The sequence below is a fragment of the Homarus americanus genome, unplaced genomic scaffold, assembly GCF_018991925.1.
Source record: "Homarus americanus isolate GMGI-L3 unplaced genomic scaffold, GMGI_Hamer_2.0 scaffold367, whole genome shotgun sequence".
Taxonomy (NCBI): domain Eukaryota; kingdom Metazoa; phylum Arthropoda; class Malacostraca; order Decapoda; family Nephropidae; genus Homarus; species Homarus americanus.
In genome coordinates, this window is record NW_024743709.1 from 820,558 (window position 1) to 892,646 (window position 72,089).

Genomic DNA, 72,089 nt, shown 5'->3' on the forward strand with positions numbered 1-72,089 from the left:
TGGATTTGCTTATGAGATAATAATTTTCTATTATTTTAATTGAAAAAAAACATTTACAGTAATTCATTTTGCATAAGACCATTTTTTTTTGTAACTAAACAGTGTTAAACACTCACTTTTGCATGCTGCAAAATTACCACTCACCCAGCGGGCTAGTAAATATAAAATTTAACTTGCCCTAAGGATTTTCCACTCGCCACAGGTGACATTTTGAATTCCCTTCATTAATGCCACTCACCAAATTTACACTTTGTTTATATATAATATAATTAAGATTTAACTCATCAAACATATATTTGTTATTAAATTAAAAAAAAATCTTAATTTATACCCAGTATGTGATGAAATATTGCAAATACCAGTATACAGGCTGTTGATATATATTATGGCTTTTGCTTTTGGGTTCTAATCAAATTTTACAAAATGTGGCCCACTGAGGTGAGGGAGGATCACTCTTGTGGCTTGACTACCTTGGGTTGTTCGTCACTGTTTAAGGAAATACTGTTCTGTATATAAAGATTCCATAGTTTGATTGCAAAATTTTTATTAAATTTTGACGTCATGTGATGAATGTGCTGCACAGTATATTAAAAGATGTAAAACTAACCCCCAAACAGTTAGTACTGTACCTGTAGATTGCTAATGAACCAGCTAATTTTACCCTTTTAATTGTTCAGATTAGTGAACAAGGTCATTGTTGTATCACAGTGGGTACAGGAATGTAACTGATATCAAGTTTTCTGTGTATCTGGTTTAATTTGTTAAGTTTGCTTAATTTAACCTTGAAACACTTTTTTTGTACAGCTTCTGGACCACTGGAACCCCCAGTGCCTAAAATGAAACGACAGGACATGAACCTTGCGCAGCTAAAGCAGTATGATGGCACTGGAGAGCATGGAAGAGTTTGTGTGGCAGTGAATGGCAAGGTCTTTGATGTTACACGGGGCAAAAAATTCTATGGACCAGGTGTGTTGTTATTCTTTAGTGTGGTAACTGAGTCTCCTTCAGTGATGGGACATTGTTTTTCCTGTGTTTATTCTTTCTTTATGCTAATACTGTAGTTAAGTACTGTATCACTCCTTCAATTCACGGCCAATGATTTGAACCCTTGGGTCAGTGTACCCAGACCTCTTTTATATTTATTTATTTGCCTTTTTAAGAACTGACGGGTCAGAGGTAACCCCAAAATGAATATTTTTAGCCGCTTTTCATTCATGTTTAGACGAGTTAAGATGAAAGCTAGTACACATATACATATACTTTGTTAAGGGCCCACATAATGGTTCTTTGATGTAGGTTATGGTCATTAGGTGGTGCAGACAGCTGTCATTTTTCCCAGATCAGTAGTTTAGCCTGTGTAATCCAGTTAGCTCACCCTATCTTTTGTAACATTGTTTTAAGCTGATTGTAGTGCTAGTTTAGCACTGAGTCCTGTTAGTATTTTTGTGCATATGTATTACAGGGTGAACTTTTTATTTAATGGAAAAGACCTCCCACTTGGTTTATTTACCTAGATGCGCAACAGATTAAAATAAAATGGTGCATGCCAGACCACATTTGGAATTTTAAAGTGAAAAAAATTTCTTGTGGATTTTACCCTTGATGGATTCCTATTAGCAGGCACCAATAGTGATTTGAAACCCATCTGCTAACATAGGGTCTACTAATAGGAGGCTTTCTCATAAAGCTATTAAGAGCTAAATATGATGGCATTGAGTGCATTTGAGATTGAAAAGAGATTAAATAAGAAGTTGAATTGAACAAGTGATAGGCAGTTAATGGTCCTAGACAAATGGCTAAAACAATTGACATTGCAGCTTTAATTTTATTCGTGTTCAAGAAAAATAATGATTGATTGAAGTATGTACACACAGGCTGCTCATTCGTGAATTTTTGTGTATTGCAGGTGGACCTTATGCCGCCTTTGCTGGACACGACGCCACACGAGCGCTGGCAACGTTCAGTGTAAATGATGTTAAAGAGGAATATGATGATCTCAGTGATCTCTCTTCCATGCAGATGGACTCAGTCAGGGAATGGGAAATGCAATTCACTGGTAAGCATTTACTCTGTATGTGTTTTTTTTTGTGTACGTACATACACTCACCGCCATCAACATTTCCTGGCTGTCCTCCTGCACCACCATTACTCCCCTGCTGCCCCTTCATCACCATATGTGACTAAGTAGCCACACACCTTTTATCCAGCATGCCATGCTTGACCTGCCACTTGCACTTGACAGCTGATTTGATCTTACCTCAAACCACCACCTGACCACCTCCAGTCTCTAGCGCAGTCACAGATCTCACTTAGTGGCCAAATAACTCCTTGGGGCATCATCTGACTTCACTTAACTACTAAGGACCATTGGCAACCAGTCTGCCTCCTGTCCCCCTTGTCCTACAACATTTCACATTCTGTCAGATAGCACCAACTCATTCTTGGCTCCTGGTTATCTTGGCTAACCTGCTGAGACATGTGTAAGGTACTATACAGGTAGAAAAATGGACCAGTAGTGTACATGATAGAGTAAATTAGATTGTTTCATATCATCATCAATGTCTTACGGCCGCCCCCCCCCCCCAAACCCATAGATTTTTTTTTCTCCAGATTTTCGTTTTTACCGGACTGGGGTCTGCTTCAGTTAGCCTGGTGTATCAAGGTACTACTGTACCTTGGTTTCTTGTTCTTGTTTGTTGTAAGAAGGGAAGAACTGCATGAGACAAAACACAGGATCCTTTACAGAGAAGTCACAAGGTAGATTATTATGCATACATTCTGTTTTTTTTATGTCTCAAACTAATTTTACTTATGGTATTTGTATTTTCCAGAAAAGTATGACTACATCGGAAAGTTTTTGAAATCCGGAGAACAGCCAACAGAATATTCAGATGAGGAAGATGCAAAGGACACCAAATCCAATAAAGAGGACTAAGTATATTAATTGGATAGCAAACATGTATGTAGGTTAAGGCCTAAAGGTTCTAGCCAGACCCCAAAGTTTAGTAATTTGATCTCTTGGTAGTTTCTTAAAGAAATAATTTAGGAATACCCTATGCAAATATATACAGTATATATATATATATATATATATATATATATATATATATATATATATATATATATATATATATATATATATATATATATATATATATATATATATATATATATATATATATATATATATATATATATATATATATATATATATATATATATATATATATATATATATATTTCAAATTCATGAGATACTAACAGTAATTTTTTTTTAGAATATGATAATTTTATCACTTAATTTCTTGAGAAAATTTTCAAAGTAGGTTCTCAAGGTTAATTGAGAATTTATAATTCCAATATGACTTTGGTTAGTCTGGCAGAACCCTTCCAAAAATCCACTAGATGAAGAGGAATAGAAGGAGGGGAGATGTTGACAAGATCAGTCATTATAAGGCTTATGGAGTTATTTATTAAGGTCATGATATACTTGCCATTAAGTACGTTATGTCTTTGAAGATGTGGTTAAAGTCACTCAGAACATGAGAAGCCTCAGCTATATGTAATATAAACTACTGTATAAGAAAATCCATCTGGTCTTAAAGATCACTCCATGTTTTCGTCAGCTGTAATTTTTATAAACTTAGGTTTAGAAAATTAAGTTTCCAATGACTTTATTTTCTTTGAAACAATTTATTTACTCACCCTGTCATTTTGTAATTGAATGTTCTTAAGTGATAATTGTGTTAATTTAATTAACTATTGATGTACCAGTAGTCAGTACAATATATAAATATTCTGTTTCATTCATTAATTGTCAGATATTTGTTTACTGAGACAATTCAAGTTTTGGTGAGGAAAAGGGCAGCTCTTTACGGCACTTACCGTACTTGCTGACAACAGATGAAGGATACTGTGAGTGATCTACGAAGGCAGAAATTCTTCAGGATGACTGTCTGGAGACTACATAGAAGAAACATGATAGCTAAGTATGAGTGAAAAATGGCAGGCTTAATTTTGATAATTATCAGACACACATGCTAGGTGATAAAGATTTGGCCAATCATAAAACTACAGAGCTCCAGGGATGGTACAAGCTAAGAATGGGGTAGTGTGCTCTGACTTTGTTTTGAAAACAGCCTGAAATCAAACTTAGCCTTATGAACTACTGCAGAAGACTGATAATTTCTGGTCTTCTCTCAAGTGCTGATTCAGAGTTATTTTCATACCTAATCTTTAGCCATACGTGGCCAGATCCCATCTTTTCTAATCCACAGTGATTTATATTGTACCATAGATACACACATGTGCTTTCCTTATTCTTTCAGTTTCTAAAATACTGTGTGATGGAGATATTCAGTTAATAGATTCTGGATAGGATGTTTCATCTCATAAATTCATAATCTATTTACCGAGTATTTCGATATTGTGCTCATAGTTGCTAATCCATTCAAAGACGTCCTTTAAACTCTGCCTACCTATCACATTTGAGAATGAAGAGTAGGTATAACTAGTCTTAGTGGAGGAAAAGGTTCAGATAGTTGAACGTATTGTCTGAATTCAGAAGCACACACAGGAAGTAATTCATAGAAGGAATTTTGGCTTTGGCACAAATGTATATTGAGATGATAATGGGAGTAGAAAGCATCTTGTTGGTTTTCAGCTTGGTTAAGGTTTATATTCTAGATGAATGAAAATAAGTTTGACAAAGGAATTGTAATATATAGAGCTAAAAGACATGTGCATTCACAATTTATCAGCACATAGAATATGGAGTAAAGTAGCAGATCATATAAAGTCATTTTTAAACTTGAGATATTTGCTTGCAGTTTTTTAGCAAGTGATGACTTTAGTGAATGCTGATAATTAAGCTTAGTGTTGTACGAGTTTGCTTTAATTGCAACAGTAACCAAATCTGAAAATGGGCAATTTTTACCTTGTATTAGTAATGTTAACATAACATATAATCACAACAAAAGTCAAATCTTAAAATGAACATTTCTGTTCACACTTTTGTAAACCAGCAAAGTTGTGTCTGTGTTAGTAAATCACGTGCTTTAATGATGAGTCTTCTGTATTTAGTTGGGACTATTAATATGTTATTTGGTAAATTAATGTGTCAACCTTTTTGCTATGCTCATGATTTAATTTTTTAGTTATTAATGGTCTCCTCAGTAAACTGACCGGCCATGAACAGTTTGGGCTTTCCTAGCAATTATTATTATTTTTTTTTATGCCTTGATTGAATTGATTAAAATGGAGGAAGGATGTCTGACATGATATGATGCAAACTTCCACACCATTACATTTTTTAAGGAAAGGTTAAGCTTTCAAAGTCAGTTTGTTTACCCTGGCAAGAGGACTTCCCACAAGTGATGTAATGCTGTGGGGATAATAGTCCTCGTTCAAGTTTCTTGTATCTTTATAAGATATATCAACTTGTTTATGTTATCTAATTCAACCCTTACATCATGTGTAGGTAAAGGAATCAGCTATCCATGTACAAGAATGAACTTTAAACTTTCCTCAAGAAATTAGTTTGTGTGTGCATATCGGTATCGTCTAGCTGTCCAGCTATCTATTCGTTTGGCATTCCTGAAACTTGTTCTTCAGGCCTTGCATGAAGGAGTTGATTTAACTTTGTGATATTTAGAGAAGCAGAATTTGTATTTATATTTTTTACACAGTGTCAATGTAGTTTGATAAAATCCACATGGAACAAATGTTAAAAAAAAAATCTTGTGTAATAAAAAAGAAAACTATCCTTGTTATATTAGGAAGTTTTCAATTATGTACAGTTGAATGTTAATGTCTGTTCAAAAAGAGTCAATAAACTTTCCCTGTTATAAAAAAGAAAAATTTTCTATAAGGCTATTCTTTTTTGAGTACATACAGAAAGTGAAAACAAGAGAATGTTATATATAAATGCTCCTCCATGTGCTAGGACCTATGAAAAGGCTTGTACAGTAGTCACATTATTTTGTTGCCATTACTTTTTACACAGTTTTATGTAGTAAGTGTATGAATACGTGTAAAAACTATATCATTAAATTTTATAAATTTTTCTCATGGTGAATTTTGAATAGTGGAATAAACAGTAATAAGAACTTGAGATCCTCTTCTAAGTTGTTTTGCAGTGAATGGTATATTTTCATAAGTACAGTAAGAGGGAGACCGTCAAAGCCCCATAGGAGAGATAGTGAATCCACACACATCTTTTCTTACTTTAGTATCAATTTAAAAAAATTCTTTGAGCTTTTTAACCCGAAGCATCTCTCGAGACTTAAGTAACCAGCAATCATAAATAATGTATATAATCTTTGTTCTGGGGTAGCCTTTGGTTTGCTCTTTGATTTAACTTTTGACTTCTAGGTACAGTAAACCTAATTTTCTTTGGTTTATGAACTTATCACCCATGCTGAAGGGGTTATGTGATTAGGACAGGCGGTGTTGTCTGTCCGTCTCAAGTTATGTATGCCTGTAGCATAACTTTATCACTGGAAAGATTTACAGTGTTTATATTTGGTGTATATATCCATCATGACATCTCTCTAAAGCTGCCGTGTTTTTCAGCGCATTTATTTGATTACAGGTCCTGGTGACAATTTTTTAAAAGGTACGACCCAGTGTGGTATATATTCCCTAGGATTGTACGCCCACTTCTCCAGTACTGCCACCTTTTCCCGTCACTTGTATGGTACCGAACATGGCTGATGCTGTTCCTTCCTATCATGATCCTACAACCCCCACCTAAAACTTTCTGTTGAGCATTGATCTTTACAATATATAAGCCGGGTGTTATAAAAGCTTACATAAGTTGTGCTCAGCTTCCTTTGTTCAATTTAATGACTCTAATACCTTTATGTCTTCCCTTTTGTGCCATCCATAAAGTTCTGCCAGTTTGTTAATTTTTGTGTCGTCCAGTGAATCATCGCCATCATTCTTGAAGTAATTGATCTCATTTTCTCCCTCACAATGCCTTTCCCAGTTGACTGAATAACATAATTACTGTAGCGAGGAGGAGTTTAGGTAAGAACTTGAGTCCTTCGTGTGGTGGTTTACACATTGAGGTAATCCAGACAAGAATAGAAGACACCCTACAGTGAGAATATAGTTAGAACTTTGGCTTGGAGATATGTGAGGGACAAGGTGGCATCTCAAACTTAATCAAACAATCTAGGGACAGTTTTTGGTCAGGTGAGGATGAATAGTGGTTGGTTCCTGGCACGTGGAAAGTGAGGATAGGTTAAAGAAAAATCACCTTGGGAAGTATTGAGAATGTGAAAATAAATTTAAAAAAATCATATTTTGGAAACTAAATATAGAAGGAACAAAAGAAAGAAATACAATTTGCACATGTTGCAGTTATGCTGCTGATTATTTATTTTTCCTCGGTGTCTTTGGTTATGAGTGAAGGCTACCCCACTTGTGTAAGTTTCCTGTACTGTAAATTAAAAACAACATATTTCAGGCTATAGTGGTGGTCTTTTTGGGGTCTTTTATTTTTTATTTAATTGTTTTATTTATATACTTTTTTGCATAAAAGTTTTTGTATAGAAGAAATGTATCATTCAGTGTTGAGGGAACATCAAGTGTCTCTAAGTTAAAAGTCAGAAGCATAACTCCTGTATCACTAGAAAAGTGTAGACTAGAGAACCCTATTCAAATCTCCAATTCAGATGTTGGAGTTGCAAGTACAGGTTTCATCACTTAACAAAGTGCTGATTACCTATTTTCAAATTTACCCTACAGAATGCAGAGGCTAGTGTAAGGGGTACCCCTTGCATCTTGTGCAAGAAGAGCAAATGCATTACAGTGCTTTATATAAGAATGGAGTTCTTGCTTGCCTTCTTAGACGTGATATGTGGGCATGAGTGCCTTTGGGGTCATTGCTTGTACAGGTAGTTCTGCTATAACGCGATAATTGTGTTCTTGTAAAATATCGTGTTATAGAAAATCGCGTAATAGAAATAACAGGGCTTATGGAGAAAATAGGGTTAGGTGCAGATTACTCGAAATCGAAAAAATTTAGTAGTTAGCCTAACATAAAGGATAGCACAGTCTAAATAAATGTTACATTCATATCTAATAATGAAATCATACAGTAAATGTAACACTTTACCTTGAAAAAATATGAATGTAACTTGATGGGGGAGAAGGGTGATTTTGAGGTTGATAAAATCGAGCTTCTCTTCAAGTGTTATATACTTTCTTTTACGATCATCACCGGGAATTCTATCACCAGAATGCTTCTTGGAGATATTCTTCTTTACCATATTCACAGTTAATACCACAAAATTGGAGAAATAGTAAGCAAAAATCGCGTTATAGCAAACAAGCGTTCGCGTTATACAAATATCGTTCCTAATTCATAAATCGCGTTAGAGCAAATTCGCGTTATCAAAACAAGCATTATAGCAGAACTCACTGTATTTGCAAATTACATCTAGTGAGGAAAGTTAAGCATATTTACAGTCTAAGAGGAGGGTTATATGGTCAGGTAGGGATGCGATATGGAAGGTTGAGCATGGGGTTGAGGGAGGCACATAAACATTGACAATATTGAGGGACACAGCTTTGAATTTTTTTTTTATGGTGCAAAGGTGTAAGAAGCATGCATTGAGAGTCAAGGAGGCTGGGTGCTGGAGGTGCATATGGCAGCTGGGGTGGTGTCGCTGGTCCATTAGGAGGGACTGCTTGGGGAGGGGCGGGCCTAAGGCAGGAGCAGATGTGTTTGGCAATGAATGGCTCGGAGGAGTAACCAGCATGTGATGAGCCAGGAGAGGGGAGTGAGTGAGTGGCAGCAAAAGTTGCCATAATTTGCTGTAGTTTGTTGGTGATAAGGATGCCTGCATAAAATTGTGCAAACCGACGACTCTCCTCCATGCGTCACTGGAGTTTGTGCCGGAGGGACAGATCACCTGTCACTGGGAAGAATTTAGGACCATAGGTGGATTCATTTAAATCTGTTAGGTGAAGGTTGTGTTTAAAAAGTGTAACACTTGTATCCATGCAAATATTTTAATGAAACCAAGGGAATATGTGCTATCACAAGATATATTCTTTGAAAACTCCCAAGAGGATAGTACCATCACTGGACAATGGGCCGAACACCAAATTTGAAACTTCAAAGTCCTTGGTGAAGGTCACAAACTTTGTATAAAGTATTACTTTAGTATCAAATTAGATACCCCTTGGTGTTATGAGAAGATATGAGATGAACATTTATCATCACCAGACAAAACTCTGAACACTTCTAGTCTCAGTTTCAGATAAATACCATTCTTTATATTCTAAGAAATATACAGGTATAGGCAGATTTAGACAATCTATTTCTGGACCAGACATAGTCTAATTTTCTTCTGCCAATCACAGTACAGTACTTAATTTATTGTTTTTGAGTAATAAATTTTTTAATACAAAACATTTATCTAAACTATTTTCAAGTGTTATCATTATATTTTTAAACTACTCCCTAAATGGAAAACTTCGTATATTGCTTGGCAACAAATGATTTTTGGTGGAAAATGCATAAAGTACTATGTTTTATTTTTGGCATTTTAAAGAAATAAATATATCTACAACCTTTTTTTCAATTGCTTTCAGACCTACTATTGGATATGCTTTATAATGGCAATAACAGTTTACTAGTATTTCAATATATATATATATTTTTTTTCTTCCCAAAATAGTGATTTTTGCTGAAGAAATTTCATAAAGCATTTGTAAATTAAAATGGATTTTCGCATTGTATACCAATATAAATTAGAATATATTGTATGTTTGTACAAAAATTCTCTAGCATGTAATAAAGTGACATAAAATATGTTCTAAAGATCTCTTGAGGGAAACAGTAATTCTGAAAAATGATGAAATCATAATTGAACAGTAATGTACTGTACATGAAATACTAACAAGTTTAAACTTTAATCCAAGTTAAAATTCATTCTAAAGTGAAACTGGTGGTTGATGCTTAGTGTGGTGGGATGGTGATGGCTGTGAGGAATTGGGAAGGTTAAAGTGGGGCAGTAGGACCATATTCATCACTGGGGGAGGATCATCTGAAGCTGCTCTATTGTGGACTTCTTTAGAAGAGAGTTGTCATCTCTTTCCATCAAAAGAAGCTTTGCAGACCTTGATATCATGAATTATGAAGTCGGTTGTTTGCTTGGCACCCACTTCCTTTTCTCTGAACAGTTCCTTGCAGGCTTATTATTGCACCATGGGATTTTTGTTTTCCTTGTCATTCTCTCATAATCGTAATATGCAAGGCTAGTTCTACAATCAGCAAGACTCCTTCTCTTACAAAGACTATCAATTTTCTTTATTGCAAGGAAGTGGCTTGTACTGGGACTTTTTATGTCCGAAAAGTTTATGCTTTAGAATGCCATTTGGGGTTGGCTGCCTATGTTATCGTGTAGACGCCATTGCAAATTTTTTGATTTGCATCATGCTACGAGTTCGTGAATAGGATAGGCGAAGATGAGAAGTAAGGTAACATTGTACTGTATTGCAACAATTCATCACTGTCCATCCCGAGGCTATTTTCTAGAAGCATCATGTCTTTTGTTATGAGTGCACTTTTTTGTAGTTGCCAAAATATACACACGGCTGTTAATATTCAATAACAATGTTTATATTGAGTTATTAACAAATACAAGTTTTATTATCTTATTAGAGGTAAACAAGTCCAACACAACCAAACCTTATCCACATAACTTCGCCTAACGAAATTTTACTGATATACTGTATAGCTTAATAAGACATTTTCTCTCTGGCTTATTGATGTTTACTTCAATAATTGATATACGTACCACACTTGGGTCTAATTTTGTACTATTGTCTCGCGAAATTATTCCTTAGTTCACTATATAAGTTGCTTCAGGCTTTTCTTGTTCTGTATTCTTTTATTTAATTTTCGCCACTTATCAGCTTACAAGCCGTTCAGGAGATCTATCCAGTATTAGTACAGGAGGAAACCGGGTACTGGGAAACTTGTGATGTTTGGCAAGGTCACACTGGATAATAATAATAAACAGTTTATTAATAGAGTTGCAGCCAGTGGCTGAAAATATACAGACTTACATTTGATTTAGACATAATGATATAATATACATTGAATATATTTACAGGGCTGTACAGTACATAAATCAGGAGTTGTTTATTATTTTAACAATAGATGGGATGGTGCTATTCTTATATCTATCGGTGCGGGCTCTTATGGGCTGAATTTTGTTGTAGTGGCGGACTGCGCGAGGTGGGTGGGGGGCAGGAGGTGGCGATGACGAGGGTGGTGCATTAGTTGGCTGCCAAACCTTTCCAGTGCTTGGTGGTGGAGGTCACTGAGGGATGGCATTTCCAGGGTGGAGAGAGCGTTGGTGTAGCCGGAGTATTCTGCGCCGAGCATGATTCTGCAGGCCCTTTTCTGTACCTTCTCTAGCTGATGTTGTTGGGTGGAGTTGAGAGAAGACGACCAGGCTGGTAACGCATACATTAGTTTGGGGAGAATAAAGGCGTTGTAGATGGTCCTCAGCTCTGGCGTGGGTGTTCCAAGTGACCTAAGTTGTCGTAGCATGTAGAGACGGTACGGGGCTGCCTTGACTGTGTTATTTACATGGGCCTTCCAGTCAAGTTTGTTGTCTATAGTAACACTCAGGAGTTTGGCAGACTGCACCTGCTGGGGCTTGCACTGGAGTGGTGGCAGTATTGAAGTGCATGACTACGGTTTTGGTGTGGTTGATGGTGACCTTGTTCTCCGTAGTCCATGCCTGTAGCCTGTCCAGGGTGCCTTGTAGCGATGAGTAGTCAGGTGCGGTGTTGTCCACTGAAACCCCCACAGTGCATCATCCACGTACTTCCACCTGTGAGGATAACACCCTTCTCACATGTGTCCGAGCCGTGGGTCGAACCCTTGACATAATGGTGAGTTACATGCGTTATCACTGTTGATCCACCTGTACTTCGCGTTGCTGTTCCTTATTCTACCTGGACGTGATGTAATTTTGTTTTTCCATTTGGACTTAGGTTGGTTTTTCTTGTTGGAGGCACTGACTGGGAAGTGGGTTGTGTTCCTGAGAGTGCCCATCACCCTAGGGGAACAAGGAAACAAATTTGTCTAGTGACGTAACATGTATGATCGGTAGTGAAGTGTGATGGTCAGTTTAGACTTGACCAATATTGGCACAGGTACATTCTGGAATCAGTACTGTACTTGCCAACATAGACGTAACTGGCTGGTGTCACGCAACAAATTATACGTGCGCAAAACCTTCAGGAAAAACTCGCCACGCATGCGCACCAAGTCCATGAATATAAAAGAGATTTTTTTACGATATTCTGCCTTGGTTGGGTTAGGTTAGGTTAGGAATGAGTATCGCGTGGTAACATGCGACAGAACTTCCTGACAAAACTCGCGCATGTGCGCATTACACACCGAAAGGTTTGTCGCATGACACCTGCCAAAAGGCTAAAGTGACCGATCAGTGGCCAAGAGAATAAATTATGTGATAAAAATGTATGTTTTACTGAACACACATTTGGCTACAACATATAAAGTGTTACGACATAACGTAAGAGACTTACAATATTTAATGTAGTGCTCCCAAGAAAATGGCCAGTTTCTTGTTTATGGACAAACGTGCTGCATGAAATTTGTGTCCCCCTAGAGTGTGAAAGTTTAAGCAAGTTCCCCCTGAAAATAATGACTGTTTTCTTGTATGCGGACAGCGACTATTTTCTTCTAGTGGCTAGAAAACGAGAATTTAAATGATATACTATTATAAATTATAATCAGAAATAATGTCAATAACGCGTACCTCGTCTCCACTCACCATCACTTCAGGCCTCCTCGACTACCTCACTACTTATATAAATTTTATTGCCAAGTATTCTTACTTAAAAAACTTAGTTGTTGAAGTGCAGTAAGACATTATAAAATTAAACAACAGCACCACTACCAATACCACCATAACCACAATGTAATTACTGCCAGTTCCCGTAACATTACACTGCTATTACAACCACAGCTATTTGTAGTCTGACCACCAACTAAACTTGACTCTTACGGTGCCTCCACCGACACGGTGAGATCAAATTAACAATATGCTGAAATATTATTGATGTTTGTAACTATACCATGTTATTACCACCACCTCTAACACCTAAACTCACAAATGACTCAAATGAGAACCTCTGAAATATCACATCGACTATATTATATCACCCAAAATTACAGAGCTTGATAACGAACTCAAGAGAAAATACCTAGAAAATAAGAGAACTGTGCGTCGCCATGTCCTGTTGGGTCGTAGCGCTGCTGGTAACCCGACTGGTGATAGCGAACCTGGTAGCTGGGCTGGTAAGGTCTCGTGGGCTGAGAATTCTTCCTAGGTTTCCTTTTGACGCTAGGGGCTCGAAAGTGTATCCCCGCCCTGGCAGCGTGGGGGGAGGCTTCTGACACCAGGTGACAGAGGAGGAAGAAGACAAACAGGAGCTGCAAGGAGAGAAGACGCTGTTGAGGCTGTTAAAACGGGTAGGAGGTAGATGGAAAGGTAATGGTTCACTTCAGATGATTTTTCTCGAAAGTTTATTAGTTTAGATGGTCGGAACTTAACGGAAATGTTATGAAAACACTACTTGAATCCTAATAGACCTTTACAATGTAATGAAAACTGTCCACAAACAAGGTAACGACGGCGTTTTCTCGTTCTGAGGTTTGAGTATCTAACACCTTGTAAGGGTATCAGATGCCTTACAGGGGTGCTGAAGAGCCGTAACTAATCTCCTTTTACCCAAACATGTCTTAAATGAACTACATAACTTACCATTTGCTGTTTCATTTTGGATGTAGGTGCTTCGTGTCTTCTCAGCCAAGAAAAGTGTAGCGTGGTGTTATCAGTATTCAGGTAGAGAATTCAGACTATGATGACGCGAGAGTTGTGGTGGTGAGGTCCGGGTATTGTAATGACTTCACTGTTGGTGTTATGAAGGCAGTAGCAGTCTGGTGGTGACGTCACCTCAAGAAGCCACCGTGAATTCGGATCCTGTCGGTGAAATATTGTGCTTAAATTATGGTAATGTTTAAGTGAAGATACTATACGTGGAAAATAATAATATAAGCTATTAAAATAATAAACAAGGGGAGAGTAGACAGATAATGAGATGGAGAGGAGTAAGATTTAATACGAAATTCTTACAAAGTAATACTGTCTATACGTGTAGGAAGACGCAAGGATATTTTTTTTTCAAAGCTCAACGTTAAGAAAAAGTGAGAATAATTAACTACAGTTCAGTGTGGCTGTTGTTGGTGGTGCAGTTGTTTAGAAAGATTGATGAGAGGAGGGTGGTAGGCATGCAGATGGCGGCAGAAGAACCCTCCTCCTGCCCCACACACAACGAACGGCGTACTTACCTTATAAAAAAAGCAAGAAAACTCATTCGTAACAGTTCCAGACTCTAAAATCTCACCAAATCAAATTTATTCCCATTGGATAAAAGCCCACCAGCTCATGTTTCCTTGTAAGTCCTGATGTAATGGAAGGGAAACTGGTTAAAAACATGACATTGCGTGATTTTGAATAGTCATTGTGGCTTAAGAAAGTATTTGTTGAAGTACAGAATACATAATATAAACATTAACACACACACATCATTGAGGGTAAGACGTGCGTCATTTTGGTCGCTGGTGTACTACTTGCATGGTTACGAGACTGACCAACTCCTAACTTATTTGATTAATTAGATCTACGTTTACATGTTTTTCAGCATTATTTTTTTTCTGGTGCATTTCACTGTTAAGTGTTGGGGGGGGGGGGGTCCAGGGACTTTGCCCCCCTTGGTAGGAACACGGCGTTAAATTAGGTTAGGTTTTTAAGGTTTGGTAGTGCCCCGATACTCTCTTTTACCCCACAATTTCCCTAAGTTCAAAATGAAGGTCAGATTCGCATAAAACACATTGAAAAACAGCAGACTTATCACTTCAGAGTTATCATTGGCCAACCACAGTACCGGGTAAAACACAAGTGGAACTGCTTATTAAAAGTAACCACGAGTATTGGTTAATATTATATACTTAACAACATCTTCCAGTCGCCAGGCGCAGTCGATGGCGTATTAACCTTGTCTCGCTCAAGGTGGGATGCGGCCGTGCCTCCCCAATAGCCTCGTCACTCAATATTCAGCTCATGTCATCTGTTGTTTATACTACTATCACCTGGCCTTCACGACGAACCTCAGCGCTAAACTATTTTTTTTTAGCCGATAAGCCATAAAATCCACCTCGAGTTAACTTACCGTCTCTGAGATAGGTAGAGTTGTTAAGGTAGGGTATTTTTTCTCCTTTAGGTCACCTGTTAGTGGTATTTTCCGTCATGACTCCTTGACCATTGTGCGACTTTCACTCCTCATTATCATCCGCTGCTATCGTGTGATGCTGATATCTGTGTCAACATGATTCCGTTTTTATCTTGAATATCTTGACAGGTACAGTATTTAGATCGTCATGTAAGTAATATCGGGGAAGATGTCAACCACAAATTTACGCCTTGACAGATGTTAGCACCAACGCAGTATGATCCTTCAGACTTACCCGTCAAACTTATGTGATTTTATTCTTTAGATATTATGTTCTGATACACAGGAATTTCGCAATATTTAAACAGGCAAAGAGTTTATTCAGTCCTGATTCCTAACAAGAGAAAATCGTGTTAACATCTAAGGTCACAGACTAATTTTTAACCTGTAATTACAAGACACGCTGCTGGTAGCTCAAGAGGAAGTCTGCTAGAGGTGAACTGATAAAGTTTCCTCGAACGATTCCTAATTAAACATAAGAAGTGGTTATACTTGGTGAGAGACAGCTTGCAGTACTACTCTTTGACCGCGTTACTTTAATATCGCTACCTATTTGACTGCGTTAATTAATGTTACTTACCTGGTTGACCGCGATACTTGACAATTCTACCTGCTTCGACCGTTTTAGAAATGGCATTACTCGTTTGACTGCTTTACTTAATGGCACTACCCGTTTGACCGCGTTACTTACCATTGTGCTGAAGGAAGGCGTTTGATCTGTGTATCCCGTCTCGTTCACTTGTCACAGAGGAAGCTTATAGCAGTGCGGGAACAGAGGGAACTCGCGAAATGAGTCAGGTGATACTGTATTAAAATAACTAAAGTACACAATTGGTAATATGCAGGTCCCCTTAACCCAGGCTCTGCCGTGCCTCGTCAACATCAAACTCATTGATTCTGACGAGAGTTTTCATTCTGATCACTTCCCTGGTGATTGATTCAGACCCGTCGCAATATCGTCATCTCTCCCTCACTGTAAGAAGGAGCGACATTTTTCTTCTTTTCGATAACCTACAGTCTACAACAACCAGACGGAGGCAATAAAAGTGTGCTTGGCAGTGTGTTCCTCGCTGGGTTTAATAGTTCTGCCATAAACTGACTTAGAGCAGAGACTGGAGGGGGGACAGGAAGGAGATACAAAACGTTTAGATAGAAGTAAAATAAAATCCATTGGGGATGTAGGAATTACTCTGATTCACACACACACACTACAATAATTTTTTAGAGTATAATACGCACTTAACTGGAGAGGTACCAGAGGGAGGTGACACAGCCTACAACTTTGGAGCACTGAAGTGAGACTGAGGCAGTAGCAGGTGAGGTGGTGGTAGGTAGAGGGAGGACGGCGGCGGCAGACAGCGGGCAAGGCCACTCCGTCCACCTTGGTCTCTCACACGCCATAATAAGTTGCCACACATTGTACTCTGATACACTCATTCCATCTCTTCTCTAAAGGTAAATTGCGTCATATTCTCTTACAAAGAACGTGATGAATTACCTGGAAATATTTTATTTGTTTGCTTGGATGTGTGTACAGTGTGGGGGAGCTATTTTTACCTGATTCTTGTTGTGAGAGACAGATGGTAAACTTAGAGGTCGCTTGTTAGTGGTTGACAAAACTTTCATTTTTTTAGAGACATGGTTTACATTCTTTTAAAGGACGCTCGTATCATTTCCTTCAGATGTACATTATTTATATTTTCACAATGCTTTATTAACACTATTCCTTTATTAGAGACAATGTTATCTTCGATGTGTCATGGAAGGATGTGTGTATTATATTTAAAAACGATAAACGCTATTTTTTTTTCTCTAAATTTTACGTTCGGTGAAAACTGTTATCTTGAAGGTGGTCACGGTGTTGAGGTGCTGTCTGACCGTCATGTGATTCGCCTCACCCCATAGACCGTCTACCCCAGCACGCCACTTACCTTTTCTCTCAATAAACAGAAATTCTCTCTTGTCAACAAAACACAACAGGATAGGTGATGTTGATAAAGTTTATTGTTTCAGGTACTATATATTCTTGGGTTATTATCACTAAGTTTTATGTTAGGGTTGATTTTTGGTTGATACGGTGATAGCCAACTTTTTCCCTGTGCAGAATTTGTTTATAAAAGTTTCCCGTGCCGCCGTCCCCAGGTGGCGTAGTGTGACCTGCCTACTGTTGCTGAAATGCCCGGGTTAAAATGTTTGCAGTGCTTTTATGTTCCACACCCCTCCATCACTTTAGTTCCCACGTTACTACATTTTTTAATTGATTATATTTTTTTCCGAAGATCCAAGGCACTATTGAGTGAGATCATTACAGAGCAACATACAAACTGTGGGAATACCTGTAGCAGCGTTGACAGTAAGAGTGTTTGTGATATACAGTACATGGCTGTATGTTTATTGAGTCTAGTATGATGTATTGTTACGCATTGTGTACATTTAACTAATATTGTCTGATAGTTTAATAATTACAATAATAGAGTAACAAACAACTACCGTAGGGATGGACTGTCTTAACTGGATGACGCCACTGCATGGTACATCAAACTTGCGGAATTACAAACTTGTTCTAAATATAGTTACTAGACGAACTTCTGTAAGGGAATTACAAAACAGGGATTATGTAACGGTGACCGCAAATTTGCAGAGACCGCGAGAATTTGGAACATGTTGAGGTGCTGATGACGCCAGTGTGTGTGTGTGTGAGGGAGGCGGAAAGGTGGGGTTGACCTTATTGGGTGTGGTTTAGGTTAGACACTACCAGTTTGACCCTCAGCTCTCGCTCTGACACACACACTCACACACATACTCACACACACACACACACACATCATGGGCAAACAAACTATCTTCACACACCTGTTGGCCATGATCATACCTGTTAACTATAATCACACCTCTTGGCCTTGATCAGTGGGCTGGCATAGCTGCGACCTCTAACCCAATCCCAATATTATGCCATTTTTAGACTCTGATGTCTCGCCACTTCACAAAAGATTCAGCAATAACCTCACTACTGCTCGGTCATTATGTTCAAAGATACAAATATATCTCAGTCGCACAACATCCAATGATCTGGTTCCGGCGGTCACTATCTACCAACAATATGCTGCTGAACATATTACTGATGCTGAGGACTATGCTGCTGAGTATAAACCGTGCTGAGGGAGGTGACAATTAAAACAGAACTATTACCACAAACTGTATTTAACACATCTTGGTTCGTGTCTTCGGGAACTGGTGATTAGCTTTGTGTATAGGAATGTACCTAAGTGAGTGATATAACATAAAATACACAAAAATAACGCCTAAAAAATACAGTTGGTACTCCATCTGAAGTGTCATCCTCACTACTGCCCCTCATTACCAAGGCCCGGTAGTCAAGGTGTTGGAGATGGGGTTTGTTTATATCGACATGGGAAGGAGCAGATAGTACTGTACAGACGATCTCAAACGACGCTTTGGTGGATAAGAACCAGTCAGCAAAATTGTAAGCTTGTTTACGTGTGGCCTGGATTATGCCAAGTCTCGGCCTTCCGTGCGTGTGCAGGTTGAACCACAGGGCAAGCATGTGGTTGAGGGCAGAACACGTCAGGAGCGGGTAAGGTGATGGCTACTGTATGTTTATCTTACCCCCCTCCCCCCCCACACACACACTCGCAGGAGGCTCTGAGTGTCAAGCTAGACTCCTCATTAGCTTCCATAATAACAAAATTAAATGTCATACTTGAAGACATTTTTTTATCTATATTTTCAGAAGTTATAGGTGTACAGATCTATGCACATCACTCAGTTCATATGGACACTGAAGCCTATCAGCTTATAGACGGACTGTGTCGTTTATCATAATTTTCCCCCGTTTAGGTGAGTTTTGGGAACACATTAAGTTGTCTGTTTCTTAAAAGAGGTTCAGGTGTGGGATCGTTTTAGTGGATAATATTCAAAATCAACGTAGCTCAGTGTAGTGTAAGTTGGGATAACGTTATTATTATTATTTGTACTTTCAGGTTAGATGGTTTACCCATGAGGACCTCGGCTACAGGGATATGAATTACTCATCCTGGAAGTGTGTCATGTAAGTATGAGTGGTCACGCCCCATCCTCTTCCTCCTTCCCCTCTCATTCCTCCCGCTCCTCATCATCCTTGTACCGAGTCACGGATCTGAGTCTAATGACGGCGTGTTGGTGCCTTTGGTGGGTCCCGCTCACGTACACGAGCTTAATGGTGTTGGTGAAGGAGAACTGGTGTGTCTTGGTGCAGCACATGAGGCCGAGTCTCCCACAGGAGTCATCACCGTGTGGGGAGGACCTGTGACGGAGGGAGGGAGGGAGGAGTTACGTTGAAGAAAACACGTGAGGGTGAGTCAGAGGGTGAGGGAAGTCACACTAAGGGAGGAGGTAGGGAGAGGGGGTTAGGGAGGGAGAGGAAGGAGTGAATGGGGGGGGAGGAGGAGGAGGAGGCATGAGTTACGAAGTAGAGAGAACACATGAGGATGAGTCAGAGGATGATGGTAGAGAGTCACACTGCAGGATGACGGAGGAGGAGGGGGAGGAGGAGGTTCTGAATGCCCACGAGGGAGGGAGTTTCTGCTGTATCCTATCACATCTGTCTTGGCGGTATCAACAGACGGTACGGCTAGAAGACGGACTCCCAGAAGTAAGGTATGTGGTCCTACTAACACAAGATATTATCCCGATTATTGTGCATCAGTCGAGGTTTTATTGTACAGTCAGTCAGCACGTTATAAGAGCCAACCAAGACTACAAGACTACGGACATCCTATAGTGTTTTTAGGGTATTATGGGTGTATGTTGTTTTAATTTAACCTCATAGCACCTGGTAAGGTTTAATTTTCCCTGTTACATTAAGTTCAGGGAAATATTTGACATTAATTGCAAGAAAGGCGATGTTTTTTGTGTGGTTATTCTGTTTTTATTTCGTACAACAGAAACAAAAGAAAAGTCACTTGTTGCTCTGTGCTCTGTGTTGCTCTCTCGCTTTTCAAATTACCCTTTAAGCTTTTAATATTACTAACTTTTTTTTATTGGGTAAATTTAAGTAATGTAGTTGTCTATTTATGTTATTAATCTGTACTGTAGACGATCTTATTTTGTATAATTTTAGTTTAATTCTTGTATTAACTTTAATCTTTAATATAAACTATATGAAAGTTGTTGTTATAATGACACGTGTTTCTTGTTTAAACGAAAAGCTTTTTATTGTTACTTGCCGACACCGAAAACTATACAGTACAGTCAGTTGCCGACAATTGGAAAATATGTCTTGTTTAATCATGGTGACGTATCCGTTAATTACTAATGACACCAATTTTTTTCCTGTGATGACATTCAAGAACGTTTTTCTGATGCATCCGGATGTTTGTAAAGGAAAGTCTCCATATGCACATACAAAAACAGCTGTGTTGTTGTTTCACGGTTGTCCATCACAACTATAATATTCAATCGTAGAACTATTAAGAAGTAGGACATGTTTGTGATTGTTCTACAACGACGCCCGTACCAATGACGCGCAGCAGTGTATTGGAACATGACGTCACGCTCATTACTTGTTGTGTTGTCAATGGTAAGAGAAACAATTGAGACCCTGCAATTGCGTGTAAATGAAGCGGAAAGTCAGATCAGCAACCTGGGACTTGGTCACAATTTTCGTGATGCCATATAGCAGCAGGGTTTACCATAGACAACACATTATACTTCAATATCTTCCCAGGCGGTAGTACCTCCCTGTTTGGTAGCTGCCTACTACCTACTACCTACTAGTGCATAAATATTCAGGTGTAAAGCAGTGGACATGAGTGTATTTTAGTGCGAATCAATATAATATTATAATCAAGTGAGTGTAAGTGAAAGTAAAATTTAGAAATGCACTAAGAACACCAAAATATTGACTTATTAACTATCAAAGTTACTGATGGGGCGGGCGAGAGTGTGCGGTGTTTGGCTGTACTGCAGGGGGAGACGCTATTCAAAATTAATACTTTTCCAAAGCAGAAAAAATATAAGGATATATGGGTACAATGTTGCCTTAAAGCAGACTTAATTAATGTGAAGAATGCAGTGAGATGTGAACCACGTTTTAGTGGTGAACTGAAATTTCGAAATCTAAAATGTGAATTATTTATTGGCTCGTAATCCTGCCAAAAATTACCGGGATCTGAAACGCTATACCATACATGATATAAATCTGCCAGTTACCAGCGACGCAAGGATTTATGATGCTGAAATACACAATGCTGGAAGGAGTCCTCTCAACAATAAAGGTTGGTGTGATTTAGTACTGCATTAGATAATTTATATTTAAAATAATTTAGGTTCTGCTGTAACCTTGGGGAAATGCTTTCAAGTGCGCCTGACTTTTTTTTAGAATAAAGAATATAATTTTTCTACCGTAATCTAGTCTTTTGCATTCTTTCAAATCTAACCTAACCTAACCTAACCTGTTATTACAGTATTTCCTATTCTTAGCCTCGCGTAACCAAACCTAACCAACCAAACCTTCCCTGAATGTCAAATTATTCCTCTTTCCCTCTGTTAAAACGTGGTAATATAAGATGTTCTCAATTGTTTCTTCAAGTATATTTAAAAGGATGTTACGTAAGCAATATCAGTGGAAAGACAGTAAAGGTCGACAAGCAGTTTACCTAGACAGTGCAGATACTGTTTACACAATGGTAAACAGTAAGCCGAGTCGACCAAGGCTATAGCCAACACATGCTTATTTCCGTTAGGGTTCTTTACTTAGACTGTGGGGCTGATCAGTTCCAATATATCAACAAAAATAAACGTGAAGATTTGTGGTTGAATATATCATTTATTACATTACTTCTAAGACTGTGCGAGGATGATGGATCACTTCTATACTACACTACTCAATGGTTAGTAATATAAAAACATCATTATTGGCTTCTCTTATATCTCACGTATGAACATGGTTGAGGAAACAGATGGTGGATGGTTATGATCATATTACTTGTGTTGAGGTTTTGTCATTCTCTTTAACTTGGGTTCAGAGATTGACGATTCAAGACTTATATGTAGTTACGTTCTGTTTTACTTTAATATAACTTAATTTCGTGTGTTGTTAGGGTTTGATATTTTGATTTGTTTTATACAGAAATAACAAAGCTTTTCAAATCATTAGTTTACTGTTTCGAAGCTTTGATTCGTATTACAGGCGACGGACGGGGAAATTCAAATCAGGTTCTTGCCCCTCCAGCGTTTGTGATGAGTCAGGCTTAGTTTCCGGAATTATTACAGTGGCCAGGCATTTGTTTAACACTTCGTAAAACTAAAAAGAAAAAGAAAAAGAATATTGTCATGGGAATCGACTTTAATTTTCTTAACCCGTTGAATTAGTTTGTTGTAAAGAAGTCAATTTATTTTAAATGCTTCAACCATCTGTCGCTTTACTTTTTCTCACTTGTGGCAACTGTGTCACCTCGGGGTTTTCATTATCCTCATATTATAAGTTTTATTGAATTCCTTAATGTGAAAACAGTATAGACTTCTCCAAAATGAGTATCAACAAATTATTTAGATAAACTTAGCTTTAATTAGCCAAAGGAACAATAATTATTGTTCACACTCATTTGCATCTAATTACAATTATTATTATTTTTTTTAATTTAGATCTAATCCAGTATATACCGTAATGAGAGCTACCTGACCTAACCTAACTTAACCTTACGCTAAACATGTTAATCCAGGGAGGGTATCAGACGTTACATGTGTGGCTGGCTGGAAGTGCAGTCTGACCTCACACACCCTTCACCACATCCTGCGCATATAAATTAATCTTTAGGATTTGAACTTACGGGACATAAGTTTTTTCCCTCCTCACGCGGTACACTGAGTCGCCGTGGCAGTCACAGTGATATCATGCGCCGCCACTGAGATAATGTAATGTGTAGGAAGTTGGAGCCAGATAGCGGGGTATTAAAGGCTATGCAACTTATTAAAACTTTGATAATACTGTGTTGTAATGATGTAATTTATATAGTGAGTGATTCGAGGTTTAATATTCGTTCGATTTAAGTTAGGTTGAGTTAGATGTCAAAAAATTCCACGTAGTTGTTGATTCCTGTTAAGATAAGTGATTTATTGTTGAGTTTAGTGGTGATTTATTGTACATTATCTCCTCGTCTTTTCGTTATACTTATTTGTGTATTTAACAGGAATTTGTGTTTGTGTTTTTATCCTTGTGAATATACAGTATACGTCAGCAGTTAAGACGAGCGACACGTCAGGGCAGTAACTCTGGTGTACCTTTCAGTGACGCACAATTGGCAACCCCTCACACTGGGGCGATGGAGACCTCACGTTATAAAAAGCCATATTGAATTTACCCCGTAGCCTTGACCGGGGATCACCAATCAAGATTTAATTCCTTTCCCTCAGACTCTTCACTTAGCCGAGGGCAAAATTTTCATTGGAGTTAATCTATCCGTTAGCCTTTGAAAAATAGTGGTGCCGGTAATGTGTTTAATAAGAATAATAACTATACATTCATTCATGTGTACGGCCATGGGTTACATCTCAAGGTCTTCAGGTCAGTATTGCCTCTTTGCTAACCTTATGTGGTAGACTACCCACATCTGCCTCCTTGAAGACCCACCACCACCACGAACACCTCTAACCGACAACATCACCACCACAAAGTTCAGGAAACACCACTACTAACACTAAAACGGCCACCACTACCACTAACACTGCCACCACAACCACTAACACTACCACGACTACCATTGACACCATCACGACCACTTTTACTCCACCACCTCGGACACCTCCACTTCCTCTCTTCTACCATCACCACTTCCCCTCTTTCTGTCCCTGCACCAGCACCGCCACTTCCCCTCTACCTGTTCCTCCACCTGAGGCCGGGAGCGACAGGTGTCAGGTGAGGGAGGCGTTGCCACCAGCCCCGCCTTGTGTTTCCACCAGCATTTTATTTTTTTTACTTACAGGTGGCGCCGTCGGCGGGTAGCTGTTGAAACTTTTATTTATTTTACTGTGAAACTTTACCTGTATAGTTATTATAAGGTTAAAAATCCGGATATAGTGGCCTCAATTTTATTTTTATCGGTTACTGGCATCAATGTTTAAGAACCGGCGGAAAAATGGAGTTAAGGTGATGGATATTTCCGTGTGTTGTTGGTTGATGGTCAGTGATGAGGGGTGAGTTTTCCTGCTGAGGGGCTATTTGCAGCGAGGCCATGCCCTGGCGCTCATCATGGACGAGAGAACCTTCATTATGCAAAATTCACGAGGGGGAGAGGGATGGTGGCCGTGCGCGCCGACCACAGCTCGCCTGCGCCGGCCTGCTGTAAGATTCCATGTTCCAGCAGTTGTTCTGGAGGCTTCCAACACCGGGCAGGACTGCCTGCTCCCTGAGTTAGTGCCTCTGTCTAGAGCCTCTCATGCCGTTATGGCTTAGCAGTGAGGATGAGTGGCTGGAGGATATCATGTGTAGGAACGGTGGCCCAGGTGCAGCACGGGGGCCGGGCCAGACCAGCGGAGCGCGCGGCGGCCGGCCCACACTGGGGCTAGCGTCGGCAGTGCAGTGTGAGTCGTGTGCGAGTGTAGTCCACGAGCCCCGCCTCCACCACTCTCCCACCACAACCGCCGTCGCCAACCACCACCAACACACAGCCGCGCCCGGTGAGTGATACTCCCACTACCACAGAGGGCGGCCTGGAATGACACATACCAGGGGCGGCATCCAGGGCACCCTCCTCATACACTCTTTCAACATGTGCGATTTAAAGTCGAGGACATCGGTGAACACCACTGACCCAGCTGGCACTATGGCTTCCCCACTCCAGGCTCCCCTGGCCAATGCTGTCTACACGGTGCCACGGTCCACACCATGTGGGTCACGGTGCCACGTTCACCCCGTCCGGCACACACCCCCCTACACCAGACCCTTCACCCACACACCACCTAACGGTACCGGTACTTGTTAAACCATTGGTCATAACCCGGAGTTTATGCAGTGCGGTGCTCCTTTACTACCGAGGAAATATGTACAGAACACTAGCGGCGGCGAGGAGATCATGTCAAGTACAACCTCGGACGTGGACTGCTACTCTACCCCCAATCGTTATCTCATTCTACCGTAACCAAGTATAGTGCCACTACTCATATACCATGCGTGTGTTGTGTGGAGGTGAAGTAGTGTTCATAAACGGATGGGTGTATGTGTGTTGGTGAGGCAGATAGAGGGCAGCAGGGAAGGGTGTGTGTGTATATATACTGTACAGGTATATATACTGTATGTGTGTGTGTGTGTGTGTGTGTGTGTGTGTGTCAGTGTTTCACATGCACCACCACCACCACCACGCCTCAGTTCCTGCTCACCACTACCTAAGAGTGGTGTTGTGTCAGGGCCGTTTCCCACACTTTAGCGAACACCTTATTGTATTAACGTCTCTTCCTGTCGCCTAAGGTACATTCATTACCTCCCTCCTGCTACTGTTGAGGTTGCTGCGTTTACAACTCTGGTTTACACTACTACTACTACTACTACTACTACTACTACTACTACTATCATCGTTTATACTGCTGCTGCTACACTACTTCTACCACTATTGTTTATACTACCACTATTATGTCTCTACTACAGCTGCTATCATTATTTCTATTACTATCACTGTTTACATTACAGCTGCTGCTACTACTACTAACTATCCCTGTTGTCTACTGCTACTACTACTACATTAATTCGAGGTCTTTGGTATCTGCATTACCGTACTTTAATATCTGCTTCTGTTGGTCTCACAGTATATATAATTTACAACTATTGCTGTCACTGCTGTTTATATATTTTCTCTTGATATTTCTACTAGCTACTACTATTACTACTATTGCCACTACTACCACAATCATTGCTGTTGGTCGAATAAGCCTCAATATTAATCAGGAATGAGCTAGTTACCGCTCGTTAGTGTGCAGACAAGCACCTGGCATGGCCTTGGGTAGGGCATCATCTCGTCCTGCACATTGTAATACTATCTCAAGATCAGATCACCTGTAGACTACACACCCCAGCTTATATCACCTGAAGATTAGACACCCCAGCTTATATCACCTGTAGACTACACACCCCAGCTTATATCACCTGTAGACTACACACCCCAGCTTATATCACCTGAAGATTAGACACCCCAGCTTATATCACCTGTAGACTACACACCCAGCTTATATCACCTGTAGACTACACACCCCAGCTTATATCACCTGTAGACTACACACACCCCAGCTTATATCACCTGAAGATTAGACACCCCAGCGTATATCACCTGTCGACTACACACCCCAGCGTATATCACCTGTAGACACACACCCCAGCTTATATCACCTGTAGTAGACTACACACCCCAGCTTATATCACCTGTAGACTACACACCCCAGCTTATATCACCTGTAGACTACACACCCCAGCTTATATCACCTGTAGACTACACACCCCAGCTTATATCACCTGTAGACTACACAGCCCAGCTTATATCACCTGCAGACTACACAGCCCAGCTTATATCACCTGCAGATTAGACTTAAGTTGGTGGTACAGCGGTAACGCGCATAACTAACTAATATGTCAAGGGTTCGAGCCTCGCTTCTTCACTTGATCTCCAGAACGATAATAATTTTACAGGAGCTGTCAGGCACAGGACAACCGGCCTATTGCAGACTCTTGATTTTCTTATGTTCTTATGTCACCTGCAGATTAGACACACCGGCTTATATCACCTTATATCAACGCGATACCTATGGGGATGTTGGTTAGGTTAGGTTATGTTAGGTTAGGGTAGTGTTAGGGTAGTGTTAGGTTAGGTTAGGTTAGGTTAGGTTAGGTTAGGTTAGGGTAGTGTTAGGTTAGGTTAGGTTAGGTTAGGTTAGGTTAGGTTAGGGTAGTGTTCGGGTAGTAGGTTAGGTTAGGTTAGGTTAGGGTGGTTGATCTTCAGGTGATATGTTTCTCATCAATCGCTGGTGTTTAGCTGGGGGGTGAGGGGGAGAAGTAGCGACATGCACCTGCCTTGTAATGCTCATTATAGTGCCTTACAATTACAGCGAGACAGACTGACAGACAGACAGACAGACAGATCGACGAATGCAGACAGACAGTGAGACGGAGGGGGAGATTCCTACAGATATTCATCTTTTCCGACTCGTAGCTCAGACTAACATGTTGGTGGATCTCAGACAAACGAGTGCTTGCGTCAGGTTATGTGTTACTATATTATACACACTAACTCCCTCAAAATGATGATTAAACACCACAATACTTCCTGGAGGCGGGGGTGGGTGGGAGATTAGTCTAGGCTAGGTTGACGTTAGATTGGGGTAGGTTAGGCTAGACTAGGTTGGCGTTAGATTAGGGTAGGTTAGGCTAGGCTAGGTTGGCGTTAGATTAGGGTAGGTTAGGCTAGGATTGGTTGGCGTTAGATTAGGGTAGGTTAGGCTAGGCTAGGTTGGCGTTAGATTAGGGTAGGTTAGGCTAGGCTAGGTTGGCGTTAGGGTACGTTAGGCTAGGCTAGGTTGGCGTTAGGGTGGGCTAGAGTTGGCGTTAGAGGGTAGGTTAGGCTAGGCTAGGTTGGCGTTAGATTAGAGTTAGGCTGGCTAGGCAGGTTAGGCTAGGCTAGGTTGGCGTTAGGTTAGGGTAGGTTAGGCTAGGCTAGGTTGGCGTTAGTAGGTTAGCTAGCTAGGTTGGCGATAGGTTAGGCTAGGCTAGGTTGGCGTTAGGTTAGGGTAGGTTAGGCTAGGCTGGTTGGCGTTAGGGTAGGGTAGGTTAGGCTAGGCTAGGTTGGCGTTAGGTTAGGGTAGGCTAGGCTAGGTTGGCGTTAGGTTAGGGTAGGTTAGGCTAGGCTAGGTTGGCGTTAGGGTGTTTAATCCAAAGGTGAAATAAAGCAGGGGGGCTAATCTTCACGTGATCCATCTCTTTTATATGGTGAAGACAGACGTAAATAACACTCCACATTGTGTTCTTATATTCTTCCCCTCTGGCACATTTCCTTCTCGCTGCGTTAGCCTTCCCTCACTGACTTACCGATAGAGATTTACCGCTTTAGGGATTTCCTAATGTGGGCTTCCAACCACCTGTCCTGTCGGAGCTATTGCATATATATATATATATATATATATATATATATATATATATATATATATATATATATATATATATATATATATATATATATATATATATATATACTGTATATCAACTTGTAAGCGTAGCGTCCTTCATACTCTTGTTATTAGTGATCGATACTGACTGCTTATGGTAACTCTCGGTGTTTTAAAAGTTGTATAGAACACTCGCCTCCCGACCTAAGGGTGCCTGGTTCGCTCCCGAGGCCCCCCCGCCCCACCCCAAGTCCACCCAGCTGTGAATGGGCACCAAATATTACATTTCGGAAAGTGAAGGCAGTGTACTATATCTGTACTACCCCTAATAGACCTTGGATATGGGACCTATTTTACATTGGGTTTGTATTAAGCAGATTTAATATTATTAAAAGGTGTGGGGGTTAAGTTAAGTTTACTGGGCACTACATTATGACGACCAGTTCTTTGTGCGGAGGAGACGTGACGCTGTTTAGAATGGAGAGCTTGTAGTGGTGTGTGTGTGCGTGTGTGTGTGTGTGTGTGTGTGTGTGTGTGTGTGTTATCGGATGAGTGATTTGTGTGGCTTTATATGAGTGTTTGTTTGTTTGTTTGTTTGTTTGATTGAGACAGTATGCACTTTCATTTTTGTTACATATAAAAGCATCATGTTTTAATATAAGAAAATTAATATACCATCAGGTCACAGCCTCACGGATAATCATACTTGATGACTTTCACAAATTGAGACACAAAGAGAGAAAGTAATGGAACCAGGTCAAGTTTTTTTCCGTATTAATGCATGATAGGTCGATAGTGGTCGTGTGTTTGTAATGCACACACACACACACACACACACACACACACACACACACACACACACACACACACACACACACACACACACCTGTATTGTACAGTACTTCCTTAAGGTTAATTATCTACCTGTAATACCGTAACCTCGTTTTTTTTCCCATGAGTTGAAAATAAACATCCGTTATTTATTTTTTTTTAGATAACATTTAGTCCAAAGTGACACCAGATGCATGTTGGGATGATTACCTGCGTGTTGTGATGGGGTAATGCGCACTCTGCCGGGATCACGCACCGCTTGTTAAATTTGAATCATGGTGAAGGAAGGAAGGAAAGAAGGAAGGATCTCTGGAAAAAAACGTCATTTCACTGCGCGTATTCACATCTTCGTTCTCTTCAAAATATTTACGGCGAATTCACAGGATAAATGGGTCGTTTTTACCCGTTTGTATTTCTTTTTTATAGTGAGTTGTTGAAATTTCAGCTCGTATTTTCCAACACTAGTTCTTATTTTCCCAGTTCGTGGGTGTTAAATACGAACTTTTTATTGAGTAGTGGGTGTCGGGGTGACGTGTGTGTGGGGGTGTGAGGTGGGTGTGTGGTGGGGGTGACGTGTATGTGTGTGTGTGTGTGTGTGTGTCAGTCAGTCAGAGAGAGAGAGGTGGAGGAGAAGGTGGTCATGTTTCATCGTCGTGTTGGCTACTTACAGAACTGATCTCTCCTGCACTCCTTTGTTGATACGAGTCATAAATAGCCCGGCGTGACAAGTAAGGGGGAGGCAGTGTGAAGCAGCAACACAAGGAACTGACGTATGGTTACCAGCGAGAGAAGTGTACTACAGGAAGTGAGAGAATGGAGGAGGAGGAGGAGGAGGAGGAGGAGAGAATGGAGGAGGAGGAGGAGGAGGAGGAGGAGGAGGAGGAGGAGGGAGAGAATGGAGGAGGAGGAGGAGGAGGGAGAGAATGGGTGAGGAGGGGGAGGAGGGAGAGAATGGATGATGATGAGGAGGGAGGAGAGAATGGATGATGAGGAGGAGGAGGGAGAGAATGGAGGAAGAGGAGGAGGAGGTTGAGAATGGATGAGGAGGAGGAGGAGGGAGAGAATGGATGATGAGGAGGAGGAGGGAGAGAATGGATGATGATGAGGAGGAGGAGGAGGGAGAGAATGGATGAGGAGGGGGAAGGAGAGGATGTGGAATGGATGGGGAATGTGAGGAATGAAGTCTGGTGGGTATAATAAAAACAGTTGCGTGAGAGGTGGGGGAGGGGGTGGGGGGTAGGAGGGGGGTGATGTTGAGTGAGGAGGGAAGGACAAACACTGGGCAGATCAAGATGTGTGCAGCGTGAAAAAAAATGAGCCTAGAGAATTCTTCGACTCGCGCCACCCTGATCCGCCCCGGCGTCTGGAATTCACAGGCCTGACGACTTTTTCCAGAATAGACTAAAACAAGATGGACAAATTTCTGTTCCGCTCACATCTGCATATTTTTTTTCTCTTCCAAAAGTGAGCAACAAAGTTATGAGAGAGGGTGAGTGAGGCCAGGCGAGGGAACTGTGATGAATAAGGTCTTGTGTCTGTGGCTGTCTTGGGGGGAGAGGGCAAAGTTGATATCAGCTGAGTTTTGTTGTTCTCTTCACCGGTGACCAGATATAACGAAGGTGATAAAGTGAAATGCCTCCCCACTCACCCACAGATATACACTTGCATACCTCCACCCTCCACACACCTCACCTGCAGCCCCCCACCACACCTCATACCTGCACCCCCACACTCATACCTGCACCCCTCACACACTCACACCTGCAGCCCCCCCACACTCATACCTGCACCCCCCACACTCACTCCTGCACCCCCACACACTCATACCTGCACCCCACACTCATACCTGCACCCCACACAGCCTGCACCCCCCACACCTGCACCCCACGCACACATTTGGTTTCACTAAAAAGCTAATATTTTACCCCGGCTTATCGAAGGTATACTCCGTCACCTTTCACACACACACACATTACCTGCTGGTGTACACGGTGGATGTTGTGGGGGGGGGGGTGGGGGTCGTGGCCAGGTGTAGACTAGGCCTACACTACCGACCACCACCACCACATCAAAAACAAGGCTCTAGACGGCCACAGTATCATAGTTTCTGGTGGGATTATTCTGAAAATCTAACAGGGTCATCCTCATATGCATATAAATTAATCCGAGGATTCAATTTGCCTTGTCCTCCTCTGTGGTAACAAACAAGAGACGTTCCTCCCCCCATCGCCAAGGACAAAATGAATGTGTATTATCCTTGACGCTCCGGGGCATTGATAATAATCGTTTACCTTTGTCTTCTTCTTATGGCCGCCTAGAAGACCCCCACTCAGCCTTGTGTGACCTTGATGGCTATCCTTTTGCAGGGACAATAATCTGGAGTTGTTATTTATTTATTAATTTCACTTTTCTACATCTTCGTTTGCCTTCTTTTTTTTTCCTTACTGATGAGGATGAAGCGATTATTTATCCTCCTCCCGGATGAATTTCTTCCCGTGTATTCCACTTCATTCCTCTTGAGTATACGGTATACTCACAGAGGTTCAGAGGTCAGGATTTTCAAAAGATTTCAAAGTTATGTGGTTTCCCCTTAACGAGGTGTATGCGGTCCAGGTATAGATCTCAGTGTATGTACGGTGGCCGTCTTTTACCGTAGCTTAATTGGGCCAGACAGGTGTGTTCTCGGGTCTAGAGTGTGTGGGGGAAGGGGGAGGGGGTGATTATGTGGACGAATGCTGGGAAATTCTGTTCGAGGTCATATTTTAACTCAAGTTGTGTGTGTGTGTGTGTGTGTGTGTGTGTGTGTGTGTGTGAGCAGGTAGCAGGGTGGGTGTGAGCAGCAGCGGCGGTACTTTAGGATATTGACATTTTGACGGTCACCAGTTTTCATCAGACCTCGTGCTCACCTGATCTCACGAAAATGATTCTCGCCTTCACTCACTGCCTCCTCCTCCTCCTCCTCCTCCTCTTCTTCTTCTTCATCCTCCTCCTCCTCCTCCTCGGGCCGCTGATGAATGAACGTATACCAGCATGTGAGAGTGTGTGTGTTTAATTATTTATCTTTAATGTCCAGAAGAATTACCACACGTATTATGTTGACGCAAACAGTGTAGTTGTCTGGACACTTGGGCCATGAAGTCTAACCTAACCTGACGGACTCTCTTTTTTTGCCGCTGATACCGAATTTCTTTTGTTGTAAATAAATAACGAACGTGTCGGCTGTACCTGTTATAAATTATACAAAATACCTGCACGCTTTAAAATCAACACCATTTATTTTAATTTACAATGCAACACTTATTATTAAAACTAACATTTAACTGTGGTAAAAAAATGATAAAGACCCAGCCTCCTATTTCATTCACAGCTGATAAGAGAAACTCACATTTTCCGGGACACTTTCATAGATATGGCCATTAATGATACAGTAAATTGTAAATTGTGCAATATAAACTAATTTACATATTTTGGTGATCTAAATGTGAAAACTGCCATCACAGATACTATACAAATTTCCCGCGTTAATTTTCTGGGTAGACGTGAATGGATATGTTTGTTTACAAGTGTATTTTAGATAATGTGGGGGTACAGCTGACGCTCTCTTGTGTTTGTATAATACGAATTGAAAGTCTGTGTGCTGTGAAAGTAATGGTTCCAGTGAAATGTAAACAAAATAAACCCTCATCTGCATTTTTTCCTGTGGGGGTTTGTTATTGTCGCTTGAGATAAAGTATAAATAAATAGCCTTGAGTGTGTCAGTTCGAGGTACCGGGAAGGGTAATCTATGAGGCAGACTTGTAATGTATTTGAAACCATTTGTGATAATTTAATGTATATCTGATGTTATATTTACTGATAATACTTTGTCAGATTTTATTTTTACGGGGAATCACATTAGGTCGCTTTTCAGTATGTTTATATTTAAAATATGTGGAAGACAAATTAATTTCGAATTTAAAGAGACGTGAGTGGCGCTAAATATTTAAGAACATAAGAACATAAGAATGGAGGAAACTGCAGCGGGCCTATTGGCCCATATTGGGCAGTCCCGTTTACACCCAACCCTTATTGCTCATATAAGCATCCAACCTATGTTTGAAGCTATTCAGCGTATTCGAGTTAATGATGATATTTGGTAACTTGTTCCATTCATCCACTACTCTGTTTCCAAACCAGTGTTTACCTATTTCACGCCTAAATCTAAATTTGTCTAATTTAAAACCATTGTTACGAGTTCGCTCCTGGTTGGATAGTTTGAGTACCTTTGTAATGTCCCCTTTGTTTAGCCCTGCCTTCCACTTATACACCTCTATCAGGTCGCCCCTCGCTCTACGTCTCTCGAGGGAGTGCAAATTAAGATGCTTTAACCTGTCTCTATACTCAAGGTTCCTAATGCCCGGGATTAGTCTTGTCATTCTCCTCTGAATTCTTTCCAAGGATTCTATATTCATTCTGTAATACGGTGACAAGAACTGAACTGCGTAATCCAGGTGTGGTCTCACAAGAGCAAGATACAGTTTTAGGATGACCTCACTAGTCTTGTAACTAACACTCCTTTGTATGAACCCAAGTACTTTATTAGCCTTGTTACGAGCAAAAACACATTGTTTACTTGGCTTAAGGTTCCTACTTATCATTACTCCTAAATCTCTCTCGCAGTCGGATTTCTCTATGGCATCGTTGTTCATCTGGTTTCCCTGTTTACATCTCCTATACTGAGTACTTTACATTTGTCCACGTTGAATTTCATCTGCCATTTTTCAGACCATTCGAAAAATTTGTTTAGATCTTCCTGTAGTTTTGTGGAGTCCTCGTCAGATTTGATAACACGTCCTATTTTAGTGTCATCAGCAAATTTGCTTATGCTGCTGTCTATGTCGATATCTATGTCGTTTATGTATATAATAAATAATAATGGTCCAAGTACTGAGCCTTGGGGAACTCCACTTGTGACGTTGCTCCAATGGGACTTAGTGCCATAAATACAACATAATCTACTAATAACTACCTCCGTAACTAAACAAGAATATATTGATGTTCACCTATATAACGACTGTACTAACTTATTGTCTCGCTTATGTCGAGATATTTGAATAATGTTGAGGAAGTGAATGGAAAGAAATGGTTGTGTTTTGAAGTTACGAGTTTCCACAATCGACTCGTTACCATCGGACACCTGCAGCGATGTGAGGCCTTGGGTGTGTTTATCCTTCTTCATCCTGAGAGAAAACCCGTCCATAATGTGGCTCGTCGTCGTCGCCTCCACAGTGTGTACCTCAGAACCTGGAAACTTTATTGTAAGAAGCCCTGCCTTACCCTACCCTACCCTGCCCCACCCTACCCTACCCTGCCCTACCCTACCCTGACCTACCCTACCCTGCCCTACCCTACCCCGCCCCTCCTGCCGTTCACCAGATTGACAACTGATAGCCAAATGGATTCGAAACCGTGGGTGTCTGTGTCATGAGCGACTCGGTCCAACCAATCACGAGCCACAAGAGAGAATGTGGGCGAGGCTACTATTTTTACATTTTCATATTGAACAGAATAAAGTGGACGGAGGCAGGTATGGCACACACACACAAAAAAACTTACAGGGGATGAAATATATATTGGAAATGGCCATAACACACACACACACACACACACACACACACATAGCCCTAGAGAGCACATATTTCACCATCCACGGAATACCTGCATCTTATACCCGGAGGATCATAAGCTGAGTATAGAGATGAGGAGCTCTTCTCTCTCTCTCTCTCTCTGTCTCTCTCTCTCGTGACCTCTCATCCTTCCCCTACTGTGTTTTCCCTTTCTTTCTCCCTCTCTTTATCCTATCTTCCTCGTCCTCCCTTTCCCTCTTGGTTCCTCGTTTTGGTCTCCTAGATATGGCCTCCTTCCTTTTACTCTTCCTCCTCCTTTTTGTTCGTGTTATTCTTCTTCTTAACCTAACTAACCCTCTCTCCCTCCAGGTAGCGTTATGGTATTTAATCATCTGGTTAAATGAGAGCATTGGGGGTTAATCTTCATGTGATCCGCCACTTATACTGAACTACTCCCTCATAAGTATTTTAATGGCCTGTGTTACGGGTGCAGTACGTGTGTGTGTGGGGGGCAGCGACCACAAACACAGAGGAGGGTTCAACACCTTTCATTTCCTCAGTTCTTGGTTGAGTCACGACGACTGAACTCACGAAACCAAACAAGTTGTTGCTGTATCCCCCCCCTCTCTCTCTCTCTCTCTCTCTCTCTCTCTCTCTCTCTCTCTCTCTCTCTCTCTCTCTCTCTCTCTCTCTCTCTCTCTTTCTCTCTCTTAGGTATACAATTCACCATGTATATAAACAGTGCAGGTATACACAATACGTCGTGGGGAAAATATTGAACAGTGGGACTCTGTGATGTCGCAATACAAGGGAGATTCAGGTCACGAGTCTGTGTGTATGATAAACAGTGAGTGTGTAAATCATGGCTGTGTGTGTGTGTGTGTGTGTGTGTGTGTGTGTGTGTGTGTGTGTGTGTGTGTGTGTGTGTGTGTGTGTGTGCGCCACTTTCAGTACGATGATTTTGTGTATATATAATTGCTGTCGTGATTACAAGGCTGTGTATACTGTATGTATGTCACTGGAGATTTTGAAGTATATCTGTATATATTTTTTCTTCTTTATATAGTTCATACAGTATACTAATTCATACATCATACAACAACAACAACAATATTACTACTACTGCTACTACTAATAATAAAGGGAATTGTATACTTGTGTTTGATCTAGGATTGGTTGTAAACTGAGATTGGTTTAGGTCTGGTGATTGTAAACTGAGATTGGTTTATGTCTGGTGATTGTAAACTGAGATTGGTTTAGGTTTGGTTTAGGTAATGTTTTTGTTTTGTGGTTTACTGTCTAGATTTATTTATTCTTATAGACTTCATATTTATAGCTTAGGTCTGCGCCCTCTTGACTGAAGCTTACTGTCTGCTGTCTTTGTTTACTGAAGCGTACTGTCTGCTGTCTTTGTTCACTGAAGCGTACTGTCTGCTGTCTTTGTTCACTGAAGCGTACTGTCTGCTGTCTTTGTTCACTGAAGCGTACTGTCTGCTGTCTTTGTTCAGTGAAGCGTACTGTCTGCTGTCTCTGTTATCTTTGTCAACTTAAGCTTACTGTCTGCTGTCTCTGCTGTCTTTGTCAACTGAAGCTTACTGTCTGCTTTCTTTGCTCACTGAAGCTTACTGTCTGCTGCCTCTGCTGTCTTTGTTTACTGAAGCCTCCAGCTCAGCTTTGTTAAATGACTACATATATATAACAAGGACAACAGCGGGGGGGGGAGGAAGGGGGGCGTCATCCATCAAAGGGGGGTGGGGGGTAAGGAAGGGGTGAGAGGGGGGGTTAAGGTACTGTCTCCCATCAACCGCCGACGAATGGAAATCTTCTTGTTAGTTTTCAATTACTGTCTGTTGACGGTAGGAGACGTGAGAAAACAACATGCAAAAGGAAGGTCAATATAGGCTCCGGTGTATGCTGTTTGTGCCAACGATAAGCTGCTCCACGACACGTAATGGCTCGCCTCTCGATTCTGGAACTGAGATTAGCGTGTGTGACCTATCGTGTGACTGAGTTGGTTTATTATTTGTATTATTATTATTGTTATTATTGTTATTATTATTATTATTATTGGTCGCAGTAGTATTTTATTATTATTATTATTTTTATTATTACATTAACCAAATCAGTGAGGACGGAGGCTGTTGTGTGTGTGTGTGTGTGTGAGTCTCACTACGTGACTGAAGTTAGAATATTAGGAAGTAAATGTCAGGGATAAGGCGGTAAAAGGCTTGACGAACAGATCAAACGTCATTTGGCCTGAGTCAGTGAAGTAGCCTTCCTCCTGTCGTAACACTGGACGGTAAAGTCACATAACGAATTAACCTAACCTAACCTCGTGAGACTTGACCCTCACCGAGTGTAGTGGATGAGGACTGTTAAGAAAGTGTCCCTGTAATGGCTCCAGTTATTTTCCTGGCCCTGGAGCCTTTGTCTTGTGTGTGTGTGTGTGTGTGTGTGTGTGTGTGTGTGTGTGTGTGTGTGTGTGTGTGTGTGTGTGTGTGTGTGTGTGTGTGTGTGTGTGTGTGTGTGTGTGTGTGTGTGTCGTTTCCTTGTTGTCTTCCGTCTGTCGGGTTTTGTTCCTCTCTCTCTCTCTCTCTCATATTCACGTCGTCCTCCCTTCCCTCCTAGCCTCTCTCCCATCCGCCCTCCACTCCCCCCTTATTCCTTCTGCCCCTCCCCTCCCTCCCCTCCCCTCCCCTCTTTTCCGTCTGTCGAGCCAAGCGGTGGGGTGGGGGATAACAAATAATTACTCTGGGAACCTGTTCCTCTCTCCTCATTGTCACTCTCACTCCCCATCCCCCCACTCCTTCACCTCTCACCCCACCCCTCTCCCTCCAGACTGGTTTGTTCCTCTTTCCTTACATTGTTTTCTCTCTCCTCCTCCTCCTCCTCCCTCCTCCTTACCTTAATCTCTCTCCCTTCTCCTTCACCTCAGTTTAACTCCTTCTGCTAACCCTCCTCCACCCCTCTCCCTGTTTCCTCTCCCCCCTCATCACCTCTCCCCCACTCCCTCTCTTCGCTCCTCCCATTCTCTCCTTTGCCCTCTCTTACCTTTATTCCTTCCTCCCATTCCTTTGTTTTCAGTTTATGTTTCCTCTCTCTCTCTCTCTCTCTCTCTCTCTCTCTCTCTCTCCCTCTCTGTACATCTCACATCTGTACACGAACAGCCATGGTTGCCCACTGACGCTCACATGACGATAAAATGATGTATGTATGTATGTATGTATGTATGTATGTATGTATGTATGTAAGTTCACTTCATGTTATAGAAGTACAGGTTACATTGTTTTGTACTCAGATAGGTATAGAGATTACAGCATTACAGTACATACGAGTACGTCACAAGTAATCATGTTTAAGTGTACAGTATTATCACATGATTTTGTACAGTGAGGAAGTGTACATGTAATAGTGATAGCAATACATAAAATAGTACTCAGCATCGAAGTACATTAAAGTGTCTACATTAATTTGTACTCAGGAGGAAGCATAAATACATAATCTGTACTCAAAACCCAGGTAGGTACATTAGTGTGTGTTGTATCATCTGGTACACCTGTCCGCCGGTGTCGTGAGAGGTGTAGACGTGAGATAATGAGATGTGAGGAGATGGAAGACGATAAGAAAGAGGAAGAGGGGGAGGGTAAGAGGACAATAGCAGGATGAGGGGAATAGGAAAGGTGGGTAAGGGAGGGGGGAGGTGAGTGGGGGGTGAGTGGGGAGAGTAGTGGGATGATTTATGTTACCACCTGGCAGTGTTACTTCGCCGTATATGTTACTATGTGTTACCACCTGTTACCTCTTGCTCACACCTGTCAGCGTTTCACCGTCTGTTGTTGTCTGTTATTACCCGTTGCTGCCCTGTTATCGTCGCTTCTTTTGCCGTTACCGTTCCTCACCACCTGTTACTTTCTGTTACTACCTGTCATAGTTCCGGTCCGTTGCTTCTCCCCCCCTTAGCTGTTCACCACCATGACGTCACTCTGTGTGTGTGTGTGTGTGTGTGTGTGTGTGTGTAGACAAACAGGCTTTAAGTAGTGTGATGTTGTTCCGGTAGGAGAGAATTTAATCAATGTTCGTCTTGTTACGCCCCAACACCTACCTGTAATTAAGTCTCCCCGTCACAGGTAAACCATAACACTGCTGACAGAAGGCTTGTTACAGCAGCTGACGGGGGGTTTGTTACAGGGGCTAACGGAAGGCTTGTTACAGTGGCTGACGGGAGGTTTGTTACAGTGGCTGACGGAAGGCTCGTTACAGGGGCTGACGGGAGGTTTGTTACAGGGGCTGACGGAAGGCTCGTTACAGTGGCTGACGGGAGGTTAGTTACGGTGGCTGACGAGACGAAGAGGATACATTTAACTCTATAAATAGCTATGGTTTAGTTAGATTAGGTCAGGTCAGGTCAGGTTAGGTCAGGTTAGGTGACTGACGTATCGTTCTGCATTCAGGTGGCTTCATTTGTGGATTGATGGCGGCCATTACTCTTGTGCACTGATTAATTTATTGGACGGCTTTATCCATCATTGTCTAAGTATAGGTTAGTGGTGGGCGTAATTTAGTAGATAGATAGATAGATGGATAGATAGATAGATGGATAGATAGATATATGGATAGATGGATAGATGGATAGATAGATAGATGGGTAAACAGACAGACAAATAGATATCAATATTTCGTTTGGACATATTTCTTTTAACATTATACAAACACATTATAATAAGACAGACACAGACAGATAGATAGATAGATAGATAGATAGATAGATAGATAGATAGATAGATATATAGAGTGTGTGTGTGTGTGTGTGTGATCAGTATCGATAAATAACTGACGTACAGGTGATGAAAAATGTCTTTGCGGCGACTAATTGACCGTAAAGGTGAATTAAGGTGAAAAATGACAGGTGTGGTGGCGTTTTATTTTCGTTTTTTGGGGGGTGAGGGGGGGTGAGGGTGAGGGGTGGATAGTGTCTCTCTTTCTCTCTCTCTCTCTCTCTCTCACTTTGTTTTTGTGGTCCTTCGTGATGTACTGTAAGTATAGGCAACAGGTGGCGCTGCAGGAACCATCGTCACTCTATAACAAAACCTTCCCTCCCAAATCCCAGGTGAGTTAAACACACACACACACACACACACACACACACACACACACACACACACACACACACACACACACACACACACAGCTCGACTCACCTGGGGATGTGTGTTACGGAAGGCGAGTGACGTGTGTGTGTGTGTGTGTGTGTGTGTGTGTGTGTGTGTGTGTAGTGTACCTTTGTTGAGATTGGAAGGCAGCGTAGACGAAGGATATGTTTCTTAGTGGGTAAAAAGATATGTGATTCGTGTGGGTAAAAAGATATGTGATTTGTGTGGGTAAAAAGATATGTGATTCGTGTGGGTAAAAAGATATGTGATTCGTCAATGTCCTCCCCCTAAAAAAATCGACTAAAACAATAATTCCCACGATTTAATATAGAATTATTATTTTTTTTTTAAATCTCTGTATTGTTTTAAATAAGTGACTCTGTATGTTATCAGGCGCAGGTGTGTTGATAGGGGTGATTAGGAAGCCCAGGTCACCAGGTATAAGGTGATAAGTCGGTCAGTGGGGCGTGTAGTGACAGTCAGTGTTCGCTTTATTATTTTTTAAATCTTTTTTAAGACAAACATCAACACAAAAATGAAATTAGTTTTTTTTATTCTCTACCGATTTCTATATTTTATTGTATTTTTAAAATTTATTCTTGATTATTTATTTATTTATTCTTTTTTGGGGGTGGGGTCGGGGGGGGTCGTGGAGGGTCGCAGATACAAAATGTTTATTCTGTAAGTAAATAAACAGCAAAATAGACAACTGTGTTAAATGACCCTCAGTAAATTAAACTAAATAAACTGTAAATACAACTTTATTTACATATATTTACAAGTCAATGTATTCTTTGATCAAACCAACTGTTAACTCCAGGGGGGAAAATATAGATCTAGTTGGCCTATTTTATTTAATTTTATTTTTTTTACAGCTGTTGTAGGAAATAATTTTTGTTTTCATTACATAAAGTGACACAAATGCAGTTAGGTTAGGTTAGGTTAGGTTAGGTTAGGTTAGGTTAGGTTAGGTTAGGTTAGGTTAGGTTAGGCTAGGTTAGGTTAGGTTAGGCTAGGTTAGGTTAGGCTAGGTTAGGTTAGGTTAGGTTAGGTTAGGTTAGGTTAGGTTAGGTTAGGCTAGGTTAGGTTTAGGTTAGGTTAGGTTAGGTTAGGCTAGGTTAGGTTAGGCTAGGCTAGGTTAGGATAGGTTAGGTTAGGCTAGGCTAGGTTAGGATAGGTCATATTAGTTAATCATTAGGTGAATTAAGCTAGGGTGTCTAATCATCAAGTGACCCGATACATTACATTATTATATAGTATGACGTCACCTACCTTACGTGATGGCATCCTCCTGTACAGATGAACATTGATAAGGTTGATAATGAGGGGAGGAACAGGTGATAAGGAGAGAAGGAACTGATAACGATAACTGATAACACAATAACCATAAGAGGTGTGTGTGTATCAGTGTATCAGTCATGGGTGTTGTGGGCTCTCAGGTGTTATCTCAAAGGTTAATTATTATTATTTACCTGCCAGTGTTAGTGTTCTGTGAGGTACTTCTTTCTTTCTTTCTTTCTTTCTTTCTTTCTTTCTTTCCCTCTTTTTCCCACTCTCCCTTCCTTCCTTTTCCTATCCTTTTCAATTTCTCCCCCCAAATAGTAAAAGAGAGAGTACTGTCCCTGGCTGGCTGGCTGACTGGCTGGTGGTGGGGAACATCTGGCAAGACCTCGGTACTGTACAGTATTTATATCCAAGCTACTGACTCTAGTGGCCTTGTTACCCATCATGATTAGATTAGACCTCTCTCTCTCTCTCTCTCTCTCTCTCTCTCTCTCTCTCTCTCTCTCTCTCTCTCTCTCTCTCTACACCAGTGCCGCGTGCAGGGTTCGAACGAGTGTACTTGTATAGGCTACGTGAGCTTGGGACTATCTATAACAGGGGACTGTGCCAAAGACTGCCTCAAAGGCTTCATCCAGTTTGCCCAATGTTTGTCCAGTTGTCTTTCATCGTCTGATCTCTCCCTCTTCTTCTTCCCCTCTTCCTCCTTCTCCTTCTTTTTCCTTCACTTCTCCCTCTTCTTCTTCTTCCTCTCTTTCTCCTTCTTCTTTTTCCTTCACTTCTCCCTCTTCTTCCCTCCCTCTCTCTCCTCCTCCCTCTAGTCAGACCTCTTTTTTTCGTCTTTTCTTCCCCTCCTCGTCTTTTACCCCTGTGTTACGGTAGGCGTGTGACGGTGTTGTGTTACAGTAGGCGTGTGACTGTGTTGTGTTGTTGTGTGTGACGGTGTGTTGTGTTACAGGTGTGACGGTGTGGTTGTGTTATGGCAGGTTTGTGACGGTGTGGTTGTGTTACGGTAGGTGTGTGACGGTGTGGTTGTGTGGATGGTGTGTGACGGTGGTGTGTTATGGTAGGTGTGTGACGGTGTGGTTGTGTTACGGTTGTGTGACAGTAGGTGTGTGACGGTGTGGTTGTGTTACGGTAGGTGTGTGACGGTGGTTGTGTTGCGGTAGGTGTGTGACGTGGTTGGTTGTGTTACGGTAGGTGTGTGACGGTGTGGTTGTGTTATGGTAGGTGTGTGACGGTGTGGTTGTGTGCGGTAGGTGTGTTGTGTGTGACGGTGTGGTTGTGTTATGGCAGGTGTGGACGGGTGTGGTTGTGTTATGGTAGGTGTGACGGTGTGGTGTGTTGGTTGTGTGACGGTGTGTGACGTGTGTTGTGTTGGTTGTGTGTGAGGTGGTTGTGACAGTAGGTGTGTTACGGTACGGTGTGGTTTGTGTTATGGTAGGTGTGTGACGTGTGGGTGCGGTTGTGTTACAGTAGGTGTGTGACGGTGTGGTTGTGTTGATAGGTGTGTGACGGTGTGGTTGTGTTACGGTAGGTGTGTGACGTGTTACGGTGTGTGACGGTGTGTTGTGTTACGGTACGTGTGTGACGGTGTGGTCGTGTTACGGTAGGTGTTTGACGGTGTTGTTGTGTTAGGGCAGGTGTGTGACGGTGTGGTCGTGTTAGGGTACGTGTGTGACGGTGTGGTTGTGTTACGGTAGGTGTTTGACGGTGTTGTTGTGTTAGGGCAGGTGTGTGACGGTGTGGTCGTGTTAGGGTAGGTGTGTGACGGTGTGGTTGTGTTACGGTAAGTGTGTTACAGTGGCTCATGTGTGACGATGATATATTACGTGTGACGGGAGACTCGCCTTTATAATCACACGAATTTTTTTTAAAGGTAATTGCGAATTTCCATATTAATGAGTTTACCAGTTAATTAAAAAAGAATATCACTAATATTTATGACTGTAATTACACCGGGGTTACATAAAAGCACTGTTGTTATCTGTTACTCGACTGTTAACGGGGTGAACAGTGGCTGTCTGTATGAGGGTCGCCAGGCTATTGGTGAAAAGGTGTTCCCAGAAGCTTTATGTAAATACGACCCCAAACACAGGGACAGTCACGTATATACATATATACTTAAGCACGTGTACCATGTTTCATCTCACACACACACACACACACACACACACACACACACACACACACACACAAAGGCTTCATCGTATTTTCAATAAATTTATGGGCGTGTTGTTTCATTCCTTTGTGTGTGTGTGTGTGTGTGTGTGTGTGTGTGTGTGTGTGTGTGTGTGTGTGTGTGTGGTCTGATCATATTAGCACCTTGATGTTTTAGTCTCACATAAAGGAATTTTAATAAACGGTCAAACGGGCCCCATTCTGGCAGGTAGGTTAGATTAGGTTAGGTTAGGTTAGGTAAGGTTAGGTTAGGGTAGGTTAGAGTAGGTTAGAGTAGGTTAGGTTAGGTTAGGGTAGGTAAGGTTAGGTTAGGGTAGGTTAGGTAAGGGCCTGCTAGAACTGGGACCTACTTAACCTACACTCTAGCTTGTGGCACCACCTCTAGAATACACCTCCACCTGGGCTTATTTGTGTTGATCTAGAACCAGCTAATTTCACTCTGTGTGTAGTAATGTTTTTATATATGTATATTTATTATAAAGATTCATATATGTTTTAATTTTATAATGAATGACAAAGATTCATATATGTTTTATTTTTATAATGAATGACAAAGATTCATATATGTTTTAATTCTTTAATGAGTAATGACCAATTTTTTTCCCCCCCGTTACAGGTGTGGGCGCAGCGAGGCTGGGTTAAGTGTAGGGGCGTGAAGCTTCAACCATCACTATCAACAACAACAACAATTACAACTAAAACACCAACAACAATCTGGGAGAAGAACTCAAAAGGCCTGGTGGTGTATCGCTCGATCAATATAATATTCCTGTTTTGGGGGAGAAATATTGTGGAGTGAGGGAGACAGTGGCTTGATATGCGACTATTGCCCTGGTGAGATAAATATTGCTATGTGTGTGTGGTCCAAGACGAAACTGAGCTGGTCCTGAGTCTTATCACGAGCGGGAATTATGTACTCAGGAAGGTTCAACTTGGGATTATAGGTCACCGGTGATTATAACACGATCATATCTGATGATTAATACACAACGTTAAACTGGGAAAAAAAAAAAATCTACATACTCACCAGCTACAATTATGTGATCACCAACACGAGTCAGAACTATACGTCACCACTACTATACAACCTGGAACAGTACTATGCGTTTGATCGTCCCCTACGGAAATCAGGACACCAGTATTATTGAATTTGTTTACATTATCGCTTACAGACCAACGACGACGATTTTACATTTGTTATTATAATGTAGACGGCAAGATTAGTATAATTTGGTCGGTATGGTGATCACATGGACAGGATTACTGGCTGATTGTGTTAGAAAAGGAGTGGAGGAGAAAAGTTAATGTAAAAATATTTAGGAATCTTATAAAAAAAAAGTTTGAGATAACCGAGTTTATCTGATCGTCTTTGTGAACTGTGGAGATAAGGAAAGTCTCTTGTGTGTGTGTGTGATTATTTAAGTGCCATAATAAGCTGTCAAGTGTTTTTAGTGCCAAGATGGATAGCCATAGACGGGGTTTCGGCTGCCCAGTCTACGTCAGGTGGTGTTTATGAGAGCCGCTGGGGGAGTGCGGTGAGCTTCATCACTGAACATGGTGGTTGAGGGAGCCAGACCACAGCCCCAACTAACACCTTCATTCCTACTTAGAGCCACAAACTCTCAGAGGTTTTTAGTATCGTCGTAGCCTCTAAACCAACCAACCCCCCCCAACCCCCACCTCTCTTGTCTTCTAGTGCAATTATTAGTGTGTAAAAGTTATTGTTAGCGAACGTTGACAGACATATCCTCCCTGGACCAGCCACCACCACCATGGGTCTGAACGGCACGGGACTAGAACCCATCGTCACTACCATTGCTTCCATCTTGCTCTTCTCCAACAACCTCACGGATGAAGATGCTGGCTTTAACTTGTCTTCTTCGGCGTCACCTCCGCCCTCGTCAACAGCAGGGACCAGCGGCACTACGACCACAGCCACGACCACCAGTACGACCTCCACCTTCCTCAGTACTTATACCATCAGGGACATAATACGAATGGGAGGTGCTGGCTATGGAGAGTTCGACGTGTGTAAAAATTGGCTTCCCATCAACCACATCTACTTCCAACTAGCCAACATCTTCCTCTTCCTCTCCTACCTGGCGCCCAACGGCATCTACGGTATCCTGTATCTACGCATCACCCTTACCATCGGCTGTATGTTCTTCAGCCTCTGGGGATGGGTCGTGCTGTGCGCCTTCGACACCTTCTTATGGAACGCTATTTTCGTGCTCATCAACCTGATCCACGTCATAATCATCTGCTACTACCTGCGGCCCGTCAGATTTACGCCAGAGTTAGAACAGGTGAGTTCATGTATACATTCTCCTAGAGCTTGTGGTTAATGCTGGGATTTTATCATGGGTTGTTGTTTGTTATCTGTTTTTATCCATTGGTACTTGTTTTAGCCGCCAATAACCTATACAAGATATATTTACTTACACCGTAAATATTATTTTTTAAGGTAGGTCCAAGAAATCCTCTTATTCGCTTTATCTCACATATTTTATTATTCCTGGTGTCATAATTGGTGTTTCTATCCGTTATATCTGTATTATTAATAACAAGTGATGATGAATAACTCTTAAAACCAAATATTTTCTGTGTTATAATCTTTAAATTTGTCGCTCGAAGGGAAAGTTGAAATAACTAAGGGATCCGTCTTGTGGGTATAATTCTCTAGGTCTCTCTGGCTCAAGGGTCGTCAAGGGGACCTATTTCTGTCATAATGTCCTTGTGGTGTATAGCCCCGGCGAGTGAAGCTAAAGGTCACTACCTCATAGAATATTAATACACTCATTACAAAACGACGACAAGAGTAGTTCTATATTTTACCGTGTAGAAAGAGTGGAGCTAAGGGTAAAGCCTGAGGTTGTTTAGTCAGTGCTTAAGTGGTTAGTGTTTTCCCCCACCAATAGGGTCATCTACTGTCAGACGTTGACGGCCTTGACCACACACACACACAGACGAGACGATGTGTACTCCTGACCCCATTACCCCAGCTGGCTACTTCCCACCATCTGTTGTTCTTTTCAGTCTTGTATATTTAATTTATTGTTTATATTTTTGTAGGACGCTAAGAAGAACGTCACCACCCTGGTAAATATTAAGTAAATAAATAGAAGGTGGTTTATAGTATAGAGGCCATGACTATTAAGTAATCCGTGACCTTGGCTAGTGAATTCATGATAGTAACCAGGTCAGCCACACCAACCACACCAGCCACACCACTTACCCACTATGACCGTCACTAAGCGGATGACAACTGGATGAGTGGGTCTTCTTACCTGTAGTTGGTGTAGGTGGGCGTGAGTCTTCAACACACCCGACGGAGCCGCTTGGTCTGGTCGGGACTTTTAAGGAACAGGAGTTACTGGCGGGGGAACTGGCCCCTCAAACGCTCCACCGCAGAAACATTTGGAAGTCAATTCACGGAGTCAACAGCGTGAGTCTGGCGTCAAGTATCTGGCAAGATTGGGATAGGATAGACATACCTTCACCCTTTATGGCTGCGTATTTGTGATTCATTTAGGTTTATAACAACAAACTGGGCGGTTATGGTTAGGTTACTAGTTAGGAATCCATCACAGTAGGTTAGGTTAGATGTCGTAAATACCATTATTCTGTTAACCACCACCACAACAACGCGTGAAATACACCTCTTATAAGACAATATGTATAGACGGTGCCATGGTGGGCCTGCTAACATATTCCAGGCAGACTCTTGGTAGGAAATTGTAATAGATTAAGAGCCTCTGAGGATTCGTGGTGAAGTAAACCTGCCAGAGACGCTGAGTAACTTAACACGTCCGGGCCATCACTGTCGGCTGGGTTTAAGGCAACACCATACTGGGTAACTAAACCACAAGTTGCCATTAATTACGGCGTGAATACCTCGACGTGACCATCACCAGGGGAGGTCTTCAAGGCTCGTGGGTTGATTTGGTTTATATTTTTACTGCAGAGACAACACACACACACACACACACACACACACACATACACATACACAGACACACACACACACACACACACACACACACACACACACACACACACAGACACACACACACACACACACACACACACACACACACACACACACACACACAGATGGGATTCTCGAAGTCAATCTCAACTGGAAATTCAATGGATTCATCTCCTCTTCCTCCTCATGATATTCTGTGTGTGTGTCTGGTGGAGATGTGAAGACTTGTTTTTTTTCCCCAACGTAAGAAAGTTGTTAAAGGCGAAGGAGTGAGATTTAGGAACTTGAGTCCTCCACATCTCGAACCAATCTGGCAATTTCTTCCTAATCCGAAAACTCTTGGGAGTATACATCTGTAATTTTTTCTCCTTTGTAGTAATATCGGTTCTGTGTGTGTGTGTGTGTGTGTGTGTGTGTGTGTGTGTGTGTGTGTGTGTGTGTGTCTGTTCCTAAAATAACTTGGCAGGTTTATTCATCTTGTGAGTCAAAGACCAACATGATAAACTTTGATTGGAAATTGAATACAAATTTGACCAAGTGTTGTTATGGTCACAGACAGGGTGATGGAAAATGTCAACATGAGACAGTCACCACCTATGTCACTAGGTTTATCCTGCCACGGTAATGGTTCGCGGGCAGGGTTTATTTCAGCTCACTTAGTGTATAATGTGTAATGATAAGCAGTTTTCCCCCTCAGGTATAAACTAATCATATAAATGACCCACAAACAGGTGTCAGTAATTGCTAAGCGTCGAAGGGATTTTGACAGCAACTGTACCTAACCTAACCTAACCTTCTTTAACTTTAGCAAATGGTTATAATTCGTCTTAGTGAACTTAGCTGTTGGTTGCGAGTCGAGTCGGTAGATGAGCATATTCACGTCTATTTTTTTTATTTTAATTTTCCTTCCATATTTAGCTTATAGTAATTACTCGTCCGGGCCTAAACACACACACACACAGAGGGATGAAACAACACGTCCGTAAATTCCTTGAAAATATGATGAAGTGTGTGAGAGAGAGAGAGAGAGAGAGGCGTGGGCTGACACCTACTTCTTGTACTACGGTAGGAAGAAGACCCTTACCTTTTTGGGGGCGCTTGGTGAGGGAAGGTAGGAGTAATAGTGGGGGGGGGGGGGAGGGCGTAGACTCGATGTAAACAAATATGGTGGTGTTCCCATCTCCTCCCTCATAATGACCCAGCTGTCTCCATCCTTCCTCCCTCACGACGCTGGTGTTCCCTTTTAACCACACACACACACACACACACTCGTCTACACTGTGAGGGCCTCGGTAGCTACTTAGGGTTCGGGAGCTCTTCTGTTGTGTTGTTCAAGTGTGTGTGTGTGTGTGTGTGGGTGTGGGTGTGTGTGGGGGGAGGGGGGCGGCGGCCGATGGGTTTAAAAGGTACCTGCATATGGTCATGGGTTTGTGTGTGTGTGTGTGTGTGTGTGTGTGTGTGTGTGTGTGTGTGTGTGTGTGTGTGTGTGTGTATTCCACCAGGTTCAGCAACTTTCTTCCTATCTTTAGACTTTGTTAGGGTTAATCTAGGTTAAAATTGACCAAGTTAGGTTAGGTTAAGTTAGATAAGACTCAACTGGTTTCACCGGGAGTCTTACCCATAAACGCGAGCTCAGAGGCTACTGCAGATCCTGTATTTAGACTCCATGAACTTCCACTTATGTAGTTCTTTGTGTGGATGTGGTGGATGTTGGTGGTGGACGTTCCAGGTGGATGATTGTTGGAGGATCTTTGTTTGTGGATATTTCTTTGTGGATATTTCTTTGTGGATATTTCTTTGTGGATATTTATTTGTGGATATTTATTTGTGGATGTTTGATGTGGATATCCGTAGTGAATGTTTATATCAGGCTCTGCTCTTCAACACATCCACTATTAGGTATCACATAACAGACATAACCAAACAACAAACGAACACAAATGACGGCGTTATATTCACGGTCCGCGTAACTCTACCCTTTGTTGTGATGGCCATTATTTACACCGTGGGTTCTGATAAAGTGTATTTACTCTATATATATGTAACCCCCGGTGGATTTAATAGTTCTTTATTTCAGTGTTGGGATAATGGTTTGGTAATTGGGCGTTTTAGTGTGTGTGTGTGTGTGTGTGTGTGTGTGTGTGTGTGTTGTGGGTGCGACAGGTGTGTGAGCGTGGCTGTGGGCGTGGGCAGACTTGACCCAGCTTAGTTACCTGCTCAAGGGTCGGGCGGCCAACTTTCAGGGTCACGCCCACGTCACGCCCACACCAAACTCGCTTGTGGCGCTTTTGTTTAAGCCTTCATCCCACACACACACACACACACACACACACACACACACACACGAGAGTTAACGTCCTTGACCACTATTGAGGCATGTTGTTGTTGTTGTTGTTGTTGGCTGGCGTCAGAACCCATCCTGCACACCTGGCGCTGGGCTAATTAGTGGCCGTCTTGTGCACCGTTAACAAGCTTCTCACCTCACCTGGGTTTTATCTCCTCTCTCTGTCTCACCTGCTGGTCTATGGGTAGTTCTTAAAATATAGTTGTGTGTTGTAAGAAAGGAAGATGTATAGCGAAACATTACTTATTATTACCGTGATAGTTGTAGAAACCGCGGCCTTGGGAATAGTTATTTAAGAATGCTAACAGTAGTAGTAAAAACCAGTACCTTGGGGAATGTTACTTGTAGAAACCAAGACGGAGTAAACCTAACCTAACCAAACCTAACCTAACCAAACCAAACCAAACCTAACCTAACCAAACCTAACCAAACCAAACCTAACCTAACCAAACCTAACCAAACCAAACCTAACCTAACCTAACCAAACCTAACCAAACCAAACCTAACCAAACCAAACCAAACCAAACCAAACCAAACCTAACCTAACCAAACCTAACCTAACCAAACCTAACCTAGCCAACCTAATATTTACGAGATCTAGATGTGATAGTCTGTAGGTGGTTTTGTTTGTTTATTTTTTGTAATGTATAATATTTTTTGTTATATATATACGTGAAGGGAACTACTGCACACTCAGTCGGTCTCACTTGAAATATTTACGAGTCAACTTCCAGCGACGGTCTCTGGGTCATGACGTCACGCATCACAGACAGGTTGAGATAGGATAGATATGTCTTGTGTCTGTCTGTCTGTCTGTCTGGCGTCTTCATGTATCACAGACGGAGATAGGATAGATATGTCTTGTGTCTGTCTGTCTGTCTGTCTGTCTGTCTGTCTGTCTGGCGTCTTCATGTAGCCACAGACGGAGATAGGATAGATATGTCTTGTGTCTGTCTGTCTGTCTGACGTCATGTATCACAGCCAGGTTGAGATGGGTTTGATATGTCTTCCTCTGTCTGTCTGTCTGTCTGTCTTTTTGGCGTCACGCACCACAAACAGTTGAGACGGAATACCTGTATCTCTAAATCTGGTGGAGGGGACTGGACGTAAGCCAGTGTCTCCTGACGAGGGTGTGGGGGGGGGGGCAGGGAGGGGCCGGCACTGGCTGGGGAGGAGTGACATTAGCCGAGGTGAGGGTCATGAAATTCAGCACTGGCCAGGGGTGTGGGTCAGGGGGGGTGACACTGGCTGGGGTGAGGGGTCCCAGGGGAGGGTGACACTGGTCCTGGTGAGGGGGTCAGGGGTGACACTGGTCCTGGTGAGGTCAGGGGGTGGGTCTGGTGGGAGGGAGGTGACACTGGTCCTGGTGAGGTTCAGGGGGAGGGGTGACACTGGTCCTGGTGAGGGGTCAGGGGGTGACACTGTGGTCCTGAGTGAGGTCAGGGGGGTGACACTGGTCTGGTGAGGTCAGGGGTGACACTGGTCCTGGTGGTCAGGGGTGACACTGGTCCTGGTGAGGGTCAGGGGTGACACTGGTCCTGGTGAGGGTCAGGGGGTGACACTGGTCCTGGTGAGGTCGGTCAACAGGACAGTCTAACAGACGAATGGAATCCATTAAATTGTGATAAGAGAAAGAGTGGATGGTGAATAACAGAGGGGGATTGAGGTGATAAGAGGAAGAGCGGTGGAAGAGGGTGGAAGAAAGAGAGGAGGAAGAGAGGAGAAAAGAGCGGTGGAAGGGGGTGGAAGAGCGGTGGAAGAGGGTGGAAGAGAAGAGGAAGAGCGGTGGAAGAGAGGAGGAAGACCGGTGGAAAGAGCGAACGGGAAGAGAGGTGGAAGTGGAAGCGGTGGAGAGGGGAGTGGAAGAGCGGTGGAAAGAAGAGCGGTGGAAGAGCAATTGAAGAAATTGGAAAGAAGAGGAAGAGCGGTGGAAGAGGGTTGGAAGAGAGGGTGAAAAGAGAGGAGGAAGAGAGGAGGAAGAGGGGAGTGGAAAGAGCGGTGGAAGAGAGGAGGAAGACCGGTGAAGAAAGAAAGAGCGGTGGAAGAGAGGAGGAGGAGAGGATGGAAGAGAGAGGAGGAGAGGGAGGGAGAGAGGAGGAATAGACCAGCAACACAAACAGGCCTGAGAGAGAGAGAGAGAGAGAGAGAGAGAGAGAGAGAGAGTGTGTGTGTCCATAACCTGTTCTCTGGGGTGCATACTAAACATTCAAGACACGTGGATTGATCATTATGAAGGCTGTTTGGTGCTAGTCATGTGAAGGCAGCCCACCCCACCCCACCCACCCACCCACCCACCCCCACCACCCCACCCATCCCACCCATCACCCACCCATCCACCCGTCCCATAGTTATTGTCACTGTCACTACCCCTCCCGCCCGCCTTCTTACGGTGACTTCCTGTATTTTCACTGCTAGTTGATGATGATGACAGATATGATGATAATAGTGACGAATGTGATGTTAATGGTGATGGTAATGGTGGTGACGGAATTAATGACGATGATGGTGATGATGATGGTGATAGGGTCAAGAGGTTTAAAGGTTAACCAGTTGTAATCAGTGACACACACACACACACACACACACACACAGACACACACACACACACACACACACACTCACACGGTCACGGTCACAGCTGGTGGTGAAGGTGTTAACACGATCTCTCTGACATGCCGCCCAAAGCCGGTTCTTAACCTAACCTAACTAGTGCGAAGTATTTGTTCTTGTGTGGGGTGGGGTCAGGTTAGGTCAGGTTAGGTTAGGTTAGATAAGGTTAAGTTATAGGTTTAGGTTAGGCTAGGTTAGGTTTGGTTAGGTTATGTTATAGGTTTAGGTTAGGCTAGGTTAGGTTTGGTTAGGTTATGTTATAGGTTAGGTTATAGGCTAGGTTAGGTTTGGTTAGGTTATGTTATAGGTTAGGTTATAGGCTAGGTTAGGTTTGGTTAGGTTAAGTTATAGGTTAGGTTATAGGCTAGGTTAGGTTTGGTTAGGTTAAGTTATAGGTTAGGTTATAGGCTAGGTTAGGTTTGGTTAGGTTATGTTATAGGTTAGGTTATAAGCTAGGTTAGGTTTGGTTAGGTTAAGTTATAGGTTAGGTTATAGGCTAGGTTAGGTTTGGTTAGGTTATGTTATAGGTTTGGTTAGGTTATGTTATAGGTTAGGTTAGGTTATAGGCTAGGTTAGGTTTGGTTAGGTTAAGTTATAGGTTAGGTTATAGGCTAGGTTACGTTTGGTTAGGTTAAGGAAATACAGGTAAGATATCTCATCACTTGGTTATGACTCAGCGTTAATGCTCGGCCCTTCATTTATTCATAAGTTATACACGAGGTCAGTGGTGCAGGGGGCTGGCTCATGTCTAGTGTACACCATACACCTGTCTCTTGATTCATCTTGTTTACTCTGGGAATAAATTTTTTCTTATTGTGAATGATTGTGTATTATGGCTATCATACAGCCATACATGTGTATTAGGTGTGTGTGTGTTTATGCATGTATATATATGTACCTGTGTGTGTGTATATGTGGGTTCGTGCATGTGTTCGTGTGTATGTGCGTGTGAGTGTGTATACGCGCATGTTTATGTGTATGTGCGTGTACGTGTGTGTATGTGTGTGTGTGTGTTTGTGTACGTGTGTGTGTATGTGTACGTGTATATGTGTATGTGTACGTGTATATGTGTACTTGTGTGTGTATATGTGTACGTGTGTGAGGGGGGTAGTCTTTCCTGGCGGTATTATCGTAAAAAAATAATTAAATTAGACCTGGTTGTGGGGGAGACTTATCCGTCCCCTGGTGAGGTTTATTACAATTATAATTAACTCGGCCTTCCTCGTCCTGCTTCCTCGTCCTGCTTCCTCGTCCTGCTTCCTCGTCCTGCTTCCTCGTCCTGCTTCCTCGTCCTGCTTCCTCGTCCTGCGTCTTCGTCCTGCTTCGCCTCACCCAGCACACTGCACTTTACTGGCTGGCTTCATGTTATGCTACGTACACTCACTCAAAGAAACTATCTATACCAAATTACCTTGAAGAAATATGACACAGCGGACGAAGGATTTTGACAACCCTAGAGACAACAGGAGTCACAGTGTTCATTGTGGTACTCATCGATCACCCTAAGTACAGATAGTTTTTTTGGTGTGACTCTACACATTAAGTTATACAGTGGACCTGAATGACTCCCTGTGCACTGTGGGTTTAAATGAACAACAACTTTATGCAACTTAAGTGATGTTTTCCTTTATACTTGGTGTTTAAAAGTGGCGCGACTTAGGAAACTTGATACAGACTTATGTTGGTGTTTCCTTAATACTTCTTGAGGTTGGTTTAAAGATGATGGGATGGTTGTGTTCTTTACCCAGTCTCTCGAGTCTTTGGGGTATGGGGGAAGTAGTTCAGGCAGGAGGGAATTAAAGCAATGTGGAGAGAGAGAGAGAGAGAGAGAGAGAGAGAGAGAGAGAGAGAGAGAGAGAGAGAGAGAGAGAGAGAGAGAGAGAGAGTGTGTGTGTGTAATACATGACACATCATTGATGGAGGTATTATGTTAGATGACTTACGGTACTCAACAGTGTGAACGTGTTGAGCAAAGCCTTGAGGCTCTCCACCACCCGACCACTGCTTCACCGGATGGTCCACCGCTCACAGCCAGCTTGTGCGACACTTACCAGATTACTCCGCTTGTTTCTTAGAACCTGTTTATACCAGGACCGTTGTGACGCGCTTATAACCTGGTCTTTGTGTGTCGCTCGTCCTCGTGTCAGCTGTTGTGGTTAAGTCATTTGTTACCCCGAGAGAGAACCAACATGTACACACTTACCGGCAACAGACGATGTGTCACGTACAAGACGCGTATCTTTATATCTAAGACGAAGGTCACAGATAAAAGGTGTGGCAATATCCTGTTATTGTACATTTGGCCTCCAGGACCACAAGTAATATTAGAAAACACAAGTTAACCAGAAATAAGACGGAACCTGTGAAGCACCACAGTGTAGAGTATTTAGGCTGAGAACACCCGAGCCTGTGTGGTACAGTAAGGGTGAAACAGTGAACTGAGTCACGGGAACGAGTCTCTAAACTGTGTGGTGCGGGTCTATTGGTTTATGTCATATGGGGTTGATGCTTCACACTAACTTTTGACCCTCCATCCCCACGACACAACACCCGGCACAGTACTTCAACCTTAAGTAAAGTTAAAGTTGGTCCCTTACATTAGACGGCCCGTTAGAGACAATGTGGATACACGCTGTACACTAAGCCTTCGGTACACAAGGAGGCAGCGTGGCCAGTACAGCATTTGATCGCCTTCACTTCCCCCAAAAGTAAAGTTAAGCAAGAATAGCCGTTGGGTGGACTAGAAGTCTCCCGGGATCTAACTAGCGACCCTTGGGACGGGGGCCGAGCACTGTATCCACTCCGACACCGCCTCTCAATACAGTACAGCAGTCATGAAAAAATAAATAAAAATAATCAAAATGTTTTTACCCTCAAAAAAAAAAATCAAAATCTTTTTATCCTGAACAATAAATAAACACCTAACATACACCAATAGTTCCAGGGTCTAGTTTGTATATAAATTATCATGACTCTTTGGTATTTACAATAGTTTTAGGCAGGTTGTTATATGTGTTCCTGGAGGATATTATTTCTTACTTCCGGGTTTGTGTTTATATTCCGGTGTTATCTTACCGCTGGTGTCATTATATTAAAGTATTATGTTCCCGCTGCTTCACTTTACTTCCTCTGCTATATATTATTACCGGTGTAGTTCTTTTGTGTCATATTTTACCGAGTCCTTGTGGCTTATTTTTCTTCCTGTCATATTTACTTAACATAGAGAGACGTGTACTGTATGTGTGTGTGTGTGTGTGTGTGTGTGTGTGTGATGGGGCTGGTGTAGGTAAGGTGTCGTCAGTCAGATGGTGAAACAACACACACACACACACATACACACACACACACACACACGCTTGGGCAACATGTGTGCAGGGTAGAAGCCGTCAAGCTGTCATCCCCGGGGTGACTAGGCACTAAGTCAACACCACAGTAACTAACCCACCCAACATACTGTTCTCCCCTTCCCTTTATTCCTCTCCTTCCCTCTCTCCTTTCCTTCTTCCCTCTGCCTCCCCTCCTTCCCTCCGCCTCCCTTCCTTCCCTCCGCCTCCCTCCATCTTAAAAACATTTTACAAAGTTGAAAATCAAAATTGTCAAAGTTTAGCAATTTCAACGTGAGTGAAAATTAATATGTAACTACCTTGACCTCGTGTGTGTGTGTGTGTGTGTGTGTGTGTGTGTGTGTGTGTGTGTGTGTGTGTGTGTGTGTGTGTGTGTGTGTGTGTGTGTGTGTGTACGTGTTCTACCTGCACTGTTGATTCTGTATTAAAACAGTTGTACCAATACGTTTGTCTCTATAACGTTATATTTATCTATGAATTATGAGGAGGGGAGGAGAGAGAGAGAGAGAGAGAGAGAGAGAGAGAGAGAGAGAGAGAGAGAGACGCCAGCAGGCCAGGATGTACGTACATTTAGGGCGACATTCATTACAATTAGGAGGGGCAGCTGCGGTAAAACTGGTTAAAGCTCCAGCTAGGCCTCGATAAATACCACTGAGAAGAACCAGCCACCCACCTACCTACCTCTCTGTTTTGTACTGCTGCCCTGTAATATATACCCGCTGTGTTACTGTACTGGGGAGGGGAGGGGAGGGGGGGGGAGCTAATCTTCAAGTAAGCCATCTACCTACACTTCTCTCCCCATGTCTCCCTCCCTCCCATCACCCGGTAGCAACACTGTGTCATGCATTATAATGATACTCCTACCTACATCCTTCATTTGCAACACACACACACACACACACACACACACACACACACACACACACACCTAACTTGTTTTTTTCCTAGTACACACATCACCTTGTCTTTCCGAGTATACACAGTGTTTTTATTCTATATCTCCTCGATATTATACCTGAGTCGGAGATAATTGGCTGAAGGTATGCCAGAGCCGCAGGGGGTGTGCAGGGGGTTGGGGAGGAAGGTGTGTGTAGGGGGAGGGGGTGGTTACCGCAGCCTCGGGTGGCACTAGACCAGTGTGTGTGTGTGTGTGTGTTCCCCGCCTGCGGTCGTCCCCTCGCACGCTGCGGCCTCTGATATAGCGTGTTGGAGGTCACTATCTCGACCAGGTTTTTCTGTCTCGTAGCCACCAGCGTCAACTACTTAACAGGATGGTGGTGTTGTTGCTGTGGTGTTGTTGCGGTGGTGGTGTTGCTGTGGAGTTGGCGATGCTGTATAGGTGATGGTGTTGTGTAGGAGTTGTTGTTGTTGGTCTTGTGGTAATGTTGTTGCTATTGTGGTTGTGATGGTGGTGGTTTTACTGGTGGTCGTTGTGCGCTAATAGGTAAAGCACCACTACCATGCTCCAGGTAATTTTCAGCCTCGATTGTTATGTTATAGGTCCTGATTATCCGGGGTTGTGATCATCCTGGGTTTTGATCATCCTGGGTTTTGATCATCCGGGGTTGTGATCATCAGGGGTTGTGATCATCCTGGGTTTTGATCATCCGGGGTTGTGATCATCCGGGGTTGTGATCATCCTGGGTTGTGATCATCCTGGGTTGTGATCATGCAGGGTTGTGATCATGCAGGGTTGTGATCATGCAGGGTTGTGATCATCCTGGGTTGTGATCATCCAGGGTTGTGATCATCCTGGGTTGTGATCATCCTGGGTTGTGATCATCCTGGGTTGTGATCATCCTGGGTTGTGATCATCCTGGGTTGTGATCATCCTGCCAGTGATCATCCTGGGTTGTGATCATGGGTTGTGATCATGCAGGGTTGTGATCATGTTGTGATCATCCATCCTGGGTTGTGATCATCCTGTCATCCTGGATCATCCGGGTTGTGATCATGCAGGGTTGTGATCATGCAGCATGCAGGGTCATGCAGGGTTGTAATCATCATCATCATCATCCTGGGTTGTGATCATCCTGGGTTGTGATCATCCTGGGTTGTGATCATGCAGGTTGTGATCATCCAGGGTTGTGATCATCCTGGGTTGTGATCATCCTTGTGATGGGTTGTGATCATCCTGGGTTGTGATCATCCTGGGTTGTGATCATCCTGGGTTGTGATCATGCAGGGTTGTGATCATCATCCTGGGGTGATCGCAGGGTTGTAATCATCCTGGTTGTGATCATCCAGGGTTGGTGATCATCCTGATCATGTGTGATCATCCTGGGTTGCATCCTGGGTTGTGATCATCATCATCAGGGGTTGTGATCGTCCAATCATCAGGGTTGTGATCATCAGGGGTTGTGATCATCCTTGTGATCATCCTGGGTTGTGATCATCCTGATCATCAGGGTTGTGATCGTCCAGGTGATCATCCGGGGTTGTGATCATGCAGGGTTGTGATCATGCAGGGTTGTGATCATGCAGGAGTCATGCAGGGTTGTGACTGGCATGCAGGCTCTGGGGTTCTTTTTATACAGAAGGTAATCAAGAGGTTCATCTTCTTCAGAATGTTTGGGAGTTGAGGGGTAAGATTTCTCATTTCTCCAGGTTCCAGTAAGGTGGGTTAACAATACCAGGTACCAGTAAGGTGGGTTAACAATACCTGGTACCAGTAAGGTAACAATACCTGGTACCAGTTGGTTAATGCCAGGTACCAGTAAGGTGGGTTAACAATGCCAGGTACCAGGGTAACAATACCAGGTACCAGTAAGTGGGTTAACAATACCAGGTACCAAAAAGGTGGGTTAACAATACCAGGTACCAGTAAGGTGGGTTAACAATACCAGGTACCAGTAAGGTGGGTTAGTAAGGCAAATACAGGTACCAGTAAGGTGGGTGGAACAGTATAGTACAATACCCAGGTTCCAGTAAGGTGGGTTAACAATACCAGGTACCAGTAAGGTGGGTTAACAATACCTGGTACCAGTAAGGTGGGTAAACAATACCTGGTACCAGTAAGGTGGGTTAACAATACCTGGTACCAGTAAGGTGGGTTAACAATACCAGGTACCAGTAAGGTGGGTTAACAATACCAGGTACCAGTAAGGTGGGTTAACAATACCAGGTACCAGTAAGGTGGGTTAACAATACCAGGTACCAGTAAGGTGGGTTAACAATACCAGGTACCAGTAAGGTGGGTTAACAATACCAGGTACCAGTAAGGTGGGTTAACAATACCAGGTACCAGTAAGGTGGGTTAACAATATAAGGTACCAGTAAAGGTGGGTTAACAATACCAGGCCGCAATGGGTGGAGTTAACAATACCAGGTATTGCCAGTAAGGTGGAGTTAACAATACCAGGTACCAGTAAGGTGGGTTAACAATACCAGGTGCAGTAAGGTGGGTTAACAATACCAGGTACCAGTAAGGTGGAGTTAACAATACCAGGTACCAGTAAAGAGTGGGTTAACAATACCAGGTACCAGTAAGGTGGGTTAACAATACCAGGTACCAGTAAGGTGGGTTAACAATACCAGGTACCAGTAAGGTGGGTTAACAATACCAGGTACCAGTAAGGTGGGTTAACAATACCAGGTACCAATAAGGTGGGTTAACAATACCAGGTACCAGTAAGGTGGGTTAACAATACCAGGTACCAGTGAGGCCAAAAGGAACTATTTTCTATACACTGTTAAGACATTGAACCAGTTTAGATTATAATGACCTTTGACCTTTATCTCGACCCCTTCCTCACGCCACCTTAACCTCACTGTGTTGTCGGTGGTAGTGGTGATAGTGGTGGCAGTATAGGGTGGTGGCAGGATAACAGTGGTAGTGACAACATAACACGGGGGGGGGGGAATGGTGGCAGTTATGGTGACAGCAACACATATCATGGTATATAATGCTCTAGACACCACAACAAGACCTACTATCTATCTATCTATCTATCTATCTATCTATATATCTATCTATCTATTCCTTTGTTACTGGAGAATAATAAATGAGGTGATGGTGAAATATCTCTCTCCCTGTGGTGGAAATACCTGACAGGTGGTGATAATTAATGACTGCAGGTGAGAAGAAAGAAAGACGAGGGCGGGAGTGAGGGAAATAAGGGAGCCGAGATAATTATTTTCCCTCATAATTATTTTCCCTCCTGTGACTAATTAACCCGTAAAGGTCATCTGAAAGGGTGATTATTTCCCTCCTGGTACTAATTGTCGTAGGGGGGGGGGCTGTCATTCATTACTTCCTTGTTTGGTGTCTGCCAGTGTCTGCCTCGCCCCTGCCACTGTTAACCACCTTCACCGCCTTCCCCCACCTGTATAATTAATTATAACCAGGTACTGACTTTTGACTCACGTGCATTAATTGACTCACCTACACTCATGACTCACCTCCAGATACTGACTCACCTACACTCGTGACTCACCTACACCTGTGACTCACCTCTTGATACTGACTCAACCCTCCTTCAAGTGCTGCTGATACACCTGAAATTACCAAGTCACCTGCAGGAATCGACTACCGTGGCAGGTGAGGCCCCGGCAGGTGTCAAGGTGTGTCACAGGATCCGGACACTGCCGTAGCATCTCTGTCTCCCTGCTACTCTCCCCGGTAATCTGCGTCTTACATAGGTAATCGGTATAGCCCCGGGGAGGTAGTGTGGTAGTGGTGGTGGCAGTGGTGGTGGTGGTGGTGGTGGTGGTAGTGGTAGTTGTGGTTGTGGTGGTGGTGGTGATGTGGTGGTGGTGGTAGTGTGGTGGTTGTGGTTGTGGTGGTGGTAGTGGTGTTAGTGGTGGTGTGGGGGGGTTCTGCTCCGGGGACGTTATGGGGAGGGAGGAGGGGGGCAAGGAAGGAGGAAGAGGGGGGGGTGAGGGAAGAGAAACAGGAAGCATAAATGTGATGGGAGAGGAAGGAAGGTGGATGGGATGGGTTAGAGGAAGGATAGATGGGATGGGAGGGAGGGAGAGAGAGGGGAGGGAGGGAGAGAGAGGGGAGGGAAGGAGGATGCTGTACCGTAGGATTTGAACGCCAGAGATTTAAAGAAATGTAGAATAGGGAGAGGTAAGAATGACCAAGAGGAGAGAAGGATTGTAATTAAGGACGTGTAACAAGAGAGGGTAGGAGAGAGAGGGAGGGAGGGAGGGAAGGAGTGAGAGGAGGTAGAGACGGAAGGAGTGAGAAGTGGAGTAGGCGCTTGAGTTAGGTGAAAGAGGAGTGGAAGAGAGGAGACACGAAGAGGGAGAGAGAGAGAAAGAGAGATAAAGTTCACGACGAAAGGAAGATTAAAAGAAGAGATAGATTAAGAAGAGTAAGGTAACGAACGGGGAAGAGAGATAATGGAAAGTTGAAGAAGGAAAAAATTGAAATGGAGATAATATGGAGAGAAAGAGAGAGAGACGTCATCATTGGTCAATTTCCTGTTGTCTCATTTCTCAATCGAACAACAGACCTGTTTGCTCTGCTAAGACCTTGGAAAACTCCTCCAGCACAAAAGGTCTCAGTAGCGCAATGCCAAGGAGTTAAAGGTCCTGGAGGAGGGGGAGTGATGGGGGATGAACAGCAATTCAAGAAATAGGAGGTTGTCGGGAACGGGTGGGAACGAGAGGTTGTCGGGAACGGATGGGAACGGGGGAGGTTTTCGGGGGAACAGGAGGTTACCAAAAACTATCCAGGATTAAAATACGGGAGAAAAAAAACACAGGAAAAATAAGAATAAAAATAAACTTGAGGGAAAAAAAACTACCCAGGAGAAAATTATTATTGAAAAACAAAATAAAATCCGTCAGGAGAAATATACTGAATCGTAAACAAAAGAAAGACGATCCAGGAATAAAAAAAAAGAGAATAAAATAGTGTTGAAAATATAAAAGAGTGTCCGAGAGAAACGATCAGGCTGGAGAAAGTGGCAGGTCCGGGTGATGGACGGCCGTGAGGATCGGGTGATCTCTTCGGGTGACCTCTTCGGGTGATCTTCGGTGATCTCTTCACATTTCTCTTGGGGGCCTCTTCTGGCATCTTCAAGGTGACCTCTTCCTCTTCAGGAGGGCCTGGGTGATCTCTTCAAGTGACCCTTGGGGAGGGGACTCTTCGGGTGATCTCTTCGGTGACCTCTTGGGGGGCCTCTTCGGGTGATCTCTTCATGACCTCTTGGGGGGCTTCTTCGGGTGATCTCTTCGCGAAGAGACCTCTTCAGGCTTAGGAACTGTGTAGTGAGAGTTTTCTAGTTGATAGTGAGAGTCGTTTGCAATTGGTAACAGAGCTGTTTTAGTTTGTTAGCTAGAGCCGTTCAGCAGCAAGAGCCGTTCAGTAGCAAGAGCCGTTCAGTAGTAGAGCCGTTCGTAGTTGATAGTGAGAGCCGTTCCCAAAAGGCAGTGGACGGTGGACGATGTTGGCTGATGGACGATACCCTGATGTGCAGTGAACGTAGGAAGTGAACGGCGCTGGAATGCATAGTAACAGATCATTCCAAGTCATTCCAGGAAATGGACCCTGCTGGAATGCTAAGTAACGGATCATTCCAGGTCATTCCAGTAACGTGAATCCTGTTGGAACAAATCACAATTCCCGCAGTAACAAATCATTCCAGTCAAATGATAGATGCAGGAATAAACACCACGTAGTCACCGGTTATTCCAGGAGGCAACACATATACTCAGCAGTCCCTGGCAGTGGACGGTGATGGTATAAAATAAACACAATGTTCTCTTTTATAATAGGTTCTGTCTTTATCAGTACAGTGGTATAGTGGAGTCATGGTTGTGATGTGTGGTGTTGGTAAATGGACGGCCGTGGTGAGTGAACAGCCCCGGGGAAAGAAAGAAAAGAAATAAATAAAGAAAGACATAAAGAAAGAAAAGAAGGGAGGAAGGGAAGAAAGAAAGAAAGAAGGAAGGAATGAAGGAAGGTAGGGACGGGAAAGATCAATATCACCACAGTTGTCGAATATCAGCTGCGGTATGGATGACTTTGTCGGCCTTTAGAAATTGTTAGTGACGTTTATGTCCGCTAGAGGGGGGGGGGGATGAGGGGGGGAGGGGGAAGAAAGAGATGGAGGTATAATTGATATGAAAGGGGAGAATAAGTGGTAATGGGTAAATAATAAGAGGAACTAGGAGAATTGTGGAGGGGAAGAAAAGTCAGTGAACATGGAACACGGAAGGTGGAGAGGTGAGAGAGAGAGAGAGAGAGAGAGAGACGATGTTAAAGAAAGAAGGAAAGAAGGGAGAAAAGAGAGTAGGAAAGGGAAAGAGAATAATGATAATACGAAACAAGAGGAGGATAGGACATGGGGAGGAGGAGAGAAGAAAGAAGACACGAATGAACAGGAGAAAGAAGAGTCATACTTATACGGTATTAATTATTACAATGATATTTTAAAGGCACACCTCATTAACCCACACGACCTGTATCACCTTATTGATTTTAAGCTTTCTGTGTGTGTGTGTGGGTTGGGTATTGTTACCTAGGTGGCCTGACACCGTTAGCTGAGGACGTAATATTCTCACTGTCACTGTCAGGAGGGCGATACCTGTGTCGTATATCCAGGTTCCCTCTGCATCACCTGCCTGCCCTGTGCCCTTTCTCATATAAAGCAGACAGGGGTTGATGGAGGGAGAGAGACACAAGGGGCGATGGAGGGAGAGAGACACAAGGGGCGATGGAGAGAGACAGGGTGAGGGGTGACACACACTCTGTATGGTATAGTAGGACCTGCCCCAGTCACTTTCATGTGTTGACCTTTCTTATTGGGGACACAACACACCCCTCCCTGCCATCACCACAAAACCTAACCTAACCATAATCTTAAAACGCCACTGGTGACTTGGTCTGGTGGTGATGAGGGACGGGTGGTCACTGATCTCTTGCACACACACAGACACACACACACACACACACACACACACACACACACACACACACACACACACACACACACACAGACACACACAAGATACCATAAAGTTGTTTTTTTTCTAAGTGAGAGAAGCAAAGATCATGAGTTACATACAAATATTATCCCACACAGACAATTATAATCAGTCATTAAGTGAGGCTCTTGTGTCCGACCAATCCCATTTAATTACGGTTGACAGAAAAAAAAAAAATACAATAAAATAATGGTAAATGATGCACCAAATGCGATTAAAAGTTGTTCAGCAGCACTATTACGGCGTGGGATTTAATCTTATTGGCAGCTGATGAACACACGTTTCTCTCCTCATACATGTCTCAATCCCCATGTGTCTCACTCACATGTTCCCCAATCGCATGTGTCTCTCACCTGCATGTTCCTCACCCCATGTGCGTCATGTTCTCACCCTATGTGTCCTCTCAATGTTCCCTATGTGTCTCACATCCCCACCCCATATGTCTCTCACCCCATGTGTCCCTCCCCATGTATGTCTCACCCCACATGTTCCTCACCCTATGTGTCTCTCACTCTACATGTTCCTCACCCTATGCGTCTCTCACTCTACCTCACCCCATGTTCCCCACATGTCTCCACAGTCTCACTCTACCCCTCACCCCATGTCTCCCTACACATGTTCCCTCCTCGTGCCTCACCGCATGTCTCACCCTATGTCATGTTCCTCACCCTATGCCCTCACTCTCACTTACATGTTCCTCACCTACGCTACCCCACCCACGCACCCCACCCTAACCACCCCACCCTATCACACCCCTCACCCTAACACCCCCCTTCAATTCTATCACACCTCACCCTAACCCTTCTCACCCCACACCTCACCCTAACACACCTCACCCCTATCACCCCTCACCCTAACGTGCACCCCACCCATTACACCTCACCAACACACCCCTCACCCTATCACACCCTCACCCCTTTAACGCACCCCACCCTATCCACCCACCAACACACCCTCACTAACACACCCTCACCCTCACCACCCCTCACCCTAACACACCCCCCACCCCAACACACCCTTCTCACCCACTCCACCCCCTCCCCCTAACACCCCCCTCAACACACCCCCCCACCCTAACACACCCCCTCACCCTAACACACCCCCCTGTCACCCTAACACACCCCTCACCCTAACACACCCTCACCCTAACACACCTCACCCATCAAGCACCTCACCAACACACCCTCCCCAACACACTTCTAGCACTACTCTCATAAAAGCTCGCGCACCTGTTCGGCTTAAAACATGCGATTGGCCACTTAATCGCTGGTTGGATGTCGCCTAAATAGCAGCATTTAATTATCAGTGTTACGAGCATTTGGGGAGAGAGAGAGAGAGAGAGAGAGAGAGAGAGAGAGAGAGAGACGCCGGCTGACTGCTTTTTTTTACACGGCGCGAAATTGATTTTGTAATTACGTGTAAACTTTTTTTTTTTGGCTTTTAAACTGTGCTGTCGTTTGCATCATTGGCAGGCGATATTATGAGTTGTGATGTCAGGTTTCCACTACCACTGCCACCATTACCACCGCTACCACCATCCTCACTACCACTACTATCACAACCACCATCCTTACTACCACTACTTCCATTACCACCATCCTTACTACCACCTCTACCACCATCATTCTTACTACCACCACCACTACCACCATCCTATCTACCACTACCACCACCAACCACGCACCATCCCACAATAACTTCCATCCGTAATTCACCATCATCATCATCATCAAAGTCTCGTGTCACCACCAGCATTAACAGGACCTGCCATTATCATCATTCACCCCCCCTCTCCCCCACCAGAATCACCAGCAACACAGTTATTACCACCATCCACCCCCCACCTTAGACTCACCATTACACCTCACTATATCATCACCAACAACACCATCATTGTCACCACCCCCCCCCTCTCCCCCCGACTCATCATAGCAAGGGAGGAGGAACGCTTTATGGTGTCCTTTTGATGTCACAGTAGAGGTATTGATTTGTTGACGTCTCTCAGCTCGCGGCCTGGGATTACGTCGGTCCGGGAAATTAGGGTGGGCTAGTGTAGGAGGTGGGCGGAATGGTGATGTTTGGGGGTGGGTGGGATGATTGGAGGTGGGTGGCGGGATGGTGACAGAATAGAGGCTACGCAGGATGGTGAAAGGACAGGAGCTATAGACAGAGATAAAAAAAACCAGATAGACAGACACAGCCATATAGATTAAGAAACACCTACAAATAGACAGAGGAAGAGACAGACAGATAAAGAAAAACAGACACACAGACATACGGACAGAAAAAGTTAGACAGACAGACAGACAGACAGACATAAACCAGGTGTTGTAATCTTGGACAGTCTATAATAACAGTGAAGATTAGTATGTATGGTGTGTTGGAGATGATGCTAACCTGCCTGTGGTGGTGGTGGAGTGGTGGTGTTTCAGTGTTGGTGGTGGTGGTGGTGTTTCAGTGTTGGTGGTGGTGTTGGTGTTTCAGTGTTGGTGGTGGTGTTGGTGTTTCAGTGTTGGTGGTGGTGTTGGTGTTTCAGTGTTGGTGGTGGTGGTGTTTCAGTGTGGTGGTGGTGGTGGTGGTGGTGTTTCAAGTGTTAGTGGTGGTGTTTCAGTGTTAGTGGTGTTGGTGTTTCAGTGTTGGTGTTCTGGTGTTGGTGTTTCAGTGTTGGTGGTGGTGGTGGTGTTTCAGTGTTGGTGAGGTGGTGGTGGTGTTTCAGTGTTGGTGTTGGTGTTTCAGTGTTGGTGGTGGTGTTGGTGTTTCAGTGTTGGTGGTGGTGTTTCAGTGTTGGTGTTGGTGGTGGTGTTTCAGTGTTGGTGGTGGTGTTGGTGTTTCAGTGTTGGTGGTGGTGGTGGTGTTTCAGTGTTGGTGGTGGTGTTGGTGTTTCAGTGTTGGTGTTTCAGTGTTGGTGTCGCGGAACTTGGCTGGCCTCTGTTTGTTGGTTCGCCTTGGGAGCACCAGCAGGAGGAGGAGGAGGAGAAGTGAAGGAGGAAGGAAAGGAGAAGGAGGAGAAGGAAGAGGAAGATTGAAGAGAAGAATTAGTGGAGGGGGTGGAAGAGGAGGAGGAAAAGGAGGAAGAAGAGGTGGAAGAGGAGGTGGAGGAGGACCGGCTACGCTCTGGATGATCTACTTTACTCTGAGGCCAGTCTGCGGGGCGACACACACACACACACACACACACACACACGACGTTTGTTTCTGAGAGATTACTTATCCTGCTTCGTCCTTATCCTCCTCTTCCTCCGTTAACCTCTCTTACCCCTCACTTTTCTTCCACTTGACCCTTCCTCTACTCTCTCTCTCTCTCTCTCTCTCTCTCTCTCTCTCTCTCTCTCTCTCTCTCTCTCTCTCTCTCTCTCTCTCTCTCTCTCTTCTCCTATTTCCTTTATCTTCTTTCCATTTTCGTCTCCGTCTCCTCCCCTTTCCCCGCCTTACCCATGTCGTTTCCTCTTCTTCCTCTTCCTTCTCCTCCTCCTTCTACCCCATTTTTCCACACCGAATGTTTCTTTACTCTGGCTGGTGATGGGACGGTGATGGGCAGGCTGGCTGGTGATGGGACAGGATGGTCAGATGGTGATGGGCAGGCTGGCTGGTGATGGGGGTGATGGGCAGGCTGGCTGGTGATGGAGGGTGATGGGCAGGCTGGCAGGCTGGCTGGTGATGGAGTGATGGGCAGGCTGGATGGGCATGGCTAGTGATGGGCAGGCTGGCTGGTGATGGAGGTGATGGGCAGGCTGGCTGGTGATGGGGGTGATGGGCAGGCTGCTGCAGGCTGGTGGTGATGGGAGGGTGATGGGCAGGCTGGCTGGTGATGGCAGGGTGATGGTCAGGCTAGCTGGTGATGAGAGGGTGATGGGCAGGCTGGCTGGTGATGGCAGGGTGATGGGCCTTGGGCAGGCTGGCTGGTGATGGATCGTCGCCTGCTGATTCTCTGCCGGTATTTGCTCAGGCCAACTCTCTCTTCTCTTCTCTTCTCTTCTCTTCTCTTCTCCTTAGTCTTACAAGGGGGATCATTATTGTCCCCTGTCACGCCCTTGTCCGTGTGTGCCTTTGTCCGGGTATAATCTGATATTGATAACTCTGACTAAAACCAGATAGATGCCGATGAAACTGTGTGTGTGTGTGTGTGTGTGTGTGTGTGTGTGTGTGTGTGTGTGTGTGTGTGTGTGTGTGTGTGTGTGTGTGTGCATCTTGCACCGCCGCCACTTGTTCCTGCATGAGGTAAACTTCCTTTGGGTGGTAGTGACTGTGGTGGTGGTAGTGGTGATGGTGGTGGTGGTGGTGATGGTGGTGATGGTGGTAAAGTTGCGGGCGGGTGATGATGGTGTAAGATGATCCCAACACTTGATCCAACACTTTAACTCCAGCAATCCAGCCCCTGAGAGAGAGAGAGAGAGAGACCTGAAGAAGGGGCAGAAATTCTTGAAGGACCATTTACACTGACCTTTCTTCTCTCGCCATGGTTGTATGTGTGAACCAGCTGACTCAGTTCTCTCTCTCTCTCTCTCTCTCTCTCTCTCTTTTCCTTCTACATATCGTCCCTCATTCTCTTCCTCCTCTTCTGCCTCACCTCTCACACCCTCCTTTCCTTAGTCTCTCCCTTACCTCTCTCTAACCTTCTCTTCTCCCTTTATCTCTCGTTCTCTCGTCTTCACTGTCTCCCATCTCTCTCCTTTCTCCTGTCGTCCCTGTACCCTTCACACTCTCGTCTCCCTTCTTCTCTCCCTTTTATATATTCTTCTTTACTTCTCCCTTTGTCTCCCTTATCTCTCGTTTTCTCTCTTAAACTCTCCCTTTCCTCTGTCTCATTCCCCTTCTTTCCTTTTCACTATATCCTCTCCCTTATCTTCTCTCCCTTTCACATTATCCTTCCCCTCTTTTCTTCCCCCTCTTCTTCCTACTCCATCCTCTCCCTCTCTTCTCTCCCTCCCACTCTCTCCCTCTCCGTCTCTCACCTTCGGCCATTACCTCCCTCACCGTAAGCCTCGGGTGATGTAAATAGCAGAATGATCCCTTTAATGACGCTTGTCGTGAAGGGTAGATCACTGTGGGGGGGGGGGGGGGGGGGGTGAGGGGGTGAGAGAGAGAGAGAGAGAGATTCCCCTTTCCCTGTCCCTCTGTGGCCATCACCAACCACCACCATTTTGTTACCACCATCTAAACCATCAAACTACCACGACCCCACCACCACTACAAGGCTATCATTACAATGACGACCCCCTATCTCTTTCCACCATCAGTAAACACCTACGACTACTATCACGACCACCATAGCTACGACCACATCACCACCTACCTCTACCCACCCACCTATAACCACCATTACCACCATCCACCTAGCCCCCTCCCTCCCCTCTTTATCTCGGTCCCAAACTGGTCGTAAGGAAACACTTTCTCTACCTATCACACCTACGTAGAGATGAGATGGTGTCGGAATTACGTCGTGACCCCAACCATAGGTAATGAGTTCACCTGTTCTCAGTGAAACGACAGCGGGTGAGGTGTATGTGGTAGCTCTCTCTCTCTCTCTCTCTCAAGGTGTATAAAAGGATATAAGGTAATGATTAATGACACAACTTTCTCAGGTGCTCAACAGAAGCCTTAGAATGACAAAGAGACGCTCGTCGGGTCAAGAGAGACACACACACACACACACGCACACACACACACACACACACACACACACACACACACACACACACACACACACACACACACACACACACACACACACACACACACATAATCACCAGTCTGGATTGGCTGCATTTGCTTGTCTTGCTCACTGTGATTTATAAAGGCTGTGTGTATGTGTGTGTGTGTGTGTGTGTGTGTGTGTGTGTGTGTGTGTGTGTGTGTGTGTGTGTGTGTTCGCTGTTTGTATGCTCAGAGAGAGAGAGAGAGAGAGTGCTTGGTTTACCCTCAGCCCACACCTGTGTCGTCACTCCCCAGGTGAGGAGTTAATGGGGAGATCAAGGTGAGGGAAGAGGGAGCAGCGAGGGAGGGGAAACGGGAGGGTTTGATGGAGGGGAGGGAGGGATGGGGAAGGATGAGGAGAGATGGTGAGGAGGAGGAGGAGGGTAAGATGAGAGGGTGGGGAGGAGATAGATGCCAAGGAGTCCTCAACATACAGGCAATGCATCACCATACCACCACCACCACCCCCTCCCTCCCCTTCCACCCTCTTCCCTCCTGCCCCCCACCCCTCCTGTCACCCCCCACCCTCCTATCATCACCTCCACCCTCCTGTCACCCCCCACCCCCTCCTGTCACCCCCACCCTTCCTCCCTCCTCGCCCCTCCTGTCACCCCCCCCTCCCCCCCTCCACCCCCTCCTGTCACCCCCACCCCTCCTGTCACCCCACCCCTCCTATCTCCCTCCACCCCTCCTGTCACCCCCACCCCTCCTGTCACCCCCCCACCCCCTCCTGTCACCCCCCACCCCTCCTGTCACCTCCCACCCCTCCTGTCACCCCCACCCCTCCTGTCACCCCCACCCCTCCTATCATCACCTCACCCCTCCTATCATCCCTCCTGTCACCCCCCCTCCTGTCACCCCCCACCCCTCCTGTCACCCCCACCCTCCTGTCACCCCCCCACCCTCCTGTCCCCCCACCCCTCCTGTCACCCCACCCCTCCTGTCACCCCCACCCCTCCTGTCACCCCCCCCTCCTATCATTCCACCCCTCCTGTCACCCCCCCCTCCTGTCACCCCCCACCCCCCTGTCCACCCCCCCCACCCCTCCTGTCACCCCCCACCCCTCCTGCCACCTCCCCCGTAAGCCAGTGATTGTAGATTAAAGGGGAATGCCTGGCGCTGTTGATTGCTCGCACTGACGCTGACTCTGACCTAAATGCAGAGCAGTTTACAAAGCTTTCATCCATCGCCACGTGGAAGCTCTTTACTCTGACGTTCAATGACGCCAACACGGGCAATAAGCAGTGCCTGGCGTTCACCTCCGCATCATTACCCCCTAAAGGCATCTGCGCCTGGCGAATGTTTCACCAGCTGTCTGCCAGCGGTGGCATTCATGTATGATGGTAGTCTTAGTTAGTATATATTCACTGCTTCATATTATCCAAGGTGTCGTAACTCCTGCTCTCTATCCTTGGGCAATTACCTTAATTCTTAACTCTTGACAATTACCGTAACTCTTAACTCTTGACAATTACCGTAACTCTTAAATCTTAACGTAACTCTTAGCTCTTGACAAATAACTCTTACCTCTTACCAAATAACTCTTAGACTCTTACCAAATAACTCTTAAACTCTTTACCGCGCCTAACGTCAACAGCATAGTGATATCCGTCCCGGTAACACATTATATAGCGTAGAATATTATTATACAACTCGTACAGTAATTTATCCCGTTTAATAACATAACACCCCGTCAACGGAAGCTTTTGACGGTAAACAAAACAAATTATTTATTCTTCCTGTTATGTTTTGCTTTTGTTGAATTTATTTAAGAGTTGAATGCTTGTTTGTTAGGTCAGGTTATGTTGGGTTGAGGTGGGGTGGCTTGGGTTGGGTTAGGTTAGGTTAGGTTAGGTTAGGTTGGCTTAGGTTGGGTTAGGTTAGGTTAGTACTATTTAAAGAACAGGACAAACACACATGAAATTTTAAGAATGTTTTAAACCTAACCTAACCTAACCTAACCTAACCCAACCTAACCTAACCCAACCTAACCTAACCTAACCTAACCTAACCCAACCTAACCTAACCTAACCTAACCCGGGACATGATTTACTCTTTTACTTATTACAGGGGAAAAAAATATAATTACAGAATATCACACGAGGATAAAACTAATTAACCCTAATATACAGTCTATTTAATCTGGGATATTTGGCGTTTGTATAAAAAAAACGACAAATAAACCTAAAATACATTTGCATATCAACATATTTTTCATAACCGTAAAATATATATTAAAACTGTATGTATGTATGTATGTATGTATGTATGTATGTATGTATGTATGTATGCATGGATGTATGTATGTATATATGTATGTATGGGTGGATGGATGTATGTATGTATGTATGTATGTATGGATGTATGTATGGATGTATGTATGGATGTCTGGGTGGATGGATGTACTGTATGTGGGTGGTATTGGGTGCGCCTCCTGGACCACCTCAACCCCCCTCCCACCCTCCCTCTCTTTCCAAACAACAACAAACAATGGGACATCGGCATGCGCGCGTGATCAATACTTTGCATTCTTCCTCCAGCCCCGCCAAGCCACGACGGAAACTTTGTTATTTTGGGGGGCGGGGGCCTTACACTGTGTTCAGTATGGTGTAGTATGTGTGGCCTGGGTGT

At 43.5% G+C, this 72,089-nt stretch overlaps 2 protein-coding genes across 3 annotated transcripts in view; both read left to right on the forward strand.

The window, feature by feature from the left end:
• The window catches only part of LOC121877253 (membrane-associated progesterone receptor component 1-like), a 9,413-nt gene extending 3,344 nt beyond the window's left edge, over positions 1-6,069 (forward strand). The window contains exons 2-5 of one of the 2 annotated variants that reach the window (XM_042382904.1): positions 805-966; positions 1,907-2,056; positions 2,832-2,935; positions 3,822-6,069. In XM_042382904.1, coding sequence (XP_042238838.1) covers positions 805-966; positions 1,907-2,056; positions 2,832-2,935 — 416 coding nt within the window. In that variant the 3' untranslated portion in view covers positions 3,822-6,069. Of the gene's footprint in view, positions 1-804; positions 967-1,906; positions 2,057-2,831; positions 3,088-3,821 lie in introns of those variants that run through there. The other variant, XM_042382905.1, reaches the window with a different exon arrangement.
• Positions 6,070-19,921: 13,852 nt separating this feature from the next.
• Positions 19,922-45,885, forward strand: LOC121877429 (blood vessel epicardial substance-like). The gene is made up of 2 exons (XM_042383187.1): positions 19,922-20,007; positions 44,157-45,885. The coding sequence occupies exon 2, from the start codon at positions 45,313-45,315 to the stop codon at positions 45,883-45,885; it is 573 nt and encodes a 190-aa protein (XP_042239121.1). The 5' UTR covers positions 19,922-20,007; positions 44,157-45,312.
• The last annotated feature ends 26,204 nt before the right edge of the window (positions 45,886-72,089 follow it).

Excerpts from the sequence above, each read along its gene's own strand:
- LOC121877429 (XM_042383187.1), top strand. The coding sequence starts at position 45,313 with ATGGGTCTGAACGGCACGGGACTAGAACCCATCGTCACTACCATTGCT.